Source organism: Lissotriton vulgaris, chromosome 8, assembly GCF_964263255.1.
Source record: "Lissotriton vulgaris chromosome 8, aLisVul1.2, whole genome shotgun sequence".
Lineage (NCBI taxonomy): Eukaryota > Metazoa > Chordata > Amphibia > Caudata > Salamandridae > Lissotriton > Lissotriton vulgaris.
In genome coordinates this window covers 567,708,652-567,780,740 of record NC_141696.1, presented here as the reverse complement: position 1 = coordinate 567,780,740, position 72,089 = coordinate 567,708,652, and the positions used below count along the sequence as shown (strand labels likewise).

At 45.5% G+C, this 72,089-nt stretch overlaps 1 protein-coding gene across 1 annotated transcript; it reads right to left on the bottom strand.

Moving 5' to 3' along the window:
- Positions 1-44,105: 44,105 nt before the first annotated feature.
- Positions 44,106-46,208, bottom strand: LOC147697729 (zinc finger MYM-type protein 1-like). Its single transcript, XM_086936131.1, has 2 exons — positions 45,752-46,208; positions 44,106-45,670 (listed from the first exon to the last, which is right to left on the bottom strand). The coding sequence occupies exons 1-2, from the start codon at positions 46,206-46,208 to the stop codon at positions 44,106-44,108; spliced, it is 2,022 nt and encodes a 673-aa protein (XP_086792257.1).
- Between the last annotated feature and the right edge of the window lie 25,881 nt (positions 46,209-72,089).

Below are 72,089 nucleotides of genomic sequence, written 5' to 3'. Positions count from 1 at the left end.
AGCAGTCTGTGTAAATTACAGAGTCAATGTGTAAAGCATTTGTGTACAAACACAGTAACACAGTGCAAACATCGCAAAAGGATTCCACATCATTTTAGACAAATAGTCCATATTTATCTGATTAAAACACAACCACAAAGAATAAATCAAAAATTCAGTTCCTTCAAGTTGATAACTCCAATTGGGGCAATTGTGGTGTTGTGACAAACACAAATCCAACAGTCCAACAGTTCAGGGATGCCGCACTGGGAGACCTGCAACTGTATCTTTGGTAACAGAGAGGACTCGGGGACCTTGCAATGAAGTGCAGAGGTGAGGAGATGCTGGCATCGTGAGGCGTCGGTTCCCAAAGTGCAGAGGTCACAGAGGCCTTTGAAGTCACACACATTGCTGATCGATCACTGTGATGTCGAGGTCAAGAGAGCTGGTGTCAGGAGGGCTGGGACTGATGGATTAAACCCAGACCCATGTGACTGGGGGTGAATGTTTGCATTGTCCAGCATTCCATTTCTCAATTGTTTCTTTTGCATAGGTCACCCTAAGTGGGAAGGGTATGCCCAGACGTGGGTCCCGTGCTCACTACACCACTGGATTCAAGCTAGCCTGGCCGCAGAAGGGTGATGTCCTTAAACAGGTCCCAGTATGCTTGTTTCCGATCCAGGGCGGACCTGGCTTGGCAGTTCGGGCTGTACTGCTCCCATAAGGAACAGGGTCAAAACTGATTTGCATATGGCTGGGTCCAGACTGGGGTGGTGTGGTGAGCAAAAGAATGATGGATTAAACCCAGATCCTTGGGACTGCGGGTGAATATTTGCATTGTCCAACATTCCGTCCATCAATTGCTTCTTTTGCATATGTCGCCCTAAGTAGGAACGGTATGCCCAGACGTGGGTCCAGTGCTCCCTACACTACAAGATTCAAGCTAGCTTGGCTGAAGAAGGGTGATGCCCTAAAACCGGTCCCAGGATGCTTGTTTCCGATCCAGGGAGGACCTGGCTTGGCAGTTCATGCTGGACTGTTCCCATAAGGAAAACGATCAAGACTGATTTGCATCTGGATGGGTCCAAACTGGTGAGGTGAGCAAAAGAATGATGGATTAAACCCAGATCCTTGTGACTGGGGGTGAATGTTTACATAGTCCAGCATTCCGTCCATCAATTGTTTCTTTTGCATATGTCGCCCCAAGTGAGAAGGGCATGCCCAGATGTGGGTCCCATGCTCACTACACCACTGGATTCAAGCTAGCCTGGCTGAAGAAGGGTGATGCCCTGAAACCGGTCCCAGGATGCTTGTTTCCGATCCAGGGAGGACCTGGCTTGGCAGTTCGCGCTGGACTGTTCCCATAAGGAACAGGGTCAAGACTGATTTGCATATGGCAGGGTCCAAACTGAGGTGGTGTGGTGAGCAAAAGATTGATGAATTAAACCCAGATCCTTCTGGCTGGGGATGAATGTTTGCATTGTCCAGCATTCCGTCCATTAATTTCTTTTGCATATATTGCCCTAAGTGGGAAGGGTATGCCCATATGTGGGTCCTGTGCTCACTACACCATTGGATTCAAGCTAGCCTGGCTGAAGAAGGGTGATGCCATGAAACCAGTCCCAGAATGCTTGTTTCCGATCCAGGGGGGATTTGTCTTGGTAGTTCGGGCTGGACTGTTCCCATAAGGAACAAGGTCAAGACTGATTTTCATATGGCTGGGTCCAAACTGGGGTGGTGTGGTGAGCAAATGAAAGATGGAATAAACCCAGATCCTTCTGACTGGGGGTGAAGGTTTGCATTGTCCAGCATTCCGTCCATCAATTGTTTCTTTTGCTCAGTCACGGTGCAGGCAGCGGCATTGGAGTCGCTGGCGCTATTGTAAGCAAACCAGGGTCTGCGATGTCATCAAGTTGATGAGTTGTGTTCTTCACGAGCTGTGCTTTCAGCTTTGGTGCAGACAGTGTGAAGAGATGCGGCGGGAGAGGCCAGGGCTGCAATTTTGGCATGGTTGATGCGTTGGCTCTTCATGGTTGGAGACCGTGGCTTCGATGCAGGCAGCAGCATTGATGACTGCATCAGGTTGCTATTCTCGGTATTACAGCACAACCGCTAAGTTCCAATGGCCCAGGATTGAGTTTGACACCCCTTTGCAATCTAGGATTCACAGCAGAAGAGTCAAAGTGCTGGTAACAAGATGTGGGTGAAGTCAGACCCTTGGAGAAACTTAGAATGGAGGATATAGAAAGCAAAGTCCAGTCCTTTCACTGCCCAAGACAGAAGCAGCGGGCCAACACGGCAAAGCAACACAGCAAAGTGGTAGTCTTTCTTGACAGCAGCCCAACTCTTCTTCCTGGCAGAATGTCCTCAGTCAGGAAGTGTTCCTAAGTTATGGTCACAGAGGTCCAGTACTTATACAAATATCAGACTTTGAAGTAGGTAAAATTCATAGGAAAGTCTTTGTAGTGCATACAGCCCTGCCTTTCCCTGACCCCGCTCCAGACACACTACAGGGGGGTGAATATACCTTTGTGTGAGGACAGGCACAGCCCTTTTCAGGTGTCAGTGACAACTCCTACCACCACTCTAGCTAAAGAAGGTCCATCAGCCTGGTGATGGGCTATCAGGATACACAAGGCACACCTCAGCTCCCTTTGTGTGACTGTCTAGACTGAATGCACAAACAGCTCAACAGTCAGCCAACCCAGACATGTATTCTACAAACAGGCAGAGGCACAGATTGGTTAACAATAAAAAGCCCACTTTTTAAAAGAGCCTTTTTCAAACACAATTCAAGAACCAACTTCTACAAACTATGTATTTTTAAATTGTGAATCCAGAGACCCCAAACTTCAGATCTCTATCTGATCCCAATGGGAAATTTCACTTAAAAGACATTTCAAGACATCCTCCATGTTATCCTATGGGACAGATATGCCTTGCAATAGTGATAAACAAATTGAGCAGTTTTTCACTATTAGGACGTGTAAAACGCACTAGTACAGGTCCTACCTTTTAAATACACTGATCCCTGCCCATGGGGCTACCATGGGCCAACCTTAGTGATAACTTACACGTAATAAAAGGGAAGGTTTGGACCTGGTAAGTGGGTGCACTTGCCAGGTCAAAATGGCAGTTTAAAAACTACACAAACAGGCTCTGCAAGGACAGGCCTGAGCCATGTTTGAAGAGCTACTGAGTGGGTTGTGTGGCACAAACAGTGCTGCAGTTCCACTAGTAGTATTTAATTTACAGGCCCTGTGAACATACAGTGCACTGTACTAGGGACTTACAAGTAACTTAAATGTGCCAATCATAGAGAAACCAATTACTAATGCAGTTTAGACAGAGAGCACATGCACTTTAGCAGTGGTTAGCAGTGGTAAAGTGCCCAGAGTCCTAAAGCCAACAAACAGGTCGGAGAAATAGGAGGAAGAAGGCAAAATGTTTGGGGCTAATCCTGCCAAAAGGGCCGGGTCCAACACTGGGCATAGTTAATCGATCTAATGAGGTACTTTTCATCCACAGTTTTACACAATCTGCCTTCCTTGTATCAGCTTTGAATGATGTAATTGGGACTCTCAAACTGACCTGCTGTTTCTAAGGGCGCTGACAGACCCTTCTCTTCATCTACAACTTGCGGTACCCGCTTCGCGGGTCCCGCTGCGCACTTTTGCCGCCTGGGAAGGCTGGACACTGCACCCCTGCTAAGCGTGCGTTGGACAGGGCTGCGAGCGAGTGGGGCTGGACTTCAAGGTCCATAAGCCTCTGCAACCCGCGCCTCACGCCACCTGGCCGCTCTCCCTGTCCACCACGCCCCGCCTGCACACCTGAAAAGGCTGGGGAGGAGAAGACGCCGTGGGACTCTCAAACTGACCTGCTGTTTCTAAGGGCGCTGACAGACCCTTCTCTTCATCTACAACTTGCGGTACCCGCTTCGCGGGTCACGCTGCGCACTTTTGCCGCCTGGGAAGGCTGGACACTGCACCCCTGCTAAGCGTGCGTTGGACAGGGCTGCGAGCGATTGGGGCTGGACTTCAAGGTCCAGAAGCCGCTGCAACCCGCGCCTCACGCCACCTGGCCGCTCTCCCTGTCCACCACGCCCCGCCTGTACTCTATAGGTCCACCTATTTAAGAGAAGGTATCCACCCGCGGCGCGGGAGCGTCCCGGGAGAAGCCCGGGACAAGGGCAGGGCCATCTAAGGCCGTCCAAGGACGATCAAGGTCGGGTCGGGCCCACTCTCTTTCATCGGTGATTTGAGGACTTCCTTCCATTGACTGGTATTAAGATTTTGTACTCGTTTTGGTATAGACCCATCGTCTCTTTTGTTTTTATAAATTGAACCTTGATATTCATATGATGTCTTTACGTTCAGGGAAGGGTAGGCAGGTAACTGTAAAGACAAATAATGGGAAAGCCACTGGAACCTTAGATGATTTTATAACCCGGGCAACGGGGATTTTAGAAAAAGAAATTGCCCTTACTGAAAAGCGTTTGTCATTAGACTTAATAACAGGGAAACGCTCCTCTTTGGGACGAATTGGCTCAACAACAACCCCGACAAGACAACAATTACCAACGAAAAGAGTATAGAAAATAATTTGGAAGCCAGCCCAACTCTTGTCGTAATTTCCGACTCCCAGCCAACTATGGTTGAAGATTTAGGGGGCCGCCCAGATGAAGCCCCTATAATATTAGGTATTACGGGGGATGGTGTCCAAGATTGTAATTTGAGCATTAATGGGTCTACTCCTATGCAACCCCAAGTCTTAGACTGCGATCAAGTACTCACACAACCTAATAAACGGAAAAGAGTGGGAATCATAGGAAGGGAAGTAGAGCCAAGCTAGCTAAGACAGTTGCACCTAGAGTTTTGGTAAATGTGCCCAAGCAAAAGGGAACCCATTCAGGTGATGAGGGACAGAACATCTTTTCTTTCAAAACTAAAAATGATGAACTATTGGGGAAAATTGAGAAATTGGTGCAGAACCTTTTGTTGCCCCTCTTAGAGAAAACGCAAATTGTTAACTTAAAGTTAGACCAATTAGAACACCTCATCTCACTCAATACTCACTCTCTTGAAACATTGGCAAATAAGAGTAAATCACCGGAGACGGGGGGCAATAATAATAATATTATCTCAAGAAAAGGGGGCCAGAAAAATCTAAGCAAAGTACCCCAAACACCCACAATTGTGGACCCCCAGGTAGCACCCGTATCATCAGTACGGACTAAACCCGTACCATTAGCACACACTAAATCTGCAGTGGTGGCCACCGCGGGGTCCCAAATCCAAAATGTGGCAGCCACAGCATCAACGTCTGAGGCAACTACATCTAAGCAGGCAGTCACCTCTGGGTCTAACCCAACTCCATCGCAGGAAACTGTAGACGATAGTGACAGAGTACCCAAAAAGAAATTACCTCCTGTAAATTTGCCTCCAGACTCTGTCCCTTTTATGGTAATCCTGACAGGTGTCCCTGCAGTTATGCCAAATAAATCGGAATCAAATCAGGACCTTAAAAATAAAGTAACATTTTGGCTTAATAATAATAGGCCACTTCCCCCTGACTCTAAAACAAAAATACTTAGTGTGCGAAGAGTCCCCTGGGTGGGTCAAAGCGAGAAGGACTTAGAGGGGGATTGTATCCTGATTAACTTCAGGGACACCTGGGTAAAAGATATGATTTGTTGTAAACCAAGGTTTGCCAGGGTTGGAGATATCCAATGCATAGGTTTGGAATACTTTTACCCTAATCTGAACTATGTCCCACCGAATCCGTACCATAAGAATTCTGGGTTGAGCTTTCAGAGCGAAGCATATCCAAGGTGGTCACGGAGAAATATGGCTGCATGGCCGATCCAAAATCACCCGGGAATGTGGCACCAGGATGATGGCTACTTTAGGGGACCACCATGCAATAATAACAACTTTCTGCAACCACCCTATAACGACCCAAGACTGAGAATCCAGGGAGATGATTATCTAGGGTGGATGCCAAGTAATATTCCCCTAAGAAATCGTTTTGATCCACTTGTGGGTATGGAGGAGTTGGATTGACCACTACATAATTTTTCTGGAAATGTTTTGCCAACAGTAGAGCTGAGTCAGAGGGAGGATGGGGAAAGTTGTAATGATAATTTGGTGGAGGATGTCTCTATATGTGATGAACATATTATTAACCTCCAAGACTCAGAGGTTTACACCACCCAAGAAAGTGAATCAAATTTAATTACCCCAAGGCAAGATTTGGTAGTACTACCAGAACTAGTTGGAGATAAACTATGTGAATCAAGGTTGTGTCTGATTTCATGGAACATCGCTGGTCTTGCTACTAGATTGGAGGATGAGGCCTGGTTGGATTATGTGGGTGTCCATGACATTCTGTGTTTACAGGAGACATGGAGTCGAACGCCCCAGAACATTGATGGCTTTCAACCATTTAATGTCCTGGCGGTGCCATCACAAGCGGGGAGGGCAAAAGGTGGGATAATGACAGCAATTTCCCTCAAATTATGTAAACTTGTAACATCTAAGATAGTTGACACCCCATGGTATCAATTGCTTATGTTGGAAAACCTGTTTCCGGAACCGCTGTTATTGATCAACTGGTATTATAATATCTTTGATGACAATGAGACATCGATAATAACGAGCTTGTAGGAAGCAATAGCCAAGGCACGTTGTGAACAGCCCCTACTTTTTATCATTTGGGTGGGGGATTTCAATTGCTCATTATGTAGACATGGTGATTCGAATGTGTGTGGTTTGAAGGACTCACATGAACAACCTTTGATACACTTTAAACACACACCCCAGGGGGATGCTATAAATAATATCATCATCTTAAATGACCTATGTATAGTGGAGCCCTGGGTTGTCCCAAATTCGGCCCCAATACCAACCTTTCAGGGAAGTAGAGGCACGATAAGTTTTATTGATTTCGCAATTGTGTCTAGTGGCTATTTTCATTATGTTGACAAGCTGGAGGTAATTGCTAATGCTGCCAGTGATCACAACCCTCTAATGCAGAGGTCTTCAAACTGTGGGGCCCGACCCCCAAGGGGGTCCTGGAGCCCTAGGAAGGGGGTCGCAGATTCCCCAGATTCACTTGTCCCTGAAAAAAGACAGCCATCTGCTGTTTTGGGATGGCTAATTGAGATCGTTATCAGCTGTTTGCCTGAATGAAAAGCAAACGCGCTGGTAATCTGCCAGTGTAAAGGATGCTTGGAAGCAGTTCTGGCTCTTTGTGAAGACAAAGATGTGTGTTGTTTTGAGTTGAAGTGCAAAGAGTTAGCTACTGGGCTGGAAAGTTCTTTCTTTTAATTTTGACTGAATTTACACTGCCCTTTGTGCCCCTAAAGAGGTGTTGAAGGGACAGTTATGTAAAAAAAAATAACTGCATTACATATGGTCTGGTATTATTGAAACCTACATTTTGAAAGCACCATTTTATTGTAAAACTATTCACACATTTTGCCCTGTGTGTAATGCAAGTATAAAAAATTGGCTTGCATATTCACAGTGCTTTCTGTCACTGGCTGTGACTTTGTAGCACTAAAAATACACATCACTATTCTCCACTGCACCATATTCACAGTGCTTTCTGTCACTGGCTGTGACTTTGTAGCACTAAAAATACACATCACTATTCTCCACTGCACCAATCAAGATTGAATTCTGTGGGTCTCTGGTTACACACAGACCTCTGCAGTGCTTTAACTAATAGATGTTTTCCTAATGTACTACAGTGCATTTCCCACTGAGCAATAACTTATTTTATTTATTTTTCATTTACACTGGCCATTATTTTATATGTAGATACCTAAAGGTGAAATACCTAATAAAACGTAAGGATATTTTAGGCTTATTTATGAGAGGCTTGCATCGCCAGAGCATAACTTTTTTTGATGTTCTGGTGGCGCAACCATCTCAACCATACCTATGAAGCAGTGCAAAATCACCCTGCATAGCTTTGCATTGCCTCATATGGAGTAATCAGTAAGAAATAGCAGCGCAAGTCACTGCGTTGCTTTACTCTGCGTCAAGGAGGTATTCCATGGGCTTTGTGTGGGGTTCCCATGCAAAGCCTATGAATTTTGATGATGCCCCATTTTACAAAATCATGTTAACCTGGGGCAGCTCCAAAAACTGACACCTCTCCATTAGAGGCGTAACAAGGAGAAATGTTCTATGAGAGCTGCAGAAATAGGAAAACACCCCTCAGTATTGTTTTCGTGAAGGAAGGTGTCTCTTCCCATACAAAAACAATTCTGCCTACGGTAGTGCTAGACAGCAATTTGTGAAGGGAAAAGAACTGGAATGCACCGTATTTCATAATTACAGTTTATTCCTGCCCTTTCACATTGGAATTGGGCTTCGCCGCAAGAAGACTTGCAGCGCTGTCCTTCGCCAATTCCTCATAAATAAGGCCCTTTGTTTTTAGCTACACCTTTGGCTACACCCCTACACTCAATGACCTTTGGTTTGGATATGCTCATATAATGTTCTAAGTAAACTCCCATTCTATCCTACGGGACAGATAGCCTTCCCATAGTGAAAAATGAAACACACTGTAATTCACTACCAGAAAATGTCACACACACCAGTACATGTCTTACCTATAACATACACAGCACCCTGCCCACAGGGGTACCTTGGGCCTACCTTAGGGGTGACTTACGTGTAAGAAAAGTGAAGATTAGGGCTTGGCAAGTGGGTGAACTTGCCAGGTTGGCATGGCAGTTACAAACTTCATGCAGACACTGCAGTGGCATATCTGGTAACCCTTTTAACGGCTGCTTGGGTGAGTGGCACAATCAGTACTGCAGGACCACCAGCACCATTTGAGTTACAGGTTCTGGCACCCTCAGTGCACTTTACTAGGGACTTACCAGTAAGTCAAACATGAAATCATGGAAACACCTGTCCATAATACAATTCATAATAGGAGCACTTGCGCTTTAATACTGAACAGCAAAAAGGAGGTGTGCAGAGACACTGAACCAGCAAAAGCAGAGTCAAAACTAGGTCAGAAAGGTAAAGAAACAAGAGAAACATGCCAAAAGATGGCAGGTATAAGAGGGGCATTTATAGTTATCGATATATGTTGATGACAAAAAGAACCAGTTTCTAGAAAATTTTGTCAGAAGGGGGTCCTTACTTTTATAAAGGTTTGACAAGGGGGTCTCGACATCAAAAAGTTTGAAGACCACTGCTCTAATGTTATCCCTGCTTCGTCCTGTTAAATCCAAACATCCAGTTTGGGAGCAACCTATAAAGTATAATAGGAATCAAGGCATCAACCTCAAATGGGGTAAAATAGATGCTGTTGGCCTAGAGGCAGAGATCTTAAATGCCTATAGCTCCAAATTTGACTCATGTCTATCGCCTACAGCCAATCCTGAAAAGGTCATAGGGAATTTTGAAATTTTATGTGGGCACGTAGCTGAGCGTCTCAAAAAACCAATTGGGAAAAATAAACCAAAGGGCCCCAGATGGTTTGATGCCGTGCGCTCTGCATCGCATAGATCCGTAAAAAAAGCATTAAAACAAAAACCAAGGGATAAAGAGTTGGTTAGAATGACCAGATTGGCCTATAAAGAGGCCATCAGAATAAGGAAGCAGGATCTAAAAAACCTAGCTTGGGAAGATCTAGAGAAGGCCTCGGAATTAAAAGATAGTAGGCTCTTCTGGGAAGTAATTAATCGTCCGCTTTTTACGAGCGATGGTAAGGATAATATTGTGATGCAGATTACAGGTGAATCATGGGAATCCCACTTTGGAAAAATCTTTAATGCAAATGGAATTCAAACCCAGGGACCATTGGAAGACACTAGGGAGCTGGTGGCCTTACAGGCATCTTTGTCTCTGAGTTCTTCGCTTACTCTGCAAGAGGTGGAGGATGCCTTGAGGAAAGGCATATTACTAAAAGCCCCTGGCCCTGATGCAGTACCTTTGGATTTCTTTAGGCATAACGTTAAGGTTTGGGCACCTTTACTGCTAAATGTGTTTAGGGCAGTTGTTATTGGCCGTATCCCGGCATCATGGAAGGAGGCAGTGGTGGTGCCGATTTTTAAGAAGGGCGACAGATCTGACACCCGATGCTATCGTCCCATTTCACTAATTGATGCATCATGTAAACTGTTGGGTAGGGTCATTTTAGCTAGATTGGAAACATGGGCAGATTCGGTGGGCCTCATCGTGAATTCCCAATACGGGTTTAGAAAAGGAAAAGGGATGGTCGAACAGTGTCTGAGTTTGGCACTAATCATAGGCAAGTACATGAAGGCAAGGAATTCTTCCATCCACCTTGCCTTCATGGACCTCTCAAGTGCATTTAACACTGTGTGTAGAAGCAAGCTCTGGCAAATGATGGGGGATATGGGTTTTGAGGAACCCTTGGTCACTTTGCTTCGTAGAATGCATGAATCAACAACTGTAGCCATAAGGTTCGGGCCATGGGGGGAAAGGACAAAATCTATCCCCTCAACTGAGGGTGTACGACAAGGTTGCATAGTAGCCCTTTTTTTGTTCCTTGTGTACACAAATGGCCTGGAAAAGTATCTGTTGGACCATTGTCGTGACTTCCCAAAGGTTAACGGCAGGAGCATACCAATGCTTTCTTATGCAGACGACACGGTACTTATGACCCTCAAAGGAAATAGCATGCAGATCTGTCTTGATGCCTTTAATACCTTCATGTTGGACCTAGACCTGAAGGTAAACTTCACAAAATCTTTTGCAATGGTCTGTGGCCCAAAGGGGACTAAATCTAGAAAGTTTATGGTAAATAATTTTACCATTGAAAAGGTAGAAAATTTTAACTATCTGGGAAACCTTTTCAACAATAAATTGAGTTGGACCCCATCAATGAAGGTTCGAGTTCAGAGCGCTAGTCGCTCTATAGAAGGTCTGTTTCGCTTCTGTGGTAAGTTAGGTCAAAAACCTGTCACACATCTAAAAACCCTGTATAGATCAAAATGTTTGTCTGTCGCCACCTATGGGGCAGGGGTTTGGGGGATTGAAAGCCCCGCCTCGATACAAGTCATGGAGAATAAATTCATAAAGCGTGTACTAGCAATCCCACAAGGCTCATCAAATAAATTTGCTCATGATGAAATAGGATTGAGCTTTGCGAGTGATACCATTCGTCTTTCACCCTTATTATTATGGGGCAAAATATGGATATCTGAGGACCTTCAGTTCTCTAGAGACATTCTCCAGGATTGTTTAAACTTGGAAAATGGGAAACAGATCCCTTGGTTATCATATGTTAATGAAATGCTTCATAAAATAGGTTTGGGTGATATCTATGATAACCCTGAAAAAATCCAGGGAGACATTAAAACCGTCATCAAAACAAGTTATTGGAAATCTTCACATGCTCATTCCCTGGTTAGGCCATCTGGATGTATGGTTAACTTACACCACCAGTTTTATTTAACTTTCACAACTCATGTGTAATGGCGTTTTTATCTTACAAGGTTTAGGCTAAACATTCTGCATTTTCTTTTTGCCTTTCCTAAACAAGGGGGTTGGTGTGAGAGGCTGCCCCCCTGTCCTTGTAATAACAAAGTTAGTCAAAGTACTATGCATGTTGTCCTCTTTTGCTCCTTATATAAGGATCCGAGAACTAGGTTTCTTAAGCCTATTTTGAAGGGGAAGCAACCATGTAATTACAAAGAAGGTTATGACTACTTGTTATCACTGTCATCTTCTGGAGTGTGTTGCGCCATGCTAAATTCTATACGGGTGTCTCTCCTGATTAGGAAACGGTATGGTTAATTTGGCCTTAGAACTTTTGTTCATGTAGAATGTTGTGTTGTGATTTTTAACTTTTTGCTCCTTCTGATGGCCATTCTAGTATGAATATTCTATGAAATAACGCTTGTTGACTTAAAGTGATCGGGACGGGCCCTATTTTCTGTATGTTCTGCCATGTAAAATCACATGTGAATATATTAATTAATGTTTTCTTACCTGCTCAATGTGTAATTTTAGATCGCTTTCTTTTAAAATATTTCTAAATCATGTTGTAAAATGTTTTACTTTTATGGTTCTTTTCTGAATCGAATAACGTTTTTGAACCGAATGATGGATTAAACCCAGATCCTTGTGACTGGGGGTGAATGTTTGCATTGCCCAGCATTCCGTCAATCAATTGTTTCTTTTGCATACGTTGGCCTAAGTCAGAAGGGTATGCCGAGACGTGGGTCCTGTGCTCACTACACCACTGGATTCAAGCTAGCCTGGCTGAAGAAGGGTGATGCCCTGAAACCGGTCCCAAAATGCTTGTTTCTGATCCAGGGAGGACCTGGCTTCGCAGTTCGGGCTGGACTATTCCCATGAGGATGGACCTTCTTTAGCTAGAGTGGTGGTAGGAGTTGTCACTGACTCCTGAATAGGGCTGTGCCTGTCCTAGGGACTTACAAGTAACTTAAATGTGCCAATCATAGAGAAACCAATTACTAATGCAGTTTAGACAGAGAGCACATGCACTTTAGCAGTGGTGAGCAGTGGTAAAGTGCCCAGAGTCCTAAAGCCAACAAACAGGTCGGGGAAATAGAAGGAAGAAGGCAAAATGTTTGGGGATAATCCTGCCAAAAGGGCCGGGTCCAACACTGGGCATAGTTAATCGATCTAATGGGGTACTTTTCATCCACAGTTTTACACAATCTGGCTTCCTTGTATCAGCTTCGAATGATGTAATTGGGATTTGACCACATTGGTAGATTATCTGTGTAAGAACTGGGGTCACCAATTCCACTGCGGTAGCTTGGCGCGAGCGGGAAGGCACCCGAAAGCTAGGTGTAAAGTAGAAGTGCAGTACACGCTCGCACTGAGACAGGGGACGCACGCAATAAACTGACACCACACCAGCTAGTCATTTCAAAACAAGATGCTTTTATCTAAATTTATCTCATTGCAGGTAAGTAGTTCATTAGTATAAACCCTGCATCAATTCATCAGGCAACATTTCATTGCATAAGCATAGATAAAACCATTCCTTTAAAAATCAACCAACATTTTATTGTATAGTCATGTGCATCAACATTGGCCTAAGCAGATTCAAGATAACCACTACCCATAAGGCACTTCCATATAAAACATGTCCTCTTGGCAATTTGGAATATTTCATAAAGCTACTTGCGTTATAACCCAACTCTGGTAACGGGGGGGTCCCTTAAAGCAGCTCGACAAGGCCCCAAGGACAGGCCGCAGAGAACACTCCCCTAGCCAGGGGTTAACTCTAGCACCAGATACAGTCAACAATGGGGGCAAATGTCCAGTTCAGGGGACCCTCAGTAACTCCTCTCCTCGAGTGCAGGTCCTTATCAATTTAACCAGGGCCAACTGGGCCCAACTACGGTTCCCCGAGGGGAGGGGCGGTCACGGGGCTTCCTTTCTGCTCACTGGAGGCCCCGCTTCCGCTCCAGTCTTCCGCCCTCCTCCCCAGGGGGTTCCTTTCTCTTCGGCCTCACGGCGTGCTGCAGGTTTAGGGGCTGAAAAGGGGGCTCACGCTCTATGGGGAACCCCTTTGTTGGTACTCTGGCCCTCCACGCGGTGTCGCGCCGCCAGGGGCTTGTGCTTGTCGTTGGACCGGTCCCGGGCCTCTCGGTAACTCCTCCGGCCCCGGGACCAGTCAGGACGCGGCAGTGCAGGGGCGCGGCCACCTCGGCCTACCTCTGGGCAGGTCCCTCAACATCAGGCCTCAGAAGCCAATTGGAGGCTCCCCTCTCCGTAGGCGGGGACACTGGCCAATCGGTGCGCGGAACAGGGGGGCACGGCTGATGACGCGGCCCAGGCCCAGCGTGGCCTCCCCTGCTACCGCGATGCGCGTTGGCCCTGCGCGGCCTGCACTCTACCACGGTGGCCCTCTTATAACTGCGGGGGCCGCAGTGGGGACTCCGCTCACCTGGCGCCGGGCCGCGGCAGTGATGACCAGCCCTCAGGCGCACTGTAGAGCAGCACTGTCTCCTGTAGCCGGGCCGGGCTTGGCCCGCAGCGGTGAGTTTTGCCCGTCAATAGCGCCTAGGGTGTCAGGGCGCCACGGGCGGTCACAGGGCCTGGGTTTTTAGAAACATGGATGAGACCGGGGCTGCAGCGGTAATTCAGGCAGGCAGCGCTTCAATGGGCTCAGCGCTCTAAGAGGCAATAGCTCTTTCATGGGGACAGCGCTTGGAAGTAATAGTGCTTAGGCACTCTCAGCGCTTTGGGGGCACTCAACAGCAGTTTCCTGCAGGCACAGGTCTTGTCAGGACAGCGCTTAAGGATTATAGCGCTCAGGGGGGAAGACAGTCCCAACAGCAAGTAGTTCACAGTTGAGGCAGGACAGCGCAGGGGAGCACAGTTCGGGCAGGAAAGTGCTTGGATGGTGCAGTGCTGTAACCTGGTTGATCTCCCAGCAGTCCTCACTGTAGGTAGGGGTTTCCTGGCGGCGCTGGATGGTTTCTGCGCCCTTCTTAGGTAGTTTCTTGGGGGGAAGAACAAGGGGGGGTTGAGTTGGTGGCACAGAGGCAGGATGGTTCCCTTGGCTCACTGGAGGTGGTTCCCTGGGTTTCCCAACGCTGGGCCAGATCAGTGGGTTTGGTAAAGTACCTCACCTAACTTAGAAAGCAGTGACTAGACCCAGTAAATTCCTGTGGTATAGGTTTCTCCCCTAGGCCCTACCACCTAAACTCCTGCACAGGTTCTCCCAGGTCCAGTGATGCCCCAACTGACAAGCAGGTTTCCCTCCTTTCCCTAAATACCCCTAGGTCAGGTGACCACACTCTGAAGGCCTGAAAATGTAACCCCTCCCCTAATCTGGAAGGTTCCAGGAGCTTTCACAGTCTAGGCTATGATCAGAAAAGGCGAGATGGCGTTGCTACTGTATCCTAATGTCTCAGCCTGCTCCTGACTACTAGTGTGGGTTTAAAAAGGCCACTGTGCGGTAGCAAGGGCCTGTGGCAGCCATGTTGGTAGGAGAGAGCACCTGCACCTTAGCACTGAGTGGCAGTGGTAAGGCACCCAGAGACCTAGGTCCAACAAAAACGGATGGCAGAAAAAACAAGGCTAGGGCGGGCAAAAAAATGGGGTAAGACCACCCTAGGGCTGACAGGTCTAACAATCTGAAAGATTTGTACAACATAAGGGCCCTGAATATGAATGGCATGGTATTGGCAGCGCGCAAACAAAACGTGAAATTTCCATTATTGAGTGATAACACCACATCAGTACCATGCAATTATGAGGTAAACCCCATGGAACAAATGTAAAAAGTAACAGACATGAGGAAAGTTCATAGATGTCTAACACATGTTTATCGCAAAAATATCCAGCAAGCATCACAAACATCTAAGAGTAAATTTCCATTTCTGCGGACATGCGTGTCACCTTCCTAGTCATATGGAGCATATAATCCTAAATTCCTTACATTTCAGTGTCACATTTATACACTTTTTTCTTAGTGTATTGACTGGAGGAAAGAATATGCGGTAAAACTGAAACTACTGACAGACAGGGCTCTTCTCAATGTAAAAATGCAAGAAGACCTTGATGATTGACTCTGTAACCTAGAGTGAAAAAGGGGGAAAAGCTGCATATGCTCCCCTCTGCCAGAAATAAATTGGGAAAAATTGGGAAAGAGGCTCGGCTGCTACTGTAGCCAAAGCCTTATGCGATTTTCTGGGCAAAGTCGAGGCCCGGTAAAATTGGTTCCAGTGTTCCAACAGCTGAGAAAACCCGCAGAGGCAATACTGATCCACTCAGAATCAGGCAGTGGTGTTGGACTTGGCCCTTCTGGCAGGTTCACCCCTAAACTTTTTGCTTTGTGAATGGGAATTGGTGGTAGTGATTTTTGGTTTCCGCGCACTTTCACTGTGTCCCAGTGGAAAGTGCGTGCGCACTCTGAGTGCGTGGAGTGAGGTTGACCTGCCCTCCCATAGGAATGCATAGGGAATGTCTGTGTCCCTGGTAGTTCCTGATGCGTGAGGTGTGCATGCTCGAGTTTGGTATGTGCGAACTCGTGAGAGTGAATGCTGGGCTAGATCTTCTTGGGGGGACCCGGGTAGCGCCACTTCTGTTCTGGGGGATCTTCACGCACTGTCAGGTGGACAGGGGATGGGAGATCTGCGCCAGACAGACAGTCACACGACACATGGGTCATGTGTCAGTCTCAGGGGGATGGTGTGTGAGTCCCCAGAAGTCCTGGAGTGCCAGGCAATTATTCCACCAAAGGTTTTAGACCGGAGGTTGGGAGGCCAGGTTCAGGTTCAGCCTGACCTGAAGGGTGGGACTACTGTAATCAGTGTCCTGGCCAGTTCTTCTTCCAGAGGTACCGCCCCGGTTGGGAGGGAGCAGGACTCTGGAAGGGGGTGCAGAGGGAGGGAAAGCCGACCTCTGACCCCGGTGCAACCTGAGGGGTTAAACCCTGGGTTGGAATGGCGTGCTAGGTGTACCCCTCGCCAGAGGAGGAGGAACCCTAGGAGAAGAGGTAGGGGGAGGGGAGCCTTCCCTGAGACTCCTGGTCCGCCTGAGGTTGTAGACCCTAGGCTGGAGAACCAGTGGCAGTCTAACCCTGTCTTGCAGACAGGAACAGTGGAGAGTGGCTACTATGTGCCAGGGGTTACTACCCCCCACTCTGTGAGTAGGCAGGAACCAGTGGTACCTGGGTGGCCTAGGGCCTGTTCCTGGCCGAGGACAGCTGGAGAGTACCAGTGGGGTAGCCTAGTTAGTCCCTACAGTAGTTTTAGAAGGAACCCCAGGGGTTCGCCATGGCGTAGAACAGGAGGGTGTCCCTGCAGTTGCTGGCCCGCGTCCGTGTTCTATCGCCCGAAGCAGGGAAGTCCATCACAGTGGTGATTGTTCTCTCCTGCTTTTTGGCCGGAAGGGGGTTGTGTTGGACTTGGCCCTTCTGGCAGGTTCACCCCTAAACTTTTTGCTTTGTGAATGGGAATTGGTGGTAGTGATTTTTGGTTTCTGCACACTTTTACTGTGTCCCAGTGGAAAGTGCGTGCGCACTCTGAGTGCATGGAGTGAGGTTGGCCTGCCCTCCCATAGGAATGCATGGGGTATGTCTGTGTCCCTGGTAGTTCTTGATGCGTGAGGTGTGCATGCCCGAGTTTGGAATATGCGAACTCGTGAGAGTGAATGCTGCGCAATGGTATGTGCGGCGTGTATGTGTCTAGTGGGGAAGTGCCACTTCTAGACATTGATGTGTGTGTGCAGTGAGGGTGCTGGAATGTGATTGGCTGGAGCTGGCTGGCAAGCCTGGCTCCAGGAAGTCTGTGTGGGTCTGCCCCGGTGGTGAATGGAGAGATTAGCATGCTGATGTGAGGGAGGGGCTGCACCTGGTTCCTGAATGGGGCTGGGCTTTCCCCACACAATGCTGGCTCCACCCCCTGTGGTGCGTCTAACGACCCTAGCCTCCCTAGTGAATGAAAGGGGTGGTTGAGCCATCAAGGGTGCTCCAAAAGCAGCTGTAACTGGTTTCTCCCCCCACCCTGCACCTACAGACAAAGGATTTAATAGTATAAGAAGGGGCTGTGTCCCCTTACCAGTTGTTCTCTTCCAGGATCCTGAGGGGGCTGCTGTTGTTGCTGGGCAGGAGGACCACCACTTGGATTGCCTCCCTGCATGGAGGCCCAGTGAGATGGTTCTGGGCCCAGCCTTGCCCCCCCCTGCCTACCTAGGAACTTTGCTGGAGCTGGACCTTGCCCTCAAGCACGTGGAAGTGCTGATTTTTGTGCTTATAGTGCCTGGGAGTGCTCGATCTGTTCTCTAAGTGCCTGGAAGCACTTTTATTGACACTTCTAGCGCTGGGGGTAGCGCTTGATCGCCCATAGCGCTTGGAAGCGCTTTCTTTGCTGTTCCTGGGCCCCTAGCGCTTGAGAGCGCTGTAATTAGCTGCTAGCGCCGGGAGCGCTGTATTGGTTCACTAGCACTTGGGAGCGCTTTCTTTCACCGCCGGTGCCCACCCGGCATTGCCCCGCTGGGTTGCTGTATCCTGGGAGCCCCCCCCCCCCGCGTTGCCTAGAGCGGGAGAGGTGCCGGGCGAAGAAGCGGAAGTCAGGCCTTCAGAAGGTCTGTTTGTGGGCGGGCTGACCCGCGGCCGGAAGTAGAGGAGGGCACCGAGGACGACGGGGCTCTCCCGGAGGAACGGAGAGAGAGAGCCCCGCCACAGCCAGCCAGAGAAGCCCAGTGGAGAAAGCCGACGCCGCGAGGAGACGCCACCTCCCCAGGTAGCGGTGAGTGCAGGCGTGCCCCGGGTCGCTCCTCTGCTGGGGGCAGTGTCCGGCCCAGATCTGAGAGGCTCAAAAGCATTCCGAGTCCCCCGTTTGGGACTCCAACGAGCGGGGGCAGTTTTGATATGCGCAGAGCGGCCCCGGTTGGCAGCGGGCCACTCCAGCGTATCGGGCCTCCATTGTTCTCCCCCGCCCCAGTTGCTTATTGGCATTGCTAGTCCCCAGAGGGGGGACTCTGACTAAGCATGGGCGAATTTTGCAAATCTCGCGTTCGCGAATTTTGCGGATTTGCGAACTCGCAATCCGCAAAATCCGCGAATTCTCGCGAATTTGCGGATTTTTTTTTGTGTTCGCGCGGGTTTCTGCCAGTTCGCGAGGGTTTTGTACAATTTCGCAAACGCGAACTTACCTGTCGGGTCGCAAGTTTTGCGAACTTGTTGTTTCTACGTGTCCAGCCTGTTTGGGACACTCTTCTTCATCACTGCCACTCTCTGTCACCACTGCCACTCTCTGACTACTCATGCCACCCTCTGGCCCACCCATGCCACCCTCTGTTTCATCACAGCACCCTCTGGTTGTCCAGTGTACATTATTGTGGCAAAGCAAAGCACACCTTCCCTGCCTCAAGTGACCTGAATTAATTTGGGGCTGATTAATGTGTCACAGAATATTTTTTTAGCTGGCACCTGCTTCCTTAGTGCTTCCTGATTAGTGATCTTTTGCACTTGCTAAGTGCTTTCATTGTTGCAAAATTAGTTACAACACCTGCCCTGCCCCAACTGACAATAATGAATTAGGGGCTGATTAATGTGTCACTGGATTTGAACTTCCAGCCTGGCTCCTGCTTGTCTCCCTTAGCTGTAATTCAGGACCTTTTGTGGCATATGTGTAACTATTCTGAGGGTCAGAGCAGGGTCACATAATAGTTGCAAGTAGGCAACTGAACTCTGGAGGGGCCCCTCAGGAAGCACTACAGGAAATGGCTACTAATGATGAGCTTGAACTTTTGAACCTGGTAAGTAGTTTCAGTTTTGCTAAGATCGTATTTCTGCAATTTAGCGCTTATTCGCGGGGCGCAAAGTTGAACTGGGAAGCAGCGAACTCACGTGAACAGTGCGAGCAAGCCATAAAATCCGCTGCTCGCGGATTTGCGGATTTTGCGGGAAATTCGCGAATCTCGCGGATTGCGAATTTACCGAAAATCCGCAAAATCCGCGAGCGGAACGGATTTTCCGCCCATGCTTAACTCTGACAGACGGCGCATTTGTTCATCGAGCCGCGAGAGGCTCAAGGCGCCCAGTGGTTACGGAGCCGGAGAGGCACCAAGTGGTGTCACATTGTTACGGGTCCCCCAGAGAGGGACCCCACCGACCTCTTGAGAGTCCAGAGAGGCTCCAAAGCGCCACAGCTCTAGTTCAGAGCCACGAGGGCTCCAGAGGAGGCATTATTGATAAGTAGTGCCCAGAGAGGCTCAGGGGGCATTATGTATTTAGAGCCCTGAGAGAGGCTCGAGGTGCCAGATTTGTTTTAGAGTCCAGCGAGGCTCTTGGTAGGACAGTCAGTTGGTTTGTGCAGAGCCTGGAAGGCTCCAACGTTGTCCCTACCATTGTTTCCCCCTAGTTTCCCAGCACTTTGTGGGCAACTGCTACGTTTAGTCACCCCTGACATTGGGACACAGGGCGTCCTAGCCCCAACAAGGCCAGTTGGCCTAGGGACAGTCACAGGTGGTGACTAATGTGAATTTCTGCGCAATTGTGTTTTCTTTCCTTACACCTCTGAATGTTTTTAGGCATCATGCGTTTTCCTTCCCTGCACCTCTGAATATGTTTTTATGCGTCATGTGCCATGTTCTTACACCGCTGAATGTATGTTTATGCATCATATGTTCCATCCCCAGGTCTATACTCCTAAATGTATGGTGATATTTGGTTGGTTGTTTTCTCCTAGTACAGGTGGTGCTAGTGAGATCCTGGTTCCCTGTGTGACCTGTTCCTAAGGTGGTTAGGATTGCGTTGGTGATACTTACCTATTACCAGTGATTACTGGTTGTGTGCTTTATGTTCTTTTTTGTGCTACATTGATTTATATTCCCTGTTCTGAGTGCTAATTCTACCAAGTGCTAAGTTCTAAAAGTGCTGATTCCAGGCAGTGGTCCATGTGGCCCTGTCATGTACATATCCCCTGTAAATTCTGCCCGCGCCTGTTGGCACATTGTAAAGTGTGTGTTTTATCTAATGTGTTTTTGTACAATACAAAGGCTATTGTTATATATAACCTTGTGTGGAGTTTCCTTTGTGGTGGGCCTTGGGTGTTGTTGCCGGGGTGCGTGCGCAAATACTTAACTCACATCGCCTCCAAATTTAGCCTTGCTGCTCGCGGCACGTTACCTAGAGGGTGAGCAGGGGTTATCTTGGCGTGTAACTCCCCTGCCCTGACTTAGGAGTGGTGGTCTCTGACTGACTTTGGCGCAAGCCCTGGCCAGCCAGGGATCCCATTTCTAACAGTGGTATTTTAGGCACACTTACTATTGGATAACACAATAATACTCCAGGTTGACCTAAACTGGGTAAGTGTCCTTGGCAAAGACAGGAGCTGAGCGCCATTTCATACAATCAACAATTCATTTTTTAGAACCCCAAGTGATGCTTACTCTGTAAGCACATTGCAGAGTAGTCATAGAGCAGAGTTCTTCAATCTGTGGGACGCGCCCCCCTGGGTGCGGCGCGACACCATCTCAGGGGGGCGCGCACTCCACTGTATTCTGACCTTCCTTCCCTTGGAGAACTCCGGTATGGTTGGAGGGAGGAGGGAGGGAAAATCGATGGAGTACTAAGTGCCCGGTCTTTTGTCATGTTAACTCTCCCAGGAGTGGGTTAATTCATAGAGCTGACATGCTTCAGCTGCATTGTGAGGCAATGAGTCTCCTCTGCTAAAACCAAAAACAAACAAACAAACAGACACACTTTTGGTTTTAGCAGAGGAGACCCCTTGCCTCCCACTGCAGCTGAAGCTTTTCAGTTCTATGATTTAACCCCTTCCTGGGAGAGTTATCTCTTCCCAGAGAGGAGGCAAAGTTTCCAGGGATGGGCATGGGCATGGGCAAGGTGGGCTCTGGACCAAGGCCCCAGCCTTTCAAAGGGGGAGGGGTGGGTTTGTGGGGGTGAGGGGGGGTGACTGAAAGAGCCAGCTCTGTTCTACAGTCTTGCCCTCATGACCTTGACAGTTTTTTAAACACAATGTTGTAAATAGCGTTTTTCTATCATTCATTTTTAATGGGTAAGAGTCTATTACAGACATTTTGCAGACAAAATGTGTTTATGCATCATGCAACAGCCATACAAAAAGTTTATTTTAGATCAAAACAGGTCCTCACATATGAGAAATGGGAGGATGTGACAGAGATTATTTGCAGTAATATTAGTGAACTGCTGTTGTGTTACATACTGAAAACACACATCACTATCCCTGAATATCAGATGTACACACATTTAGTATTTGACCAAAGAAGGCATGAAAGAGCTGAGACTGGCTCTTAATATCAAAGCTGGTCTAAACGGGGGCCCCCAAAATACATTCGGCCCAGGGCCCCCAAAATCCTTAAAACGTCCTTCAAAAATGTATTTTAAAATTACACAGGTAGGTGCTCAAAATGCCAACCAGTCATGTATTTTTTAAACAGCCTGCAAATTTCTTGTCTTGACACTAAATAGTCTGTATTCTGGGCCTGCTTTAGCGCTGGTGGCGCCCGGTGCGAGAATCATTGTTGGTGCCCCCACAAAACATGACTGCCTCCTCAGATTCTCTCACTACCACAAGCGTATGTGCCATTCATAAGTTATTGCTGAACACAGCACCTTCCCATGAGGTCGGCGCCCCCTCCATAGGTCAGCGCCCAGTGCGGCCGCACCTGTTGCACTGCCCTAAAGCCAGACCTGTATGTATTAATTTGTAATGTGACTTTTCTGTCTTTGTTCCCTTTTATTATCAGTCATGGATCATTCAGGCAGCTCTAGAAAACAATTAAAAGTTCTTTCTATTTATATTTGCTGTTCAAAGTATGCACAGACAAGTGCTGAAAATACAGCTTTAGGTGACTACTTATTTTTATACCATTCGTGACATCAAAATAATGAGCTGGCAACCGTAATCACAAGACTGGAAGTTTGTTGAGGGATAAGCACATTATTTTCTTCCAGCACCCTGATACCTGGTTACTGCCATAATAGCAATAGTTTAACACATTTGAAACCCTACACTGCCCTCAATAAAATGCTGAGTTATTTCAAGTGTCTGGGATTGCACCTTGCATTCAGACAACTCGCTCCTCATTCTTGCCCTTCACTTTCACCCTCACCCTGCACTCACACTTATCCTGATACACTCACACCATTCACCCACTTACCCTCCACTCACAATGCACTTGCGCTGTTCACCCTGTAACTCACCCTGCAGTCACACGAGCACTCTACTCAACTTGCACTTGTGACACTTCACTCACCTGTCCCCTGCACTGCTCAATCTGCAATCTCACTTAAATAAGCCCACCGCTATACAATACATTCATTAGTCCCACTCTGCACTGAAAATGTGTTTGTTTCATGCAACAACCATAAAAAAGTTAACTATAGAATCAGAATCAGAATCAGAAAACTCTTTATTCGATTTTAGCAATAAATAAAATCATAAAAGCGACAAGAATATACACACATTTCATAATAAATAAGTGACAACCGGATCGTTAAAAACACCATTAAAACGGTATTAAATTGGTACAGTTTTCCAGAATAAAGCATTTACATATTAACAGGTTCATAAATCATTACATTAATCATTAATCATTAAATTCCACTTCCGCAAGATGCTTTTTAAAAAAACAGTCATGACCATGATACATTTTCCATTTTCCAGTTGCTGTAAACCTAAAAACGCTGGTCGGCATTGTCGCCAATAACCCTGTCTCAGATATTGTTTAATCCATCTACTATGTTTCCTATCATAGTATTTACAGAATAAAATCACATGGAAGGTAGATTGCATAGATAGATTATCACATGGGCAGGGTTCCAAGGTTCTTGACCAGTCATTTTTCGATGGAAAGGTTACCAGGCGATGAAATAATTCAAATCTGAACCTAGTCAGGATAAAACAGTCAAAACCCAAGGTGCAGATAAATAAATATGGTTAAATCGCGTGGCAAACCAAAGTCATTTGGTGATTTATAACTGTATTTTTTATGAGTTCACCTGAACTTCTTAACATGTCAAAATGGCTCATGCATAATCTTTTTAATTCTTTTCTGGATAGCCCACTAAGTAGTTCCGGGTTATTGTACAATTCTGGTTTTTGTAAGTCAGTAAATGTTTTCTTTACATACTCTAGCCATGGGATGTATTTTGCGTGGTCCAGGGCCATAACATACTTTTTCCCGGTTAAGGCCCAGGCCTTCTGCTGTCCATACTCTGTGCCAGAGGACAATTGGTTGTAGTTTTATTAGGTCGGAAATAAATTCCATACCTAATTCTGCATGACAGTTGAATACTGACGTACTCTGCAGGAGTGCTAGCAGAAATCTTAAAAAGCAATTTTCGGCTATTTGAATTGATGCTGCATTGTGGGTGCCCCAGATACCAGCCCCGTATAGGGCAATACTCCTGCATTTAGCCGTATACATTTTTAAAAGAGTTTCAGGCGGTCTTTTACCTAACTTTTTGGCAAAATTCATTAGTGCAGCTATAGAACGTTTGAATAATAAGGTCCTGCTCTTAACAGCTGGGCCCCACGAACCGGAACCATCAAGTAACACCCCCAAATAGGAAAAGGTTTTAGTGTGTTCTATTGTAAGGCCATCCACCTTTATAGCCTTACATTTAGCCCGTCCTTTCCCGCACATCATCATAAATGATTTTTTGACATTGATTTTTAGGCCCCTTGTTACCATAAACTCTTTGTATTTGGAGAGTGCCCTTTGGGCCCATATCCTAGTGTGGGCCATAAGCACTGCGTTGTCCGCATAAAGAAGGGAGACAGCCTGCTTTTTACAGTATCTTGGGGAATCAACTGTATACTGGCCTCCAATTCCCCCTCCAAAGCGTTCGTATAAATAGAGAAGAGGAATGGGGCCAGCACACACCCTTGTCTAACTCCCTTCTCTATGCGGAAGTGCCCAGTACATTCTCCCTTCAGCCTATGTCTCGCCTTGGCAGTTGCACCTGAGTATAACTGTCGAAGGAATAGCACTATAGCTGGTTCCACCCTAATTTCTTCCAGGGTTTGCCACAACTTGATATGATCCACACAGTCGAAAGCGGCTGTGAGATCCACGAAAATGGCATATAAACCTTCTCTCTTTGCCCGGGTGTATTTCCCTTGTATCATCACAAAGTTGAGGACCTGCTCCACAGTTCCCATACCCTCCCTGAATCCATACTGGACAGGGCTCAGGATATTATTATCGCTTGACCAAGTTTGTAGTTTGTTTAAAACCACCCTTCCTGCTATCTTCACGAGACAGTCCAGGAGGAATATAGGCCTATAATCAGATGGACTCTCTCTGTTCCCCTTTTTATATATAGGTATTATCACTGATTCGGCACATGTTTTAATGAATCCTTCAGCACAACACGCCAACAGGACGCGTTTGCAAATTGGGGCCCAGAGCTCGGTGGTCATTTTGAAGATATCATTTGGGATTCCGTCTGGGCCCGGGGCCTCACATCTTTTGCTGTTATTTATTGCCAAAAGTACCTCATCATAAGATATTTCTAAGTCTATCGATTGGTGTTCCTGTTTATGTCTGCCCTGCTCATCTGCCTCAGGCAGTACATCCAAGTTACCACCATCCTTTTTATATACGTTTGAAAAGAAATCTATCCAAGTACTTTCGTCTATGGCGACCTCAATTCTTGCGATATCTCTTTTTGTAAAATAGGGGGCGTTTACTGCCTGCCAGAACAATTTAGGGTCTCTACTCTGTGAGGCCTTCACCAGGTTTTGCCAAGCCAATTCCTTAATTTCTTTTTTCCGTAGGATCCGAGCTAGATGGTATGACCTTCTACAGGTTCTTATTAGTTCATAATCCCTAGGTTTAGTGCTAAGGGCAACTTTGAGTTGGGTATAGGCTTTTGTAAATTGAGAATCAAACCACCCGTTACTCTAGTTACATTTATTGGTCTTGAATTTAACGAGCGAATCCTGAATGACGATGGTTATACGTCCAAAGGCATCCAGGATTTCCTCATGTGTGGAATCCTCATCCAGGCATACCAGAATATGTGACAGGGCTTTAGAAATAATACCAGCATTAGTTTTTACAGAGTCAATTACACTCCACTTTAGCGCAAAGCCGTTTAAGCGTCCCAATGATATTTCTTGAGTCCATGCCAGGGACTCAATGGTAGCAGAGTTATTACAGTCAGGCAGTGATATGTTAAAACTAAGTGGCAGGTGGTCACTGAGGCCATTTGGATGAATGACAAAGTTTTCCACCCAGTTGGAATATCTACTGGGTATAAGGATAAAATCAATCACAGACTGAAAGCCTCTTGCTATAAAAGTCGAACTAAATTCAACCAACGGGGAGCACATCTTGTTCACAAACCCAAAATCAAAGGAGGCCATGATGTCATTTATTTTTCCCCTCTCTCTGAATGTGCAAAGTGATTCATACCGCTACTTCCTTCCCAGTCGTATTCTCTTGAATTGCATGCATTTAGATTACATGTACTTATATTAAAATCCCCTTCCCATACCAGGATTACGTCTCTTCCTTTGGCTGAATTTAGGTGGTTTAAGTCTTCAATAAAGTTGTTCATTACTTCTATAAAGTTCCCATTATTAATGGTTTTATCGAAATTTACCACCAACAACTCGAAGCCCGAATCTAGGTGAATAGATAACATTTGGTAATAGGGAGAGTACTTCGTCATTTTAACTCCCCGGACCCTCAGCATATTGGAGACATACACACAAATACCCCCTTTATGTCTACCATGAGTGGAGCGTACCACAGGAATTTGAAAGGTGTTATAGACGTCCAAATGTATTTCATTTACAAGTCATGTTTCCTGGATGCAGAGGATATCGAAGTTCTTAATAAACTCCCCCCATACCACGTTGGAAACTTTATTCTCCAGGCCACAGATGTTCCAAAAACAATCCTTATGGATCTTCGTGATAACAATGGGTTAGCAGAAGAGGAACTTACAGCAGGGGGCCTGGGTACTTCCCTTATAGCAACAGCCTCCATATGTACTGGGTTCTTTATGGTAATGCAATCCTCTGTTTCAGAATTTGCTTGTACATTAAACGGGCTTATCAAATTAACACACGTATTTTTATTTATTTCACAGGCTGAGGGGTTTTTAACAGGCAAGGAGGATAAGCCCAGTACTAGTTTTGGCTTGCTTTGGACTTCTGTTAGTACCTTTTCTGGCTGGTCACACCCTGTAGTGTTCGATCTTGGAGCAATACCCTGGTTTTGACGTGGGCCCTGTCTGCTCTCATGGATAATATGAGCTACTTTTTTACCGCCCAGTCAGTCACAGTCATTAAGGCTAGAGAGTGCTTCAAATCTGTTTGGCCCTGCAAAAGAATGGAACCCATGTCTGCCCCAGTTAGATTCGCCTGGTGGCCCTACCCATAAAGGACGCAATCCTGGTTGTATTCTATGTGATGGTACCCTAACTTGTTTCCAACTGTTCCGGTTATTTGCAGTAGCAAGCTTCGTCATCCCATAGAAAAAACCGAGCGGTAAAATCTCAATGCCCAGTACCCTGGGCCCCCCACCATTCACTACTTCCCTTACTATCCTAGCTACAGGCACTGGGCTGTTGAAATTAATCACAATACAGTCACCTTTTTTGGGAAACATCCTTTACAACGCAACTTTTACCACGCAGTGCTTTTACATCGCAACTTTTACAACGCAAACCATTACAACGCTCTGGGGCGCTCTAGGATAGGGAATAGATTTAATTTACTATCCAACACCTTCCATACTATCCACGGGGACTGGAGTTGGAATAGTAAATTAAACTATTCACTATCCAGCACCCCTCAGCACTATGCGTTGTAAAGGCATGCGTTGTAAAAGTTGCGATGTAAAGCATGAGTGGTAAAAGCATGCATTGTAATGTCATACATCCCCTTTTTTAGATTTACTTGTTCTGACAAGCCAAGACACCCGTCTTGTCATTATAACGCTATGCCCTGCCCTCTTGCCTTCTTCGGTATTACATGACAGCCAGTGCACAACCTTATTTCTTAGCTGGCCGTAATCCTCTTTGACTTCCTCAGAGAGGGGGGGTACGTTTCCTAGTACTAGAACCAAAGGTGAGGATTGTGGGGGTAAATTAATGACTGGTAGTGAGGACACAATTGTGGTAGTTTCAGTCAAGTGTCTTGCCCCCTCAATCTGTGCTGATAGAGAATTTGCCTTAGGGGTATTCTGTTTAGTGGCTTTACCATTATCTTCTATAGCTACTTTTTTACCTGTGTCTTCCTTTGTCACAAACCTCTATGTTTTTAGAAGGCCTCCGCTCCTCAGCTACTCTAGCTGGATTCGAGCAAGAAGTAGGTAGGGGGATTTTGGCTTACGTCTATAGCGGTACCCCTACTGTGGTTGTTATGAGCTAAAGATGGCAACTTGTGTGTGTTCTCTGAAGTTACCTTATAAAGATTATCCACCTTGTCACTTATTACCCTTAACCTCTCAATAAGGGGGAGCGTAAATGGTTTTAACAACTGTTCCATTTGGGATAGGGTACATTCCCCATCACTGGGTACTGTTATAGCAGGAGTTAAAGGCTGAAAACCCATACTGGGTGTGTGTTTAGCTATTACAGGCATACATATATCTTTGGTAGGTATTGTCTTTACCAATTTGTTTGATGTTTTGGGGACTTTCGATTTCCTGCCTATTTGACCGCCGCCTCCCCTTTTCCTTTTACCCACTTGTTTGTGGCTTATAGGTTTATCCTTAAGTGTGCCTATATTCTTAGAAGATAAAACAATGGGATGGAAATCCTCAAAGGATAGGCTATTATAAGATAAAGAATTCTTGTAATCAGAAGAAATTGTCCCATCTGTTTTTTTTCTTGGGGATATTTGGCTGATTTCTCTGTCCGCGTAATCTGGGGTAACAGCGTCCCTTATATCACCCAGGGAAGAACTCTTAGAGCCTAGAAGTTCCAGAGATAGCCGCTTCTCAGTCAGGGCTATTTCTCGCTCTAACGCCGCGCTTGCCTTTTTGATGTAATTATCCAGGGTACCTATAATGCAGCCACCAGATTTGGTGATTGCTGACTTCTTTCCCTTCCTAGGTTGATGAGCCATTCCGCTGAATATGTTCTTTAGTTCTGACACCATAGTTATACAGCAAAATTTGACCTGGCTGCTCCAATTAGCTCTTACCAGCTTACTGCCAGCGTTAGGGGGTGGCCCAGCCCAGTCTTGTCCTGCCTTGGACGGCCTTAGACGGCCCTCCCTTGTCCCGGGCTTCTCCTGGAGCGCGTCCCGCGATGCGGAGGAAGTCAGGTCTTTTTCTGCGCTTTCGGGCACAGGCTGAAGGTAGGCAGTGTCAGCTGCAAAGGCTCTTGGGGGCTGTAGTCCCTCCTCCCGGCGGCCGCGACGCGGGATGGAGTAGCGTCACTGGCGGCGGGGGGGACCTGGGCTAATGGCAGGAGCCCGCAGCAGGGAAGCGGAGGAGCCGCAGAGTACCTGGGCGTGTGACAGGAGCCCGTAACAGAAAGTTGCTGAGGAACACCAAGGGCAAGCAACCACGCTATGCAGAGGATTCCCACTCTGCCGAGGAAGCCAGGTCTTTTTCAGCGCCTCCGGGCGCAGGCTGAAGGTGGGGGGCGTCAGCCACAAAGGCTCTTGGGGGCTGGAGTCCCCCCTCCCGGCGGCCGCGACGGGGGATGGAGTAGCGTCACTGGCGGCGGGGGGGACCTGGGCTGATGGCAGGAGCCCGCAGCAGGGAAGCGGAGGAGCCGCAGAGGACCTGGGCGTGTGACAGGAGCCTGTAACAGCAAGTTGCAGAGGAACACCAAGGGCAAGCAACCGCACTATGCAGAGGATTACCTAACTATAAAAAGTTAGATCCAAGAGGGTCCTCACATATGAGAAATTGTAGGATATAACAAATATGATTCACTGTTAAATTAGTGGGTTGCTGCTTTGTTACAACAGTGAAAACACACCACTATCTCTGAATATTAGATGTATTTTGACTACTGCGCCTGTGCACCGTTAGTAGCCTGGCTAAGGGTATGGCAGGGCTGAAAGTAAATCATTTAAACTCAAATCTGTACTGAACAGGGGCCTCCAAAATTGTTTTTGCCCAGGGCACCCAAAATCCCTAACATGTCCATGCCATCACAAAGTCTGTCAGACAACATTGCTCTGAAGTAAATTAGACAACTTTATTAATTTATTATTAGTTTTATTTTTTTTAAACATAAGCCCGATGTGTCCTAAACCTCATTGCTTCAGGCAATCAACTTATCGTACCACTAAGGAATTCTCAATTAGGTGTTTGTTCAGCGCCCTCTTTGCGGACTTTCAACTGTCTTCGAATCCAACACTGCTTGGTAGGCAATTATCCAATTATAATGATGCCTAAGACATTTGTTAATGATTTCTAGAGAAAATTTGTTTCTCGTGTATCAGCTCTGAGATAGGGAGTGCTCTAAAAATCTGACAACACTGTCTCCCTTACAGTCCCTGTCTTGTCTAAAAATGTCTGCAAAATATTCAGCTTTGGGAGAAACTGCTTTCAAAACTCTCTTGCCTTTCCGCTCCTCCTATTTATGTGAGATTGGCTTCTCAGCACTTGCAATATTAAAGGCTAAGTACCGTTCAAGACTGGATGTGGAGCACAACCTGAGGATGGCAGTAGCATAAATCCATCCACAGATTGACCGTCTCTGAAAAATAGGCACACCTGTCACATTTATGTTGGTGGCGTTATTATCAATCTAAGTCCTGTGTAAAACAAAGCATTCTAGTAAAAACAATTTGCACTCATTTTATTTTGGAAAGTGGTGTTTTGAGCTGTGTAATAAGCCTCTGTCATTTCACCACACCCACTCACAAACCTGCAGTTTACTAAAAACTCTTATTGTATTGGACATTATTTGCTGGATATGCCCGTAATATGCGCGTGGGGGTCGATTCAGAAATGTCCGTCAGGTGGTGTGGGGGGGGGGGCAAAATCCAAATAAATTCAGCTAGGGGGGCTCAGCCTACAAAAGTTTGAAGACCTCTGTCATACGGAATCTCCAGTGAAGCAAGTGTCAAACCATGCCATCTCAGGGTCCTGTGATCATTTTGTTGTTCCACTTTTTATTCAAATACTAATCACTAGTATATTTGTTCTGTCCAGTGAGGCAAGCATGCTGTTAAGCTCATTCTGAGTAAAAGGGAGTGACTATTTGTTAGCATTTTCAAAACCACATTTTTTGTTTAGATTGCTAAATTCATAGTTTATTTCGGCACTGACTTCTAATGTCAGTTTTGCCAAGTAAAGCCACAGTTCATGTGCTGGCCTTGCCAAAGACAGAGCCACAGGCGAAACTATGTTTGGCATCCCTCCGGACCCTCCACCAGTGTTTATCTATCCGCCCCTTCCGGTAAACAACGTTTAGCCCGAAACTTTTTCCCCGCAGGGAATCACAATGTGGTCAATACAATGACTGCGTTGTGATTCTGCATACCATTAATCCGCAAGTTGGAACGACGACTTGCGGAGGGGGGGGAGGTTTTGGATTTAAAATCCAACACCTTCCCTAGTGTCCGCACAGACTGGAGTTGGAATAGTAAATTATACTATTCCAACATCCAGTGCCCCCCCTCCGCAAGCCGCTGTTACGACTTGCGGAGTAATGGTATGCGGAAACACAACGCGGTCACTGTAACGACCACGTTGTGATTCCCTGCAGGGAATAAGGCTGAGGGATTTCGACTCAGATTCGCCCCTTCCCATTGGTGATCCTAGTTGCGGGCCATTTGTGCTCACAGGTCACATCATGGATGAATACCTCAGAGCAGTGACTGGCCTTTGAAAAACATTTGCACTTTCTCTTCTCTCCTGAATCACCTATTCAGTTGCTAAACTGGAGACAAGAGCCCATAGAAGACAACGAGGGCGGGAGAGAGATGGAAGTGGAAGTGGAAGAAAGGGAAACAGAGGGAGGCTAAGAAAAGTCAATTAAAGAAGATTGTATAGCCAGTCTGGAGGTAATGGAATGACTGTTGGCCTGCAGTTAAAGCATTATTTAAGGCAACTTGCAAGATCAGATATGTGTGTACCCCTCTAAATCTAGGCGCCCTGATTTTCAGCAGCAATTTATTTATATCCTCTAGGAGCTGATGTTTACATAGTATACCTTCTCTGGTCACATCATTGAAATGTCTGACCATAGTATGCAAATAACTGTCATCCTGTTCACAGTTCTTCTTTTAAACAATATATTCATGTTGTTGTCTGTGCTAAATATGTCATCATTCCTTTTACATTGAATTACAATGGCAGAGGTCCTCAAACGTTTGTGCTCTGAATCCCCCAAGCAAAATGTTTTGAAGTGCGGCCACCCTACAAAACGTTATTGCAAGGATTGGGGGAGTGACAGGGATAGGGCTGAGTGTAGGGGGTGGGGCTTATGAGATTATTTCAGGAGTACTTTTTCTGTATTTTATAATCCACACTAAGGGGGTCATTAGGATCGCGGACAGACTTGAGTCCGTCCGCGACCCCAGAGTAGGAGGGAACGTCCGCATGGACAGCGGCGTTCCCTCCGCGCAGATTAGGATGTGACCGCCAGGGTGGCGGTCACATCCTCTATCTTTAACATTGCGGCGGGTGCAGCTTTAAGCTGCACCCGCCGCAATGTTAAAAATGCATGCACCGCATTTATGTGCACAAAGCGGCAGGCACCGCGCGGTGTCTGCTACTTTGTTCATGCAAATGCAGGGGGGTACCATAGGTACCCCCTATGTGCACCCCCCAACCCCCCTTCACCGATGGGGCCCGCAATGGGCCCCCGAAGGGAAGGTCCGTATGCTTTTCAACGGCGGAAAAGCCGCCGCGGAAAAGCATACATTTTACACCATCCTAATATGGCTGGCGGTGTCTGATAGACACCGCCAGCCATGTTAAAGCTTTTCCGCTGCGGTCAGAAGACGACTGCGGAGGAAAGGCTGCGGACGGATTTCAAGACCCACCGCCATCCTAATATGGTGGTGGGTCTTTTGAGGCTCCGCAGCGGTTTTCCCGCATCCTCCGGGCCGGTGGTGGCTTCCGCGGGCCCGGAGGATGCGGGAAAACCGCTATCATAATCGGCCCCTTAATGTGAGACTAATAAAACAGCAAACAAACCCAGTAGTTGACCCAATAATACTGCTCTCTATAATTGGGGTTTTGTGAGCCCCATTCACTCCACAGTCCCAATTCTAATGAATCTTCTGCACTAATAATAACTGAGACCATGAGCACAAGACAATCATCTTTGCCTCTTTCGCTGTTTCCACACCATGCCTTGCCATCACTCCAATCTTGAAACAGACTCTCTGTCGCTTTCAAGAAAACAAATGAGCTCCCACCTTTTGCCCCATTTTTTCTGCATGGGTGGCCTTGACTCTCATGCTGGAAAGTAAAATAAGCCCTCAGGCCTTTTTAAAAAAAGTGAAACAGACATAATTGTGATGCAAAGCCCCCCTAGATTCCTGAGCTCCAATGCCGCAGCACCTGATTAACTAATAATAGCTACTACCTTGCAAAGCAGGCTATTTCCTCTGCCTCGTGTCAAAAACAGGGCTCTCATATTGCCACATCCCCTCCCTGCAATCACTCTGAGGTGTAACTAAGGTGTCTCATCTGCTTCAATGTCCCCCCTCACCCCATCCCCTTGAGCCACTGCTTCAAGGACCAAAATAACACTGGCATAGCAAGAGTTCATAGGGCCTTAATTCAAGGAAAGATAGGAAAACAGCCATGATTGGGGTTTAGTTGGGGCCTCATACCTCCGGGGCACGGTACCACTGTACCTGCAGCACCAGTGCTACGTCCTGTCCCTTTCTGTTAAAAAATAAGCAGCAAGGATGACCTGAGTTCTAATGATAGCAAGGACAATGGGCCTCAACTCTGCTTTTTTATAGTTAGCCAGCCATGATTGGGATACAGTAGCCACTTACACTCTTGACCTCAGTACCTAGTACCTGCTCCACTAATGGTAGAGATGGTCCTTTATAAAAAATAAATATTGCCCATTTCCTTGGGAACATGTATATGAAGAAGTTTTCTTTGTCCATTTGCCCTCACATATTGCGCCCTGTTCTTGACCATATCTTTGACACTATCCATGGATCTTGCCTCTTTCCTTTTACTCCTATGCCATAACTCAGAGGTTCCAGCGGTCCAGTGGATGTGGGCTCTACTTCTGAATTTAAACCTGTTACACTCCTCGCTGCCACCCCTGAACTCATCTTTATAAAGACAGCTGTCCTTGAACTGTTAATGCTGACTTTGATGAGCCTCAGCCTGAAAGTGAAAAGGGGATGAGAGGGAGATAAAGAAGAAACAGGCCTTCTCACAAGTCTATAATTGATGGAGGCACTTAAAGCTTATTGGTGGCAAAGATTCATTCTTTTTAAGAGGTATGTTAAGGGAGTTATAAGCTGAGATCTGGGGTAATGAAGCTGGTTACAAGAATGTTTGCACTAGGTACATCCTGATTACTTATTTCTAAAATATATATTTAGAAAAACTTTCTTTTATCTCAAACACTACCTAATTTTACTGCAGCTGGGCTTATACTGTGTGTAATACTATTTTAAAATAAAGGCATTCATATTCACAGTTCTTTCTGTCACAGGCTGGGACCTTGTAGCACTATAAGGGCCCGTTTCTCAAAGGTAACACACTTTTGGGTAAGTTTACTCTTTTTCGGTATTCACAAACAAGTTATGTAATAGTAACTTTGCTCTTTTTTTTCTTCTTTTTTTCTGAAAGATACATCAAAACACTCTATACCACCACTACAGAGGATAGCCACAGGCAGTAACAACGACCATAAAACTTATAACAATATACAAACTCACACCAAATGAGTTCCAGAGCAAATTTTACAAATGAAGATATGCATGATAGAGCCCTATTCTAATACATAGTCCCACCTAGACTAAAACGCTATGTGTCCTCTAAGCAGCCCCAGATGGAGTGAATGAATGAATGATTACGTATTTGTATCGCGCATGGCTACCCGAAGGCATCCCAGCGCTTTGGACAAACGTTCCTTCACCAAATTCAGACAAACAGCAGGGTTTTCAACGACTTCCTGAAACTAAGATGGTTACTTTCCATTCTCAGATCGAGTGGCAGATTGTTCCAGAGTCTTCAAGCCTGTAGGGAGAAACGTCGGCCACCCATCCGCACCTTTTTAGTTTTAGGGATTGAGAGAAGGTTCTTGTTGGAGGATCTTAATTCCCGGCTAGGGAGGTGGGGACAAAAAAATGATTGTATCAATAGGGGTGCTTTTTTATGGATTACTTTGTGGACCATCACCAAGGTTTTAAATTCGATCCTCTGTTGCACTGGAAGCCAGTGCAACTGGCGGAGTGCAGGTTTAGCGGATGTTCTTCGTGGAATAATCAGCAACATACGTGCAGCACAATTCTGAACAGTCTGCAGTGTCCTGATTGTCCCTTGGGGGGAGCCCAGATAAAGTGCATTAGAATAGTCAAGGCGTGACAAAATCAACGCCTGCACTAAAATCCGTCTGGCTTCAAAGGGGAGAAGAACGATAATTTTCCTCAAAAGCCTCAAAAGTGCGTAGCATGTAGCAGCTACCTTCAGGGCCTGCACAGAAAAATTAAGGGCTGGGTCAATTCATACCCCAAGGCTCTTAATTTGGGTCTTAGGTTTGGATGGTTGGCCCAGATTGTCCGGCCACCAATCATCCACTGTGGTAGGTGATTTATGTCCCAGCATCATCACCTCAGTTTTTGACCCATTTAGTTTAAGGAAGGATTCATCCATCCATTCCTGAACTTTATTAAGGCAGCTGGAGAGTCTTTCAAAAGGGGCATCATTGGTAGATAGTGAGATGATCAGTTGTGTGTCATCTGCGTATGTAACAAGTTGTATTCCCCAGGGAAGCACCACCTCAGCCAACGGCTTCATATAGATATTAAATAAGGTGGGGCTGAGGGATGAGCACTGGGCTACACCGCAGTTAAGACGCATTTGAGGGGAGGAGGCTTCATTTTCAAATACCACAAAGGTCCTATCGGCCAGAAAGGATTGCAGCCACTGAAGTGCGCGGCCCGAGACACCGACCTCCTCCACCCTATGAAGTAGAATGGAGTGGTTGACGGTGTCGAAGGCCGCGCTAAGATCTAATAGTAGTATGGCCGCATGATTCCCACTGTCTGCATCGTGTGAAAGAGATTGTTATCCTCAAGAAAGGTAGCCAGCAAAGAATTGGCATACTTCTCTGTGAGTTTACTAACAGTGGGCAGAAGAGAGATGGGGCAATAGTTTGCCCAATCTTCGGGGTTAAGGTTGGGTTTTTTCAACAGGGCCTTAACTTTGGCCTGCTTCCAGGTTGGCGGCACCAAGCCTGAGGTCAACGAGGCATTGATCACTTCCTGAATGACTGGAGCCACAGTGTCTGACACCAGATTTAATTTGGTAGGGGGTGCAGGGTCATTCGGAGAGCCTGATTTTAAGTTTCTTAGGAGACTCTGAGTAGTGGAGAGGTCTATAGGAAGGAATTCATTAAGTTGGATTTGGGCCATATGAGAAGCCAGGGGGGGTCCAGTGGGAGAGGGCTGAAAAGAGGAATATATGGTAGCAACTTTGTTGAGGAAGAATTTGGCTAGTTCCTCACAACGTGCCTGAGCAAGTCCTGGGTCTTCAATAGGGGTGGGAGGGGTGACCAAAGATTAAAAAAATTTAAAAATTCTCTAGGTGAATTGGCAGCCATGCTAATTTTGGTCTGAAAATAATTAGATTGGGTGATTTTAATCTCCTCCTTATACTTTTTTAGGGCAAGTTTATAGTTGACTTTGTCATTTTCGGAGTAGTGTTTTCTCCACTTCCTTTCTTGTTGCTTGCAAGCGAGCTTCAATAGTTTCAAGTCCTGGGTATACCAGGCCTTCTTGTTCTTACCACTTCTGTGGGAAAGTTCCACCTTTGGAAGGGAAAGATCCAAGGATGCCTCCACCCATCGATTGAAGGACATATCGGCTTCCACCGGCTCCGATGGGATTTTGGGAAGGGTATTTTTTAAGATTAGTGTCCCAAGTTTCGATGGGGAGTTTGGACCATCTCCGACATAACTGTTTCGTGAGTTTAGTATGTTCGGGTTGATTCTGAGAGGGCAGGGAGAACAATAATAGTGAATGGTAAGACCAGATGGAGTCAAATTTTTGCAAGGAGCGACTTCCCCTGGCACCAGCTAAGACCTTCTCCAGTGTACAGGTTTATCTCATAATTACCCACCATTCAGCAACTGAGGGAGGTTTGGCTGAAAATCAAGCTCTAGCAATAGCCAGTCGGGCTGCCACCAACATAATTGCAGTAATAAATGTATAGCCCCAACTGTCCTCCTTATAATCCAGCATCACCTCAGCTGCTGAAAAAGTAAAATCCACCCTAACCGAAGCTTAATGGCAAAGGAAATCGTCTGCCAGTATGTTTCTAATGCAGGGCAAGTGGCGAACATATTCACAATATCCACAGCTGGCTCTCCACATTTAGGGCATTTTCAGTGTCCCCCTTTTTGTATCCCCCACATGTATGCCCCTTCTTTGGGCCCACATGGCAATCAGCTATGGAGTGTAATAAAGTGCACAGATTGTCTGGAATTGCAGCAGACTGGGACTGACCGAATGTACTGATCGTTCTATGGCATTGAATGCTGTCCTGACCGCTTCCGAAGTAACATGTAACCCAAGAGTCTCACTCCATCTTGCTGCCAGTTTCTCACAGCCGTTTACTATAAACTGAGCCAAACATTGATACATCTTACTGATTGCTGCCTTCCGATCCAGCCCATACCTCAGGGTCTGCTACATTTCATAGTAAAAGGTTTAGTGTAAAGTATCCCTACTCTGGAGATATTTGAAAAACATCCGCCGAGGGACAGCAAAGGAAGATTGCAAATTTTCGAATGATCGGAAGCCACTGTTACCATATAGCTGGCGCAAGCAGCCAATGCCATACTCTGCCCATCTCCTACCCTCAGGATCTTCAAAGACTTCGAGCAGCCTTGGATTACCCCAGAGAGGAAGCTTATCATGTATGAACGAGATAGAACACCTAACCATTATTCCCTGCCAAATACAAACTCAATCCCTGATGGCCTTAAAGCATACGCTTTTAAAAGATTTAGGATCACTAGCTCTATATAGAAACATTTGACCCTCAGAGCACAGGACTAAGCGATGCCTAATCACCCTTGATTATGCAGCAGTTTCATCAACCCAATTGCCCACCTCATTTTTTGTACCCCCAGATGAAGCTGCTCAGAACACCATCTAATTGAATAAAGAAAGAATTAGGTATGCGCAGTGGGATTGAGCGAAACAATTACAAAAACTTTGATAGCACCTTCATCTTAATAATATTGCACCTTCACAGAATGCTAATTGGAAGCATATGCCAATTTTCAGTTGCTTAGTTATAGTGGCCAGCAAAGAATCATAATTAAGTGTCAGTATGCATTCAAAATTAGGAGAGATACAAACCCCCAGATAAGTAGGGGTCAGACAGACCCCATGAATAGGGTGTACGGGCTGAACGCTAAGAAGCACTTGCATCAGCATATATCCTGAGAAAAGGCCGAATTTCTTTGCTTCTGTCTTGATAGCTTTTATAGCAGAAGCAGGATCGGAGGTGAAGACAGCTATGTCATCTGCATAAGCAGTGACTTTTAACTGCTGCTGCCCTATAGTTAGAGGAAGTATCCCTGTGTTGACCTGTAATGCCTTTATGAATGGTTCAATATAGCGCGAAAAGGAGAGGAGAAAGAAGGCTGCCCCGCTTAGTGCCACACTGAATTGGGAATAGAGCCGTTTGAGTGCTAGCTTAATATATTTTAGTCTACAATACAGAGCATGTATCTACTTACAACATCTCTCCTTTATTCCAAAAGAAGGAAGTGTTGCCCTTAAATAATCCCAGGTCACGCGGTCAAAGGCCTTTTCCGCATCTAACCACACCATGCCCAGACTCAGCCCTAGCTTCCCAGCCGCATCAGAGGCCACTACCGTGGTGTTAACATGAGCGGTGGTATCTCTGCCCTGGATAAAGCCATGTTGTGGCGGGGAAACCAAGCCTGGCATCATAGGAGCTAACACAATGGCTAGGAATTTGGCAAATATCTTAGCATCCACATTTTTTAAAAAGATTGGCAGATAAGAGCTACCCTCCTCCGGTACCTCGTCCTTTTTCAAGAAAAAAACTATATTAGTAATATTCCATGACTCAGGAGCCCGGCTGCTGACTTCTGTTGACTGAACTACTTCCCGCAGTAGTGGTGACACCAAACTCTTCAAAGTTTTGTAGAACTTAACTGGAATAGAGTCTTCCCCATCTGCTTTTCCTGATGGTAAGCTCATAATTGCTTCCTCAATTTCCTCATAGGTAATATCCTGTTCTAGCAAGGTAGAGTCTTCCTCCCTCAAGAGTTATAATTTATTCCCCTTTAAGTAGATCTGAATACCTATCTCATCCGGAATCACTTTTTGTGAATATGGACTTTGATAAAAAAAAATAGAACATTGTTCAGTAATAGCTTGGGGATGCTTATATAGTATTCCTTCCTCTCCCTTAATAGCTTTTATCAACGTATTGGCTCGATTATCTGCTAACTGGTAAGAGAGCACCTTCCCAATTCAATCTCCATATTCATATTGCAGCGTCTTATACTTATTGTAGCACACAGCCACTTTCTCCCCTACAAGCTTGCTAATGGCCACCTATTATTGAAGCATGCAGTATATCCTGTTCTGGAGCCCCTCGAGTAATTGCTTCAGCAAGGCGAAGTTCGCCTGCTAGCAGATCCTGAAAAGCCACCTTGCTCACCATTTCTCGCTCCTTGTTTTGCCACCAAATATACTGCTGGGTTACCCCCCAAATAAATGCCTTTATTGTATCCCAGATTATTCACGGAGAGGTGGTCCCCACGTTATCCTCCAAAAAGTGTGCATGCTTTTTAAGGATAAATGCAAGATAATCCGAATCAAGAAGTAGCTAAAGTGGGAATGACAAGGACCAAGGTATTTTTGGCTCTGCCTTAGCCTGGAAAGATAATAAAATGGCGTTATGGTCTGATGTAATCCTAGGGCACACTTCCATATCAGAAGTCATCCAAGTGCTGTCAGAAACCCAGGCTAAATCAATCCTGGAGTACTGTTGATGTGGAGCCGAATAAAAGGTATATCCCGGGGCAGCTGGAAATAAAGAGCGCCACGTGCCCCTTAAAGAATGCAGCCACCCCAATTCCAGAATTGAGGCTCTCACCTTCTTCATTCTAGAAGTGGTCGCCCGGCTCCATTTTGCAAATAAAATCCTCCATAAGTACATACTCCCCCTGCCAATCCAGTAACTCAAGGTTGATAAAATCAAAGACAGCAGTTTCATTAGTATTGGGGCCATATATTGCGCATAACACATACTTAGTGCCCTTAATTTCAACTTGCGCCAATGCCCACTGCCCTCTTTGATCTGCCAGGGTCTTCAAAACTTTGAGCTCGAGTGCCAAGTTAGCAGTGCGCCTCATAGCGACATTCTGAGATGTGCAAATTATAATTTTGTATCCAAGGTGCTTGAGCAACCCTCTATCTTTATATACCAGATGTGGCTCTGTAAGAATAAGAATATGAGGTCTATCTGCTTTCAACTCTTCCAGAACTAATTGACGCTCCGCTCCGCTATTTAGACCTGACACATTCCAAGCTAAACATCTAACCAGCGCCATATCCTTGAAGTACTAAGCGACAGTCATCAACTGACTCCAATCATATGTACCCTTTTTGACTTTTTTACTAGTGTCCCCACCCCCTCCCCCTTACCCCCTATCCATTCCCCAGACCCATCCACCCCTCCAGAATCCTAAAGAAGGAATCATCCTCCTTATCAGCTGCCGCTGAAATGGCAGATATCATCTTGCAGAACCTCAAGAGCGTCCACCCATCCACCTAGCCCCTGCCCTCCAGTCAGCACCCAAAAAAAGGAAATCAAAAGCAACAAACCAAACCACAAATCAGACTATAGATAAAAAAAAGAGAAGAAAAAGAGGACACAGGGGAAAAAGAAATAATTAAGAAAGAAGGAAGTAACCAATGGCATATCCAGGGACAACATCACCAATCCAAATTTAAGGATCCATTGTCCTAGAGCAGTTAACTCTTATTATTAGAGGCACTTGGTAGCTGTCATTGATTTAAGCGTGTCTGGCTTCCTGATCTGTAAGAAACAATTGTATATGTCCATCTCTAATAACTTTTAGCCGGGCCGGCTACTGCAAGAACACCCGGGCCTCTTCCGCCATTATTGAGTCAATAAGTTGTCTCATTTTTCAATGTCGATCCATAGTGGCTCTGCATAAGTCTGACTTGACAAAGATGGATAAAGAGTTGACCGCTACAAGGGTGTTAGGCCTAGCTTTTAAAGAGATTGACTGCTTTAATAGGAAATTGCCAAAATAGATCAAAAGTGATCTAGAATATTGGGAATTAGGCTTATGCAGAACTGGAGGTGGCCTATGTTCTCTAATGATTTGGAAATCCCAGTCAGACAATTCCGGGGAGGCCCTTTGAAATAACTGGCCCACATACCTGCGTGGATCGGCTTCCTCCTTGCATCCCAAATAGCCTTAAGTTGTTCTGGCTTTGCGGGTTCTCCAAGCCTTTGATTTGCTTAGAAAGTAGTTGTGCATCATGAGATTGTACTGATCTTGCTGTTGCAGTAATTGACTCCACTATCTCCACCACATGTGTCTGAAGCTCTGCAATGTCCCTCGTTAGTACCCCCACCGAGCTGGTCACCTCTCTTAAAGACTGCTGAATACTAAGATTATCAGCCCTAGCTGGCGCTTAGTGGTCTTTTGCCTCTCGTCTTTGCTCAAGCGACTTTTGTAAAATTAGGGAGAATGATGGCTCCTTGCTCTCTCCTAATAGCAGTTTCTGACTTATATCACCGCATACTCAGGGATCAATGAAGAGTTTCATAGTTCCCTGGTTTGCACTTGATCGGTGGGCGTGATCTGTACTTCTTCTGGCTGTAAGCTTAAGTCTGTTGAATCCTTTTCCAGGTCCTCTGCACTCTTAGGAGCCAGCCCGATTCTTATGCCTGTGCCTAAGCCTGAGCCTAGAAGCCGGGAGATCAAGGATTTTACCTCTCCCTTCGACTGGACCTATTTTCGAAGAATGCTGCCCTGTGGGGTCCCCTTTGCCCTTGTGCTCAGGCTAATATGTCAGTTACTGTCAAACATATTAGTTCTTATTTTGCATGAACTACCTGGCTTGAGTTTCCCATTCTTACTTCTGGAGGACCCCTGTTGGGAGCTGCCTTTGATGTAGCCATGGGTGGACTCACCAGACTTGTTTCGATAGATGATATTGAGCTATTATCTATAGTATGTTCCTTATGAACACCGAGAGTCTCCTCACCCCCGGACTGAACTTTTGATAAGACCGGAGTTGCACTTAGAGCAGAGGGGGAAGAATTGCTTACAAGCAGGGAACCCACCTCCTGAACTTCATCACCCATGGTTGTCACCCCTCTCAGGCCCCCAAAATCTAAAATGAGCTGATATGCCACTGGGAAAGCCTCCTACGCCCTGGTCATATCTCCTCCTGCAGTCTGTAAATTGCCAGAACTACGATCAGCACTGTCCGCTATGTCCACAACCATATTAGTATTTTCTGGGGACATTGTTTCACAGATGTGGGTACAAATGTGAGCTTTCTGCACGACATTGTTACAACCCATATAGATATTGTCGCTACTAACTTCCAGCAACCTGCCACTAAGCACGGGCTGCCTACTGTAATGGCATTCAGAATAGTATCAGCAACAACAGTACCTGCAGTTTGTGTGGAGACCTCACCAGATAAAAATAGTTCCGCTGCCTTTCCTGACTACAGGAGCCGCAACACTAGCTTGCCGACCCGCAACGAACCACCTTTCGCTGTGCTCCTTGAAGCACCAGATGCAGCCTCTTCTCATCCCGCAGATAGTCTGGTCCCTCCTAGGATAGCTGAGACTTTAGCAACCCATCCTGTCTTTGCCGCAGCTTTCAAAGAAGCCATCTCTCTGTCTGCCGAATCTACCAAAACTGATGCAAGACCAATCCGATGGAGTCCCGAGAGGCGAGGCGAGGGGTGGCCAGCCAGCAGGCTCGACGAGAGGACCGCAGAAACTGCCAGACACCCTTCACTACAGAGCTGCACATCCGTTCCTGTTCAGACGGCAACCGTCGGGCCAGCAGTAAAATAAATGTATTTCATTTTGGCTTAAGGTTGCTTTGTCATCTCTCTACACCACTCCAGTCTCAACTAGACCAGGGTGGTAAATTCTGTTCCACTTGCGGAATTTGGGTAATTTCGGGTTCCGCGGAGAATGCAGAATCACCCAAAATTCTGGGTTCCGCGGCTTCGCAGAATTTTTTGCTTGTTCGTGTTCTCAAAATGCGTGCTCGCTAGATATTTCCCCCCAAGCGCGCAAACAGCATTCGTGAACAGGAAAAAAGTTTCACGAACAAGCAATTCCGCATGTTCACATAATTTCTGCATGCTTGAGGAGATTTTTTACCGTTTCGTGGAACTTTAAGTAACACGACTACGTAAATTCCGCCCACCCCCAGTCTCAACCTAGCAGCATGTAGTGAACAGACCAGAGCGCGCTCCCGCGAGTCGTGGTGACTCTAGTTCACCATCTTCCTTCCTAAACCCTGGGTGGGTTTCGTAATAGTAACTTTGCAACTGTGAAGACTCCGCATTTGGGGCAGAGTACTCCGCACATAAAAGAAAGGCCTGACTTATTGTAGTTCCTGTGCCCCTGAGTTCAGGTCCCTTGGCTTATGCCAAGCTCATATATGTCAAAGGCCGGCCCTGCCTGGTACTATTACCAGCACAGTGCTTCCTTGCAATATTGCTGGTGACTCAAAAAAGAAAGGATTGTCTAGTTAGAGGAAACTCACAGAAATCGAGTTACAAGCTCAGCCAGGTCAAGGAGCACATAGTATAACAAAATGAAAAGTCTTCATCAGGGTCGGATTGGGATCACAATTTGGCCCGGGCACTGACGAAAAAGTGGCCCACATTAAGGGGGCGTGGCCTACATTTAAGGGGCGCGGCCTACATTTAAGGGGTGTGGCCTATATTTAAGGGGCGTGGCCCACATTCGAGGGGCATGCCCTTTCATGAAACACCATTTGGTTACTCTTTGAGGTCTAATTTGTAGACAAATATTTAGTAAATTAAGCCTTTTAAAGCTTACAGAGCAAGTAACATTGATAAAGACTAGGAGCACTGCAGTTCAGATAATTGAATACTTACTTGCAGTCTTAAAGCCCTGCACAATGTCGTTGGATACTCTTTCCTAACCAGCTATGTCCTAGACTCTAATCATCACATGAACCAGAAATCTAGTACAAAGTCAAGGAGAAAGGGTAAGACTGGAATCTCTGGGAATAGAACATGTAATAACAAAAGTAAGAATTCACAAACGAGGAAAAGGCAGTCTGGGGTGTAAAGAATGCTGAAAAAATGTATCTGTACAATCTAGTCATACATTTATTTCACAGTCAGCAGGTGATGTCTATATACAAAAAACACAGTTTTATTCATATCTGTTGCTGCCTTAAAGTCTGGGCCATGGGGAGACTGAGGATTACTCAATCAAAAGATCCTGCAGCAATGCACTTTTTTTTGCAACGAAGTCAATAATGTCATCAGTTTTCAACTGAGACAGCACATTCAATTCAACTGACATGAGCATAAAGGCTTCAAGGTTTTCCTGACCAATTTGGTTTCTTAGGCGGGTTTTGATGCACTTCAGTTTGGAAAAACTTCTCTCACAGGCTACTTGTGTACAGGATAAGGTCAAGACATATTTGTATGCCAAATACAAATGCCGATAGGCACTGCTGAAAAGAAGGTATTTTTTCAAGATAGAGTAACAACAGACAGCACAGTCACGGCAAGTATTGCACTTTGTTGGCCCAGCCTCAGGTTTTTTGTCAAATTCTTCTACTTGAAGTGGTTTGTCTTCATTAATCTGGTCTTCTCTGTCGTACTGTTCAGGTAGTGTCCTTTTTAAATTTGACCATTTAGCAGCAAAATCCTGAAGTTCTTCCTGCAAAGTCTGCACATTTATTGAGCTATCTATGTTTTGCAACAAGGAGCAAAGTCTCACAAGAGCATTACCTGGGAGAGTCTGATTGAAGTTCTTTGGGTCTAGGCATGCTATATCTGCTGCCAAAGTGAAGTGTGTCTTGAAACGAGTGGTCAGACTTTGAATAACTTGGTCCATTACTGTATTATGCACCCCAATACGAAATCGATCTTTAGCTAGGGTTATAGGCTCATCCTTTGTGCTCACCCCAGGCATCTTTTTAAAGGACAATCTCCCTTCTGGAAGTGTTGTTTGTACTTCTTGGTCACAGTTCCTTTCTGCTAAACCTTTGTTGGCCCACTCTGAAAATGTTGTGGCAGCAGAGTACACAGCATCAAAATTGCGGGAATCTGTGGCAAGGAGTTTTACAGTGTCTGACACCATTCTCTGTGCTTGCAGGATATCCATTCCACTTGTTTGGAGATACTTAGACAGTGGTGTGGTTGAAGCAAAAATGCGAAGATACAATTGGGCTGTTAGGACTGTTTGAAATTTACATAGTCCCTCAGCAAATTGTAAGGCTTGGCACCGTACATTTGGAATAAATCTAAGATTGTCAGATGAAATCTTATGAAGGACTTTGACCAAATCAATAAACATAGCATTGGCAGGGTTATTGAAAGAGCCAAAAACTTTCTTGAGAGCAGCATCTTTTGCCCACCATCTTGTTTCTCCAATGATCTGGACTGTCCGGCTATCCTTTGCCAGCTCACGCCACACATCCATCCGCTTATATGACTCCCGGAGAAAGACTGCACAAGAGTGTAGCAGTCCAAAGAGAGAGGTGGACGCTGTAGATGCTTGGGTCACCTCAATAAGGACAAGGTTTAACACATGTGCATAACACCAGACGTGTATGTGATTTGGAGATTCTTTGCTTAGCCAAGTACTGAGTCCATTGTACTGGCCTTGCATGTTGGAAGCACCATCAGTCGAATTTCCAATGCACTTAGCTATGTCAAGACCATTTTGTTGAATTGCAGTTTGTACCAACTCGAACAATCCTTTTCCAGTTGACAAAGTGCAATTTCTGACTGCTATTAGGCGTTCATGTACAGTGTCTGTGACATATCAGATGATAATGGAACACTGGTCAGTAATACTTATATCTTGAGTTGAGTCTATCTGGATTGAGTACATACCTGCATCGTTTATTTCTTTAGCAATGTGCCTTTTTATCAGTTTGGAAATTGTTTCTATTACATAACCAATTGTGGTCTTTGACATGAATGTCACAGATGCACCACGACCACCTTTCTGTTTTGCTTTGGAAGTGAGAGACTCAATGTGTTGTTTAAGAGGTTGGTCATATTTTGACAGCAGAAGGATGAGCTCCAGAAAGTTCCCATGATCCATTAAATCATTATCCAACTCAGACACAGACTCTGATTTCCCCCGATAGCTAAGCCCCCTTTTACCAATCAGTTTAATAACTTCAACCACACGCTCCAATATTTCTCTCCTCTTTCTGACTTGTACTGCACGAGTTGTCTGCCGAGAGAAGAGGAGAGTGGTTATGTCAACTCCAGAAATTGTCATCATATACGAATCAGTGCATCTTTTGTGGAATTGGGATGCCTCATGCTCTGTAATGCGCATGTACACGTGCCTAAAGTTTTTCACCCCTCGAATAAAAGGCCCACTTTCTTCACATTTGCTAAATGCCAAGCAAACTGTGCAAAAGAAAGCTTTTTGGATTTTTGAAAAGCTTAACCAGTGTCGCGTACTCCCATCTTTCCTCATGAATGCCAACTGCCCATTGAACTGTTGACTTTTGGAAGATTGGATTGGGTGATAGTGAAAGAATGCAGAAAGCTGGTCATGCGTTGGCCGTTGAAAGTAAAGGTCAACTAACTGTGTCTGGTCCTTTCCTTGAGTATCCGTCTTATCTTGGATCCCAGAGCAGTGAGACAGAAACCTATAGGCCTGCTGTTTTCACACTCATGCAGGCAGTGAGTAAGGGGTGTGTCCATATGAAGGTGAGGCAGGAGCTGGGGAGGGAAAGGAAGGCCATAAACATCAGCCAACAAGATCCCCCATTGAGGAGGGAGTCACCGGAAATTATGAATACTATGAAATGTTATCTTAGTGCAAGCTTAGACTCACCCAGAATAACAAAAAGAACATAGAAGTAGAATGGTGCACTCAGCAAGAGGTGCCGAATGACTTAGGGGTCAGAGCGCAGCCTCCACAGCATAAGACAACCAGACAGTGAAGCACTAAGGGGAATGAAATGGAAATTTTGTATCGGAAAAGCTGTGTTAAAAATATGGACATGTTTTTATAAAGTGTTCTCTTTAATTATCATGGTCCCTTTGCAGAATCATAAAGCATGAACAAATGGTTATTTTTTATAATTTTCTTACCATTTGACAGTTTTATGTAGTGTAAATTCAGCCCAAGACAAAGGCTATTTGAGTTCTATTCATGAGTACCAATTACAGTACACATGATCTGATTTTTTATTTAAGGGCCTGGGCGAGGAAGTGATCTGCCCAGAATCACAGGCTGTTGAGCAGACCCTGGGATTCAAACTTGAATCCCCATCTCTGCAACTCTGGCGTTAGGCCACCTATGCCTATGCAAAGATAAGGAATGAAAGTGGGAGGATACTGTTCTTGCGCAGGACACAGGGCCAATGTGACAATGGCCTACATGCTGAGCAACTAAAAAAACAGCAAGGCCCCTTTCTGTCACAAAATTATTCAAGAACTTCAGTGCAGGAGCACCTGAAAAGAAGGGAAGCCCCTGCTATTACTAACCTACTTAGCTCAAGAGCACATGAACAGCAGTATGGCCCCTGCAATTAGTAAATTAATCAACCCTCCCCAGCCCTCCAGGCCCCAGGGCAATGTCTTGGCAGGGGAGCACAATGGTAGACAGGGGAAGGCTGAGGTGAAGATGGTGGGAGTTCAAAACATCACCTAGCCCCCACAGCCAGACCCATTCTTCCTCGCCCACTGTGCCCTGAATCTGAGGGGCTGTGGGCGAGGTGTTAAGATTAACACCGTTTCTCGGCTGCGTGGGCCCCAGGGGGGCCGAGGTGGAAATGGCTCAAGGCCTGAGCAACACCTGGCCCCCAGGGAGGCCGATTTTCGCAGACAATCACCGCTCCCCAGCCCACCCTTGGCGTGATTGCTTTTCAGGGGGTGAAGTGAGGCCACAGCTAATAATCACTGCATGGCACACAGTGAAGCGCTTTCATTTCTGTCTCTGTTTCCGTGCGCTCTGTGGGCCGTTTTTTTTTCTCCCCTTCCCAAGTTCACAGAGAGCAGATAGCAGAGAGCACTCTCTGTGAACTGAAAAAGGGGAGAAAAAAACCGGCCCACAGAGGGCACTGAGACAACGGCCCTTCGGCCGTTTCCCGAATGCCCGCCTTGCCAATCCGACCCTGGTCTTCATTCATCTTTAGTTGATCTCTGTGGCGTATGCTTATTAAGGAAAAGGGCTGTAATGCTTAAAGCCATCTGAAAACATGATAATGGCAACTTTACATAAATATAAACCAGGTTAGATGACTTGCAATCCTGAATATCGACTACACAAATACCGACCTGTCAAATATATGTGGTTACAATATTTGTGCACCCTATACTTAGAATTTAGATAACAATTTGTTTTTAATTAAAAATATTGGAAACCAAGATAAAGCATAAACAATATTGAGAATATAATTTCAAAATAGTAAATGTATTGAATTAAAATTAATTTAACATTTTAAATAGTAGCACTATTTTTTACAAATACATTTGATATACTCAAAATGAGTTTATTTGGAAATTATTCTTTAAAAATATGTTTCCAAAACATAGATCAATTAGTTTTTGTAGACATGTCTTTAAAAGTAAAAATAAAATTAAAAAAATACAAATAAATTAATTTCTGCAATTTAAGAATTATGAAATAATTTCTTATGAATCTGAAAATGTAAAACAATTATTAATTAAATAAAATGTTTTAATAAATAAACATGTATGAGGTGAGTCTCGTATTTACTATTGCAATCCCTACAATTGGGGAAATTACATGTACATCTATTTTGTGGGCGGGGTCACGTTTATGATTGTATCTTCAATCCATCTAACATTAGTAAATACGCATATATTTGCAGGGTGTTCGATTTACTATTCCCACTTAACACTAAGCAACACCAGTTAATGTGATGGACTCTGTGTAGTGCAGACTTTCAGATTTACTATACCACTGGAAACTAAGCAATATTAGGAATAGTGTTGGATTCTTGTTGGAGGAGGTGGCTACGATTTACTATAACCACTCCAAACTAGGCAACGTTAGAGGAAGCGTTGAATTCGGAGGGCCGGACCGATTTAGTAAAAGCACTCCAAATTAAGCAATATAGGGAAAACTGTTTTCTTTTTACATTCAACCATGCTGCACAGCAGCCGTGCAGCTGTACAACATGACTAAAAACACATTGATAAAGCCATAAAGCTCTTACATATGTAAGAGCTATTTGGCTTTGTCAATGTGTTTTGGGGTGGGAGGGGTGTGGGCCAGATGGGGCTTGGAACAAAGGGTGGTAGGTGTGAGGCAGGCAGGTCGGACGGATCAAGTAACAATGGGGGGGAGAAGATTTGAAAGGTGGTGGTTGTCATGGACAAGTAATGATGGCAGTTGGACAGAATGGGGATAGCAACAAAATGGTGCAAGAAACAAAGGGGCAAGCAATGACGTGGCAGGGGGAGTGGGCAGAGGGCAAGCAAAAACAACGGGCAAACAAAGACACAGAAGCGGGATGGAGAAGCAACAGCGGAGCAAGCAACGACATGCAAGCAACAACGCAGGTGGGATCAGGGGGGCAACCATCACTGGACAAGCCATGAAGTAGGAAGGTGGATGGGGGAACAGGCAACAACCTTCACAACAACATTCACAATGGGGAAAGGGGATGAAAAAGTACCCCATTCCCAGTACAAGCAGCGGAAGAACACAAATAAAAAAACCAAAATCAGTATATGGTCCACGCTCCACAGAAGGGAAAAACAAACAAGGAGAAAGTAAAACCGAAATGTGCTGACCAATCAGGAGCCAGCAAATAAGAGTGCCAATGAATTGAATGAATGGCGGCGAGGCAAGCGAAGGAATGTTTGATGGTGGCCTTGTGATCATCGTCGATCGATGCTCCTCGGGATCAGAGTTCCTCACGGCTGACTGCCTCTAACTTGATGAAGAGCTGGATCATGCTGGGAGGATTGTTGCTGTGCACTCTGCTGCTGCTTTCTCATGGCCAGCAAATCGGCAAACAACAAACGGCGAGGTGCACTACGCTGCACAAAAGCCCTGCCTGGCTTCTCGTTCTTTAACACCTTGCGCGCTGGCTGAATTTTCGCGCTGTGCGGGTGAAATGGAGAGTGGGCGGAGTTCGAATGACCCCCGGCCGTCGTTAGCACACGCCCACCATGACGCGTGATGGCCGGGGGCCGTCCTGAGCAGCTAAGGGGTTAAGCAGTGTGCTGGGTTTCTTTGTTTGAAAGCAGGACATCCCCCTTCAAGATACAAGACATCAGAGATGCCCCCGGAATCTACAAAATCCCTGGGAGCGGAGGTACTGCACAAGAACCTGGTGTGGATGCAGGTTAGTAGAGCCAAAAGTGCTGTAAGAAATCAGGTGAGGGGAGAATCACCTGGGAACACGATTGCTGGGAAAAAAGCTGCAACTTCAAAGCCTGTAGGAGCAATGGCAAAGTTTTTAAAGAAATCAGTACCAAGTGTGGATGGTGCAGGTAATCTCCTGCCCAGGACCTCTAAAGAACTCCCTGTGTATGATGCACAAATTGTGAGTACTAAGGGGCAGATTTATGTTGGGAATGCGCCACGTTTGCGTCACGCAACTGCGGCGTAAACGTGGCGCATCCCTACGACCCATTTACAATGTGACGCATCTAGGCAGATGCGTCACGTTGTAAAGCCCTGCGCCACTTGTGGGCGTTCCGGCGCAGGGTGGGCGTTCCGGGGCAGGTGCGCCTCGCAAAAATGGCTGAGTGAAATCTATAAGATTGCACTCAGTCACTTTCAGGCCAATGCTGCGTCAAAACCCTGCGCCTGCTTGAATCAGGCGTAGGTCTTGACGCAGCATTGTAAAGATGGGGCACCCCGAGCCTTGCTGGAGCTGCGTCACGCTTGCGACGCAACTCCAGCAATGCGCCACCTTTACGGCACAGATGCGTCATGCATCTGTGCCGTTTTTGCCCCATGGTGCGCCGCATTGTAAATGTGGCGCACCATGGGTGGCGGAGCAGCGGCGCAAAATAACTGGCGCATCCCTGGGGATGCGCCAGTTATCATAAATCTGCCCCTAAGTCTGTGATAGTGACTGAGGGAGCTGCTACGGTTTGTGCAGAGGGTGTTTCTGACAGAATGGTAGCCATAGGTACTGATATATCTGTGGCAAGTTGGACTTCCCGCAAGAATAAAGAGGGATATGAAGAGAGCACAACTGGCCAAAAACAGGGATCCGCAGGGCCTAGTGCCTTTAAGGTTACTTAGCTGGTTGATGAACATGGCGGCTCAACTAAGAAAGTATGGAGTGAAGAACAGCGTCCAACAGTGATCGAACAGGCTGAAGCAGATTCTGGTGACAGATTCTTTTCAATGTCTGATCATTCAAGTTTTTCTAGGGAGGGAGAATCAGACTCAATCAGGCACCGCATAAGGGGGAATTCGCAGTATAGCATATCAAGCAACATGAGCAGCTTGGACGAGAACCGAACACCCCACCCAGATGGAACAGGAATGGAAATAGAGGGCCTGGTCAAGAAAGTAAAAAAGACCAGAGTACACCAAGATGGAGCTAAATCCAAATAAATGCTTTGGGTCTACTATTGCACACCTAGTTTGGATGAGTCTATCCCAGAAGCAAGGGCTATTACGAATGCGCCCTCATTGGACCTAATTTATCAGAAGATCATGCTGCATTGGGATGAGACATGGACAGAGAGCCGGAAAACCCAATCTGCATGCCGTAAAATGCAGAATGCTATTCGCAGAATCACTAAATAATGTACAGATTTCTTGGAGAGAGTTGGGGAAGCTGAAAATAGAATTATAGCAATTGAAAGTGACATGCTTGCTCAGAAGGAAGCAATCACAATGCTGGAAACTCATTCTGCTGACATAAAATGGAAACTTGAGGACTTCGAAAATAGACTTTGCAGGAATTACTTAAGAGTCTTGGGTAACCAGGAAAAGTAGAATGGGATGATGTCCATAAATTTACTATTGACCATATAAAGCCTTTCTTGAACTTACCTGTTCGGGCTGGGACTCAAAAGTCCAGAGTGCACACCGATTCCCTTTTAAACATCCTTGGGGGGAGCAAGGAGCCGCAAAGCCAAGAGCAACACTGATCTACTTGGAGAACTTCTTGCTTCGTCAAGACCTTTATGACCTGGCTCGCCTGGATAGGAAGCGGGGAGCTAAGGTACATGAGTTTTTCGTCACACTGGATTTTTGCCATGTAACGGTCAAAAAGAGATGGCAGCTATGTCAGATGAGTACACTATTCCAATTTAAAGGTGCACAGGTTAATTTATTGAGCCCGGCTAAGTTGAAAGTGATGGTTAAGGACAAGGCTTATTTTTCAGGTCGGAAATTAAGGCAAGGGAATTTATTGAAACATTGAGTATAGGATAAAGGAATTTCTTCCCTTTTCTTAGGAAAAGATTGGGGAGAAAAGAGGGAGGGGCAATATATATAAATATAAATAGGGGGAAAAGGCAAGGACTCAGTGTGTGATGAATGTACACCATCCGTATTGGACCCCAATGGTCCAGGAACCTATGGGAGTTGAAGGGGTGGGGATGTTCAAGAGGAAGTGGGAAGGGGGCATGGGAGGAGGTAGGGGTAGGGGTAAGGCAAGGGAGACACGGTAAGTGGGTGGTGGTATAAAACAGAGATGAAGGGGAGGCTGTAAGCAGGACTGCTGAAATGTCCATTTAGGGAAGAAAAGTGGATATGTATTATATAATACCTACAGACTGATGAATAAGATCATACAGGAGGATAAAAGAAATAGAATTAGCATGATGTGTCTAGCTAGGAAACACCAGAGTATATATATACATGGAGCATAAGGTGCAAATTTGTACAGTTAACATCTGTGGCCTTAATGATATTGGAAATAGAAATAGAATGGCCCTAAGCTTGAAAACAATCCCATATACAGTCTGTGTGTAAGAAACCCATATAACTTGGGGGAAGCGCGAGCTGTTAAATCTTTTGGCCTGTACACAGCAGAGGATTACATCATGGGGGGTTGCTGTTTTAGTCAAAAGTCACTGCTCTGTTGAGTGAAGATTAGCTGACAAGGTAGGCTAATGGATAATTGTTGAATGTAAGGTAGGATCAGTTCGATTTACTCTATGTACAATCTATGGATCTAATATTGACGAAGCTGACACCTTTGATTTACTAAATGCAGCACTTATCCTATGGCCCTGCTACTTAGTTCTATGTGGAGATTTAAATATCAATTTAGAGGGGGGGGACAGCCAAATTTGGAAACAGGAGTATGGGGATAGAAAACCAAAATCAATAGTGTTTAAAGCCCTTCAGCAGTTAATAGATAACTAGAATAGGAGAAGAGTCCCCGATCCTAGCTTCACGTATTACTCTATCCCGCACAATAAATAGCATGATTGGATTACTTTTTTATTTCAAAAGACATTGCTTCAGCGTCTAAGATATATAAACTCCCCGAGGTATTATTAGATCACAACCCACTGATTCTCTAGATCCCTATAGCAGGCCTAGTTAAGCCTAGGGCTGAGTTTATCTAGGATTGGAAACTAATACTGAATACACTATATCTGGAGCATTGAAGGTTTGGATGAAACAATTTATGGGAACTAATTAGGGAACCGTGGAAACCAGGATGGTATGGGATGCAATGAATGCGGGAGTCAGGGGGGATACATTTAGTTTTGGATTACACTTGCAGAAAGTTTGACAAGGAAAAATTCAGAGCTGCTCAAGCAAATGTCACTGGCTGATGAAAAAATTACTAAAGGTTTGATTAGAGACCAGGATGTGGAAAAAGAGCAATTGGAAATATCTGTGTGGAAAACCAAAATTAATCAGTATCTTAGTAATGAAAATGCAGCTAAATATACTAATCGGTCGGAAGTTCATGAATAGATTGCTAGCTAAAAAGATTACTTAGAACAACGAAAGAGTAAGGGAGAACAAAGAGACGCTCCTATTCCCCTGGGGTAATCATAAAAGAACAACAAATGAGCGTCACAATTATAGTGACTATAAGACAAAAAGTTTGTTAGTCAGCAAGTGAACTGGGACACAGTCTATGATAATTACAAGCAAAACCTTAGTTAGGTTTATTAAAAAGCCCTCACTCACCACTAATTGGTGACATGCTTCATCATAGGGCCCCACCGGAAGTGGCCGAATGCCACCCCAGTGTGCTATGACGCCAGAAGTTTCTGCGGAGCTGGTTCTTGTTTGTGATAGTGAAGTGATGGATTAAAATGCCACAATTATGTCAAAAAAGTAATTTTATTAATTTGCCAATTGGACAGAGTAAAAATAGTGAAGGATAAAGGACCAGAATTATAAGTCCAAGATTACCCTTAAGTGTGGTGATCAGGTCAACATGATTCTGCCTATGTGATGTAATTAATCAGACATTTGTCAGGACCAATGTGTAAGTGATTTGTGTTATGTAAATACCCCGGCGGTATGGGCGCGCTAAGGCCCACCCTAACCTGGGGTTACTTGTGTGAAAAATAAAAGGTTTCTAGGATTCCGACTTAATAGAATGGAACCGAGTTTATTAAGGGGCTCTAAAATTCAAAGCGTCATGGATCTCGGGGGGGGGGAGGGGGGATAGCGAAATGGCACAGTCCTCGGGGTCCGGCGCAGGGGCATGCAGGTGCAATAACGGGTGCCTAGCTAAGGAGGCGATGTGCCATTTTACTATCCACCCCCCCACCCCCCCCGAGATCCATGGCACTTTGAACTTTAGAGATCTGGGCCTAAATCCATCATTTTTTTGCCATGAGACACAGGGTCAAGGCTGATTTGCATATGGCCATGTCTGAACTGGGGTGGTGTGGAGTGCAAAAAAATGATGGATTTAGGCCCAGATCTCTGTACTGGGGTGAATGTATGACATTGTTCTGCATTCTGTCCATCAATTGTTATTTTTGCATTTGTCACCCCGAGTGGCATGGGTATGCTCAGACGTGAGTCCCATGTTCTCCACACCACTGGAGTCAAGCTATCCTGGCTGAAGACGGCTGATAGCCAGAAACCGGTCCTAGGATTCTTGATTCCGGTCCAGGAAAGACATGGCTTGGCAGTTCGGGCTGGACTTTTCCCATGAGGCACAGGGTCAAGGCTTATTTGCATATGGCCATGTCTGAACTGGGGTGGTGTGGAGTGCAAACAAATGATGGATTTAGGCCCAGATCTCTGTACTGGAGCTAATGTATGACATTGTTCTGCATTCTGTCCATCAATTGTTATTTTTGCCATTGAAGATCTTGCACAGACTGAGGAAGCAGACAGAGGATAATGCATCGGGCTGTCTTTTCATAGTGAGCTTGCTGTCCAGGCTGATGCCATGGTTGCTGGGATGGTCTGTCGGCGTGGGTGAAGGTCGTAGTTTGGGAGGCCACCAGGAGTCGTTTCACTGGGATGTATTGTTTCTGAAAATCAGCACTTTCATTTTGTCTGTGTTGAGTTTTAGGCATTTTTCTTTCATCCAGTTGGCAATGCTCGTCGTGCACCTGCTGAAGTTGGCCATCTTGGTGGAGGGGCCTTCTGATAGCAAAAGGATGAGCTGGGAGTCGTTGACGTATGATATGATGTTTAGTCCATGGGTTCTGACGATGTTAGCCAAAGGGGTCATGTAGGTGTTGAACAGTATTGGGCTGAGGGTCGAACATTGAGGTATGCCACAGATGATGTTCTTAGGTTCTATTTGAAGGGTGGTAGGCAGATTATCTGTGTTCTTCCATTGAGGAAGGAGACAATCCATTTGAGGATGTCTCCTTGGATTCCAATGTGAACCCTCTTGGTGAGGGTGTGGTGGGATAGGGTGTTAAACACTGATAAGATGTCGAGGAGGATCAGGACCCCCATTTCTTCCCAGTCGAGGATGGTTCTGATGTCTTTGGTGTCAGTGATCAGGGTAGTTCAGTGCTGTGGTTGGTGCGGAATCTGGATTGGGAGGTGTCCAGGAGATTGTTGGTCTCCAGGTATTTCGTGATTTGGCAGTTGATGGCCTTTCCGAGGACCTTGGCAGGAAAGTGCAGGAGAAAGATAGGGTGGTAGTTTTTGAGTTCGCTGGGGTCGGTGGACGATTTCTTGAGAAGGGGTTTGACTTATGCATGTTTCCATTCTTCAGGGAACGTGGCTGTTGGGATGGATTTATTGTAGATGGTGGCAAACTTATTTTGTATGATCTTGCTCCAGAGATTGAAGATGTGTTGGGAACAGAGGACCGTGGGTGCTCCTGAGTGGATGGAGTTCATGATAGCTGTGGTGTTTTTTTTGTGGTGAGCTGTTCCCAGGTGATGAGCAGGTGGGTGGGATTTGCACCTGTGAGAGTGAGGAGGCTGAGGATGTCCGTGGCAGTGTGCTAGGGTTCAACATTTTTGTAGATGGTGGAGATACAATCATCTTGCCTTCAGGAAGTTGCTGAAGACATTCCTATTTCACAGAATGTCTTGTCCCTTGTCAGGTCAGAGCGCTGGGATGCCTCCGGGTAGCCATGCGCTATACAAGAGTGTACTCATTCATTCATTCATTCATTCATTCATTCATATCGTTCTGGAAGAAGTCTTCCCGGGTGTGGCAGAGTTCCTGGGAAGGGATAAAGATGTTTTGGTGGCTACGGGGTTGGAGAACTTGCTGATGATGTTGATGAGTTCTTTGCTGTAGCTAGAGCTGTCTTCAATGCGGTCAGCAAAGGCGCTCCTTTTCGGCCCTTTTAGGAGTTGGTGGTACTGGTTGAAGGATGTCTTGAACCGGGCTTGGTCTGTGGGCTTGCTGATAGTACGCCATTTCTTTTCAAGCCGCTTGCAGTTGCGTTTAGTGGTTTTCAGTTCCATGGTGTACCAACTAGCCAGTTTAGAGGAACTCTTGAGTTTGGTGGGCTTGGGAGGGGTAACTCTTTCAGCACAATCGGTGATCCAGGTCAGGAAGTTCTTGACAGTCTGTTCAACATTGATTGCAGTGTTAGGATGGGAGGTGTTGATGGTGTCAGTCCACTGACTTTCTGATACTTTGTTCTAGCTGCAGTGTGAGGTGCTGGACGGCTTGGTGGGTGTGCATGGGGATTCTGTGATGGTGAACTGAATGATAGTGTGGTCTGTCCAGGTGTGCTCGGTGTCATGGCTGTACTTGACTCTGCTGCTGGCCATAAAGATGGGGTGGAGTGTGTGTTTTCCATGATGCGTGTGGGGTTGGTGACTAGATTTGTGAGGTCAATGTTGTTCATGCTTTCGAGGAGGTTGGCGGTGTTTCTGTCATTAAGGTTGTCAAGGTGAAAATTAAGGACTGACATTGGTTTGGAATTGGAAGTTGAGGTGTTCTGTGATTAGGGTGGTGTTGTCTGTTCTGGTGGAGCAGTGGGCGGTTTCTTTGTGGATGATGACAATTCAACATCCATGTTTGTTGATGCGGTCTCAGTGTGCTATCTGGTATCGTCATACTTCGCTAATGTGATGTCAGGTGCGGGAGTGGGGTTGAGCCAGGTCTCTGTAAGAATGATGACATCGTGGTGAGGGAGTTGATGGTGTCTCAAATCTTGGTGGCATACTTGCAGAGTGATCGTGGGTTGAGCGGGATGCAGTGCAGTTGTTCTGGAGTCTTCTTGGTAGGCTTGGTATTAGTTGTGCATGCAGGTGCTGCAGTTTTCCAGGAAAAGAGACAGTGCCTGTAGAAAAAAGGGCTTTCTGTAGATCGTGGAGTGGTGCGACAGCAGTTGTTGTTCCAGAGTCCAGGGCTTCGAGCTCGGTGTTGGTGTATCTCTGGGTGTTGGAGGAGTCAGCGTTCCTAGTGCTGGGTGCGGTTCCACCAACATGGTCTGCATTCCCAAAGCTCATCTGACATGCAGAGGCGGTAGATCTTACGGCTTCCTGGGAGCCCACACCTGGAATAAACTGCTGGCACCACTGAGAACATAAACAGTTCTCTCTGACTTTAAAAAACTGCTGAAAACATAGCTATTTAAAAGTTAAGCCCTGGCGGGGTATGCTCATGTGAACTGTCAGCACCGGGATACTCCAAACGGAGGAGCTGTGCGCTATATAAATACTGGTCATTCATTCATAAATGAACTGAGATGGTCTTGCTTTTGGCACGCCAAGAACACTGCCATGCTGCAGTTTCCATCAAGTAGGTCCTGGAAAGTAGGAGGGTCGCTGGGAGGCAGTGGGAGGGGCCAGCCGGAGGCAGGAATTGGGAGGGAGAAAATGTGGGAAAGCAATCGGGCATCAGGGGCAATTAGAAACTGAAAAAAATAAACAGGAGGGAACAAGGAAAAAAGCAGAAACAAAGAAAACAAGCCGAATTTTAAACAAGTGAGCAATATGACAAGTACCAAACAAATAAAACAGAAGCAACGAAGCAGCAAGGGGGGGGGGGGCTGTCAAGAGAACCTGCAACTCTACTCGCATTCAGTTTTTCTCTGCAGAAAACACAAGACTTGTGAAACTGGAGATGTTAGACTTCCATAGGTTTGATGCCATCAAGTTTACTTCACCTCAATACCATATGCCTGCACTACTAAAGGCCACCCAAGGCAAATTAACCAAATTAGAAAACTAGCTTAATTTTACTATTCATCCAATTCAGAAACAAATTGACAGCAGAAATAATAGCCTTCAGTTTCTCGTTCAGTTTATATAGATATATGGAAAATTGGGCCTACCTTAACTGCTCATTGTCACAAAACTTTTGGAATGTGCCACAGAGCCAACTACGCTTTGAAACCCTTGTCTAATGGATGTAAAAAGGGTTTGAGCAGTAAGCCCCATGGTAAATATTATTAGAAACCCTCTTTTAGGGGATTCATAAACCTATGAATTTTATTGCTGATTATCAGACTATAGGACCGACATGATCAACACTGATATGTCTCTATCCAAATTGGTGAGAGAAAATTTAACAAACCTTTGCAAACAAGTTTAAACCCTGCAAGGTATGCCTTCCTGCACAAAAGTAATCCTTAGAGGCAGATACCTCATTCTATGTGTGCTGCCGTTAGAGGAAGTAATGAAGAGAAATAAAGATATTTCTCCTTGTTACGCCTTACTGGGGAAGGCGTAGCATTTTGATGAATTCTCAGGTTTACTAACATTAGAAATGGGCTAAAATCCACGCCCATGCTCCACCCACGGAATGTCTTCCCAATGCAAGGTAACGCAAGGCAGCCCTTTGCACTGAGTTGCTTCACCTTGTATTTACTAAACCATGCAAAGTTGGCATCCATGGCTTAATAAATACCAACAATTATTTTTTGTCGGGCTACGCTACAAAAGTGACACAACCCCGATGCAAAATCATAGTAAATCTGCCCTTCAATGTGCACACAGGAAGAGGCATTCTGCCAAGAACCACCTCACAAACTTCTGCTTGAAACTACATTCTCAGATAAAATACAGAACGTATGAGCATTTCAAAGCTCTTCACTGTTCTACAATAGTTATTTGCTGCTTTGATTAATAAAAACTCTGGGGCATATTGCCAAGCAATAGCGATAATTATCGCTATTGCTTGGTTAGAGGCAAAAATTTACCGCTGAGCTGCGGCGATTTTTATCGCAGATAAACCTTGGTATTACCAAGGTTTATCGCAAATGTGATAAAAATCGGCCGCAATGCATGAATATCACTGAAAAGTCAGCGATATTCATGCATTACCGAGCTAATGCTCTTAGCCATGTTATCCACCTCCCATTGGATAACATGGCTAAGAACTTCTCACAACAGGTGTTAGCTTTTGGAGATATTCGCGCTTAGCGCGAATATTCCCAAAAGTTGGTAATAGGAGATAGCGATGTTAGCGACTGTTTCCAGTCGCTAACATCTTGGCACGCCCACTTTGCATGTCATTAGTGATAAATATCACTGACATGCAAAGTGGGGCCCAAGATGGTCGCTATCTCCTACTAACTGTCGCTAACTGGTGTTAGCGACAGCCAGGTAATAGGGAGATAAACCCCCTTGATAATATGCCCCTCTGTTACTACCTCGTTCGAAACGTAGAACAAACAATGCTGATTGTCACAACACCCTTTTTTTAGACAAACAGCAAAACATGTACGTTTTGTAACATTCTTGTCAGACTTTATTTGTAAAATAGGTTTGATTTGAGAGAAAATTGAAATAAAAAGGCTTCTGGAACATACTGCATCTATTTTTAAAACAGACCAAAAAGGTGCAAAGAGAACTGACGTTGAATCTGATTACCTAATTCCTGGGTTGCTAGTGCTTAGGTAATAAAGATGTCATAGCTCACATTCTAAGTTCAGGGTCATATCATAAACTACTTTTGCAAAACACAAAAGCACAGTTTTAAGCACTTTGGCCCAAAGTTAGTAAAGTTAGTAAAGAGTATTAACTTTCCAGCACAAATGTTATTGTGCCCTGGAAATGAGGCCATTTATTAGTGCAAATAGTGCTCTGTGCTCCTTTGCATCACTTTGCATCAAACAGTTGTTACTTGAAGTAACTTAGGTGGATCAGCCCAAACACCCATAGCTACTGACACAAAAACTGATTTGCTACTATAGGCATATCTGGCTTTGCATAAAAAAGAATTGTGTTTGAAGCAGGCTTTAAAAAAGGAGAAATGTTTCCATTTCTCCAAACAATCCATGCAGTGCGTGTGTGCTCCAGTGCACAGCACACAACCAATGTTTGGGATGCTTAAGAGTTTGTCTAGGCATGGGAATTTGTTTTGGAAAGGTGTGTTTCCAGTTCAAATTCTAAATTAAACAATACACATTCAGCTGTGCAGCTCTGTGTGAGGTTGCTCATCGGCAAGTCAGCCATTTTAGTGTGCCAGTGCAGGCAGGGCCGGACTGGGAACTGAAAGCAGCCCTGGCAAACTTTACCAGACCAGCCCCCGTCCGGCGCGTAGTGAGCGAGCGCAGCGAGCAAGCGGTACCGCTACTTGGGGGATTTGGGGGGGTTCTCCCCCCATGAAAATTTTGGAAAACTACAGACCAAAATGGTGAATTTTACAGCACATTTTTCATTGCATATTCAAATTGTATCAACTTTCAAAGCACAGTAAATAGTAGATGATAACCTTAAAGAACATCGGGTTACCCACCCAGTCATATGTGCTCATAGACATTCTTTCAGAGAGCATCAAAAATAGGCACAAGTAGTGAATCATAGAGAACAAAGTAAAAGTGAGACCAGCCCCCACATGGTGTATAGCGAGCAAGCGCAGTGAGCAACTACTACTAGGGGGAGTTTGGGGGGTTGAACTTCTCCCCCCCCCAAGAAAAGTTGGGAGACAGAAAGGCCAAAACAAAGCATTTTTTATATGCATTACATATTAGATTGTATTAACTTTTAAAGCATAGTAAATGAAATTGCTGATGAAGATGGTGTTACAGATCACAGGAGTATAGACTGAGAATGTGTGTCTTTTGGTTTTCTCTTTTTTGCAGTTTTTTCTTTTTTTTAAATCCAGTCCGCTTTAAAGATCACGTAGCCCCGGTGGAAGAGGGCTCTGTACCACACTTCTTGGGGACATTTAATGCTGTGCTTACCCGCATTTCTTACTGGTGCTGACCGTGCTGCCCTGCCCTGCGAGTCCTCCCGCTGCCGCTTTCTCTACATCTGCGGCCGCCGAGCGGAGGACTCGGTTTCCTAGCATCCTTTACGGCGCAGCTCAACCTCGTCATCCCTGCGCCCGGAGGCGCTTTAAAGATCGCGTAGCCCCCGCGTCGCGGGACCGTGCGCGGGACTCGCCGGGCTAAGCCCGGGCAAAGGGCAGGCCCTCTGTGGCCCTCAGAGGCCAGAGGAGGGCAGGCCGGGCCTGGCCCTTTACACCTACATCCCGGAACACCAGTCTTCCAGCAATAGAAGGTATTTTGAACTCTGGCATTAACTCTTATAGACGTTCTGCTACAGTGCCCTTTTACTGCTTCTGTGTACATAGTGTCAGAGTTTATTACACAAGCTACTAACGGAGCGCTTTAAATCATGTTGCCAAGGGGTCCCAAGGTAACAAAGGGAAGGAAACCCCCAGTGGGAGGATCATTGAGGGGCACAATTGACCAATACATCACAAAGGCTGCCTCAGCGCTGGAATTAGAGATTGCCAACGCTGAGCGCCGCTTGTCCACAGAACTTCAGAACAGACGCTCCTCGCTAGGGTTACTTCAACAAGCCACAACTCCCAATTCGGTCAACGGAAATGAGATATCCATAAATAGTAATTTAAACACCAGCAATATCACCGTTCCCTCTCTATTCCTTGATGCCACAACAAGATCAGACAACAGCAGCTCCCAGAGTAACAGGGATTCTAGCACATATTTCGTGCTAGAAATTATCCTTGAAGAATCCCAGATACTTCACCCTTTAATGTCGAACCCAAAGAGTAACCCTCAACCCCTACCACCAACTATAAGGCCCACAGGAAAGAGAAAGAGGGGAGGAAACAGTCATAAGGGAAGGCAAGCTAAACTAGCTAATATTTCCCGACACTCCCCTACTATTCGAACTATTTATAGTACAGAAACCGGGACCACAGCTCCACGCCAGGCACCGAAACCCCCCGCCCTAAATCAAGATCTACTGGGTAACATTGAGGTGCTAGTAAAATCTTTAATACTGCCCCTTGTCGAAAGAATCAAAAGATTGTTTACTCAGCTGGGGTCAATAGAGGAAGTTGTTATCACAAACCCAACTTTATTAAAGGGTCTAGCTGTAGACAATAGCAAATTAGAACTGATTGTAAACAAATGCAAATAAAGGGAAACAATCATTAAAATTGATACCCCGACTACCAGAAAAAACACCGTCCCCTATAAACATAAGTTCTGACCAAAAAAACATCTGAGGTGCAAGGGTCTGTTACACATCATAGCAACCGATTGGATGCACAAGGAAAAAGTGATAAGGGGAAGGTGAATTCCAGGAATTCCAATGGCTCCAATGTACGGATTGACTTGCCCCCAGAAGCAGCTCCCTACGTAGCTATATTGATAAGACTCCCAGAACTGAAACTAGGGAAAATAGAAGGGTTCTCTGACCTTAAAAATAAAGTAATATATTGGTTAGAGAACAACAGGCCCTTACCACCCAATATTAAAAGGGAAATTTTAAATGTTAGAAGGATTGGATGGGTTGGACAGAGGCCTAAAGACACGCAGGGTGACACAATAATTATTAATTTTAGGGACCACAGGGTCACCTCGTTCCTCAACGACTGGTACCACGAGAGTGGAGGGGAGGGGATTAGGATACACGACCTGAGCTATTTTTATCCCAGATCACTTCTACCCCAGCAACGAAGGCTACTTAAGCTAAATCGTACTACCCTTAGGGGTCCATTCTTTAACATCCAGACCTCAAACAGATTTGCAGCTTTCACTGGCCTAGATGGGGTAGATTTACTTACCACACCACTGCCTGGGGTCTTATGTGTATCAAACACAACAGACCAACTAAGTATTCCCAAGAGCCCGCTATCAAACATTCCAATCTTAAGAAGACCCAGAACCTTTGAAGATAGTGTAGGTCAATCAGGGGATGGAGAGACTAAACAGACTCAAACAATAAGTACACCTAAGGTAGTACCTTCCATAATGAATCCCACAATTCTACCTGAAGCTGATAGTAGGAATCTAACATTAGACTTCATCTTATGGAACTTAGCGGGACTCCAGAATAAACTTATGAATATTAACTGGAGTACAGAAGCCACGGCACATAACATTATTGCTCCACAGGAAACTTGGCTTTGTACCCCAGCTCACCTGCTGGGTTACAAAACATACTTTTCTAAAGCAATTCCATCACCAACTGAAAGAGCTAAGGGGGGTCTGATAACTTTTATATCCAATACCCTCCCCGTCGACAAAATCGAAGTTATAAAGCTAGGCACTAATTACCAGGCTCAACGATAGCTCACAAAACTCCCATCATCTCTCTCATCATAAACTTCTACAATAATTTGAACGTGCCAGAACAAACAGTTGTTTTAAACGAGATCTCCCACCTAATCCAGGACTTATCCCAGAAACACATTAAAAAAATGGTAACAGTAATATGGGAAGGGGATTTCAATCTGACCCTGTGTAAGGAAAGTGGGTCCAAAAAATATGATATTGAGGACGAGAGAGGGAACAATTTGACACACTTCTCACACATGACTGGCGGAGACCTCATGAACGAAATAACGGCAGCCTCAAATCTGGTCTTAGCAAATGAAATAATCAATCCACCTTTACCCTTTTCCAGAACTTTTAACGGCAGAGGTACGAATAGCATAATTGATTTTATACTTACCTCAAAAACCAGCACACTGAGATCAGGCAAGTTTAAAACAATAATCAATGCAGTTAGCGACCACTTCCCAAACCAACTTTCAATGAGTATTTCCTCTGGAAAGGCAGAGGAAATATATTGGAGTGTTCTAGATCAGCAATCTCTTCAAATAGATAAGCAAAATGGTTTTTCCTTGAAATGGGGCAAGATTGACAAAAATCTATTAATGACCAACGTACTAAAGAAATCCCTCCCTATGGTCCTCGCCTGCTTAGATCTGTCTACTATCCCAGACGCGGTATTATCCAACTATGAGACCATCACTAAAACCATTAGAGATGAACGGACACGTGAAAAGAAATTAAAAGGCCCCTTAAGGGAGGGATGGTTTAGCACAGACTGTACAAAAGCCTACACAAAACTAAAAGCAGCCTTAACAAGGGAAATAAGGGACAAGAATGAAATAGTGAAATTAAGGAAAAGCTATAAGTTAGCCCTAAAAAAAAACGCAAAACACAGATTAAGGACAATCTATGGAAACAGCTACATGAGAGCTGTCTTGTGAATGATAACATCACTTTTTGGATGATAGTTAAATCCCCCTTCCTCTGTGAGGGCAATGACTCTCCGAAGATAAAAGTAGCGATAGATGCCGCCGAGTGGGTCAAACACTTCTCTAATATTTTTAGGAAGGATGTTGAGAGCCTACCGAGCCCAACAGAGTCCTTAAAACCAGTTAATTACCCACTTCAGCTAAAAATTACACTTAAAGAAGTCATCAGCGCCCTAAAAATGTCAAAATCTGGCAAAGCACCAGGCCCGGACGGGGTTCCAGCAGACCTTTTTAAACGTAACTTGGACCTGTGGCCTCCCATTTTAACAAAGGTAATGGAGGCAGCAATCAATGTAGGACTAGTCGAGTCATGGTCCACGTCCATCTTGGTTCCAATTTTTAAAAAGGGCGACCGTCAAAGCTCGGCATGCTATCGGCCCATATCACTTTTGGATTCCCTTGGTAAAACCATTGGACAAATCCTTTTAGACCGCCTTCAGACCTGGGCCTCTGACAATAGGATAGTATCTGACCTACAATGTGGCTTTCGAGAAGGCCTGGGTACGGTCGACCAGGCTCTGAACATAGCACTATTAATAGGAAAGTATGTGTCAGCGAAGGGGGGAGCCATGCACATGGTCTATGTAGACCTAACTGCAGCCTTCGACTGCGTTAGTCACTCAAAGTTGTGGGCCCTAATTTTAGACATGGGGGCAGATCCTCATCTGGTGAATTTCCTAAGAGAGCTTTACTCAGATGCATCGGCTAGGGCAAGATATGGGGTTCAGGGCGAGCTGACCAAGCCATTTAGCATTGGGAGGGGGGTCAGACAGCATTGTACACTAACGGGTTAGAGCACGAGATGGTCAGAGAGAGCCAAGACCTACCATCAATACGGCGTTGTCCTATACCAGCTCTTTTATATGCTGACGACGCCGTTATCCTGGCCAGAACCCCAGTACAGCTACAACGCTCGTTGAACTCCTATTGTAAATTCATGGATTCCCTGAATCTTAAAATTAATATAAAAAAACATTTACAATGCATATTGGTGCAGGAACAAATACATTAAAAAGTAAAGCTATATATGTCAACAACTCTAGCCTAGAGACTACAACTTCTTACCCCTATTTAGGGATCCTTATAGACAACAAGATAAACTGGGTAAAGGCAATTCCAAGCCAGGAAGCTATCTTTTTTAAGGACCACGAAAGCACTGGTGGCTTTTGCACAAAAGCTAGGCAAAAGATCGTCAGGAGAAATGCTAAAAATATATCAATCAAAATGCACCAGTGTCACAAGCTATGGTTCAGGTCTATGGGGGTTTTCAAACACCGAAGCATTACAGAAGGTAGAGAATTCATTCATCAGATACCTCTTGTCAGTTCCCCAAAGCACTACGACATATGGCTGCCACGTAGAATTAGGACTGGACCATATTGAAGACACCATCAAGATCCAGCCCATAATGATGTGGCGGCGAATCTGGACCACTGAACAGTGTGAGGTAACCCGTTCCCTAATAGGGGAATGCATGCTACTTGATAACAGCCAAAAGATCACATGGTTAGCTTACGTAAAATCCTTTTTCTTAACGACCTAGGCCTGCAGAGATTTTTTACCTACCCAGCTACTATCTCTGAAATACCCAGAAAAGAGTTAAAAAGGATCTCTCTTTGCCATCTGGGCGATCTTCGACTGGCGCAAGAAATAGGAAAGAGGTCAGTCCAACACCTGCTGACCATCCAAACCACCTTCTCGATCCAGCCTTATCTGAAGTACAAGCTAACTCAATTCGAGAAATTTTTGCTTACTCGATTCAGATTTACCATATTCCACAGGTTGGTTTCGTTCCCTAAGCAGAATGATTGGTCAAGGACATTGCCACCATGTCCATGTGATGACAATTCGCCACAATCTACATTCCACGTCTTTCTGTTTTGTAAATTCTATGAGGCTCCACGTAGACGATGGATTCTCCCACTATTGAGACAACTAGGACTTCGATCCTGTCGTCCAGCATTTCTAGCTCTTCAGATGCTAGAGAATGAACTATATGCTAAATACATTGCCTGCTTTTTAAAATTCTGTGTAAATCATCGCCCGAACCTTAACTAATTAATGTTCATGATACTTTTTAAAACATATAATGTATAACTTCTGTTTTAATCGTTTTAAATGGAACCATGTGGAATTTTGTACTTTTATGTTTTTTTTCGAATAATGAAAACTGAATAAAGTCTATTTGAATTTGAATTGGAGGTCTTGATTTAGGTCCCCTGTCAGAAGGAAGAGTGGATTTTCTATCTGGGTGACGTACTCGGCCAATTGATTAGTAATTTTAATTGAATCTTTCGCTTTATTTTTTGGACGAACATATTGGTTAATTATGCATACCTCCTCATCTTTTCCATCAAGGACAATTCTTATTTCAACTGCTAGTGTTGTATTTGAAGTTGAGTCCATAATGGTTCCTGACGCTTTTGTTGTAGTGGAGACATAGGTAGCCAATCCACCTGAATGATGGCCGAACCTGCTGGTCCTTGAGGCTGGTGTGGGAAAACATGTGTAGCCCTTGATGTGCTGTGGCTCCTTGAGCCAAGTTTCTTGGAGCGTTATTAAGTCGAAAAGGGAGACGTAATCCAGAAAATCTGCGTCATCTATTTTTGTAATTAGTCCGTTAATGTTCCAAGAAGAAGCCTAGTGTTAGTTCCCTTCCCCCACTACGATCTGTATAATGGAGGTAGCGTCAGTCCTCCTCGGAGCGTATGGTGACGGTACGGGACAGTGTTTCCCTTATTGGGCCTTGAAGTGACTCAGCTGCTGCCATCGACCATAAGTCTGGTCGATCCCATGGGCTGCTTATGCTCCTTTTTGGTGAGCTTCCCTGGGCGCCTCTAAGTACACTGGTAGGGTGTGCCTGATGTATCTTTGATGCTGAGTTCATCATACTCAGGAATGGTAGAGGGTAGGCTGGTTTTTGAAAGGGGGTGATCTTCCTGATTCCCCAGGTGTTGAGAAGCTTGTGTTCTGCTAGGATCAAGTCTACTATGTTGCTTGAAGTCCAGGTTGTCTTGGTTGCCTCCGAGCTTTGGGGATTGGCTGCAGATAAAAATTCTACGGAGACTATGGGCCCGATGTAGGTAGCCCTTTACCGAACCGAATCGGCCGAAAATACCGATTTTCGGCCGTTTCCAATCGGTAAAGGGCTACCGAGATGTAGGGGCACATTTTCGGCAATTTTACCGAATCGGTATCATTACCGAATCGGTATATTTACCGATTCGTTAAAATTACCGAAAAAGCAATGTAGGTAGAAAATTTACCTTTGGCACATGGCTTACAGAATCGGTATTTTACCATGGAATACAAATCCATGGTAAAATACCGATTCCTGTGTACATGCACATCTGTGCATGTACACATGTGCCATGTGACAGACAGAGGTGCCCTTAGGGCATGTCTGTGTGCCACATTGCACACATGCCCGTTTTGGGGGTGCTAGAGGGTGTCAAAGTGACACCCCCTGCACCCTTGTGAATTCTTTAATTACCGATTCGGTAAATACCGAATCGGTAATGCCTAATCATTCCTATGGGCTTCAAAGCCCATAGGAATGAATGGGCATTACCGGTTCGGTATTTACCGAATCGGTAATTAAAGAATTGTTACGGATTCGGTAACGAATCCAGATGTTGGGACCTACATCCCATTTACCGATTTTGAAATACCGAATCGGTAAGATTCGGTATTTCTAAATCGGTAAATGGGATTTACCTACATCGGGCCCTTAGTCCTTTGAACTTATGCCCTCTAGCTTTAGAATGGATTTCATTAGTCTGAGGATGTTGCCGCGATTTAATAGGGCCTGTTGTCCCTTTGACGTGTATTCAGGGTGGAAAACCAGGATCTCTGTTGACTGACAACTGTTTTCTGATTTTTGTTGTTTCATTGGTAATGAGTGTATTGTGGCCGTTATATCATTGTATGATTTTTCTTCCTTGATTTCCAAGTGCTTGCTTGCTCAAGATGCTAAGGGGATCTTTGTATTTGATATTGTTATTGTGTGTTTTAGAGGAGTTTGATTCTATCCCCTTATGGTATGGCCATTTTACCAATGAGTTCACTGTCTGGTCATAGTGTGTGTGCTCCCAGTTTCTGTATTCCTTGGCGGTACTTCCTGGTTTGGCCCTACTGTTGGTCCAGTGGTTCCCCTTCTGTCCCCTATGTAGGGAGTTGAAATAGAGGATATTTGCTTACTTTCAAGTGGGCGCGTCTGGCCGCCTGCTTGCCCTGAAGATACAGATTCGTTAGTTGGGGATCTTGAATCTCTCCTTAAAACTTGACAGTGTTACCCCTGGCTGGTCTTTCCACTGTCGGCTTTTGAAGGCGAGCGGATCTTCAGTATTTCTAGTTTTTGTCCTTCATTTTGTTTACTTTTGTCTCTTATTGGCGAGGTTTGAACCTAAAATTCACCATGGTCCGTGCTTCTTCTATTTAATTTTGGCTGTTGTTCGGGAGTGTTTAGTACCAGGTTTGCCTGATATGTTGGCTCTGCATCACTGTCGTTTGTTAGGTGTTTTTTCTGAGTGCCTGTGAAAATGGAAAGATGTTTTGCTGTATTTGTTTGTTCTTTTTGGTTATGCCCTTTCCTTTTTTGTTGTCGACGTTGTTTGGCATTAAGTTTTTGCAGATTCCCATTTCCAATTTGTGCTGTCTTGTCATTGTGGGCCTTGAGGTTGACCTTTGAGCCTTTGCCGGAATCTTTCCTCCTGGGTATCCCCTCTTCCCTTTCGGTGGTGCCCAAATCTTGTATTGCATTTTCTGCTGTTGAATTTTTTATATCGCTTATAAGACCAGTTAACATTGAGGGCAGCGTAGCTCATTTGTCGACTACCTGTTTGCAGTTGCAACTGAGGTTAATATTTGTTTGTGCTCTCATTATCAAGCTATTCAGGTTGCTCATCTTTTCATCAATACCGGCTGTAAAAACTGCCAAAGTGTTCAGAAGTGTAAGTTGTAACTCTATATTTTCTGATTGGTATTGCAGGGCTTCGATGGCTAGTTGGATTGTGTTTAAAAGAGAGATCCAGGTGCCAGAATTGTGTTTTTTCCTGAGTTCTTTATCCTTTTTGCTTTTATTGGCATTGTGAACTGCCTGATTAGTGGTCCTGGGAGACTCCTGCAGGGAGTTTTGATGAGGGTACACCTTCTGGTCTGGGTTGTAAGTAGCAATCATGCCTTCCCATTCAAGTGTGTTTAGGTAAGACACCATTGCCCTGCCATCTTCTTTCTGGCTTGGGTCCTGAGAGCCTGCCCCTGGACCTCCCAATTTGATAGGAACACTGCCTTGGGCATATCCGTGCAGGTCTATGATTGATGGTGGACTTTTGGTTGTTAGATCTGTTCGCTTGATCAGCGTGCTGTGGCTTCTGGTCAGCATGTTTGTAGAGGGGCTGAGATTTGTTTCCTGATTTGTTCCTCTGCTTTTGTCCTTGGTTCGACCCCGGGCGCCTGCTTGGCATTGTTCCTTTAAGTGGTCCAGTTTTCTGATTTGTCGTCTAGTTGTAATGTTGAAGTAGCTTTTCCATTCTCTTTGTGTCCTGCCGATGTAATCCTCTGGCTGGCGCCCAGGCAGGCGTTTTCCAATTTGCCTACGGGTTGTGATAGAGGTGATGGCGGATCATCAACTAATTCGTGGGGCTTCTCTCCTTTAGTTGGAGACTTCTGGGGGCTGCTCTTTTTTCTGTGGATCATAGCCTCGTCTTGATGCTGTGGTGCCTTTAGTTTGTCTGGAGGCAAAAGGCTTGTGATAGATGCTGGCTTTTGTGAGGGTGGTAATGCTGGTAGCAATGGGGGTTGCAGGCCTAGCAAAGATTTGTTACTGGGGAAGATAGCCGAGCCCGCATCCTTTAAAAAGCTGAATTTTGTGTAAATCTTTGGTTGGTTATAGTGTGTTGTGCTTGCGGCTTGCCGTTTTGCTGCTGCTGTGCCCTGATCCTCAGCCAAAACATGCTCGGTTGTAATGAGGTTTGGTTCAGTGATATTTTTTCCTCTAGGGTTTGATTTCTTTCCTTTATTTCTCCTTGGTTTAGACGCAAGGGTTACCCTAGTCCTTCCCGACCTCATGAGTTCGCCTACAGACGCCTGAAGACCGCCTAAACACCAGAGGCGCGGAGCTTGTCAGATCAATTTAACAGTCCTACAACCCTTGCCGTCCTTTGCCTTCTGTAGATCAGACATTCCAGTTGCCTGGGTGGACGAGCACGTGAAGTGGTTCTAGGTTGCTGTCTGGTAAGCGTGTTGCAGATTGGGTCTGCTGCTTGCTGCGCTTGTGGTGTTTTAAGGTGCAGTGAGCCCAGTATTTAACCGCTTGTCTTTGACTCCCGGTTCCCTACTAACCTCTGCGACCTCTCCTTGCCGGCAACTTGAGCCAAAGGACGGACCGAAAGACCCGGGCTGGAGTAGGCTAAGAGAGCATTAAGGCAAAAACTGCTAGAGGAATCCCCTTCAGTCAAGTCTGCGCAATCTGAGCAATTGAAAAATTCGCTGCTCCCAAGAGGCTTTAGGAGGAGAGCCTTAGGAACTTGTAAGCTCAGTAGTGCTGGGGGGGGGGAGGGGGAAAGTCACAACTACTATCCCCCACAGATGCTCGCACCGATGCTCATTGGGCACTTTTTGGAGACCTATAGAGTCTTTGAAGCCCCCTTAGAGCCCCCTAATGCCTTTTAAAAATCCTTAGGGAGCTTTTGAGGCAGCACTAAGGCTCAGCATGAGTTCAAAGGCAGTGGAACAAGCAAATACATGCAAGCTGGGCAGGCACCACGACCACCACCGATGTAGACCAGCGTGAGTAACAGACCTGCTCCAGTGGGCCCGCAGGCACTCACGAAAGTTCTGTAATCCCACAATGATCCCGCCATTCTGTCTTCCGTCAGCCGGGGACCGCGTACACCAGTTGCCTCTGTCACCGCTCGAGGGCCTGCGGACGTGATCATGGGGGGTCGCCGTCTCCTGGCTCAAAACGCAGCTTACTCCTGTTGCCGCAAACGTTACTGCGGTCCCAGTTGGTCCGCACTCAGGCCTTCGTGCCTGCCCTCTTGCTTGTTCTTGCTCCTGCTCCCTTCACCTGCTCACCTGCTCCACCTCGCTTGCTCGCTCGGACCAACCAGAATGGATCAATCCATGCAACATGCAGGCAGCAGGGAGCAAGTACAGGAAAGAGCTAGCGGGTGTGGCCGGGGACCGAGAACAGCCGGGAGCAGACGGGAGCTGCGAGGCGTGTGGCGTCTCTCTCGTCTCATTCAGCTTCTCATTCAGCCGCACAGTGCCACTCCACATCACAAAATACAACTCCATGCCAAACCAAGCTACCATCAGGACCATCACAATTGCCAGCACTCAATTGTGCAACTAACGTCATGTAAC

What these genes read in the sequence shown, in the direction of transcription:
- LOC147697729 (XM_086936131.1), bottom strand. Translation starts at nt 46,208, where the DNA reads ATGCGCATTACAGAGCATGAGGCATCCCAATTCCACAAAAGATGCACT. An exon ending in TAAAGAAATAAACGATGCAG is followed by an intron (nt 45,671 to 45,751) that starts GTATGTACTCAA and finishes GATATGTCACAG; the next exon opens with ACACTGTACATGAACGCCTA.